Below are 69,604 nucleotides of genomic sequence, written 5' to 3' on the forward strand. Positions count from 1 at the left end.
AGTTAATTTAAAAGGGCCAGAAAAGAATGAACCAACTGTGAAACTGATTTCTGTTTTCTGAGTATGCGCCACTGAATTTCTAAGAAGGGGAGGAAGGGAAAGGGAGGAATTTCTTGGGTGGGTAAGAGACGTTGGAAAGATCAGTTGTTTGCTTTTTGGTCACTAGGCTAAACAGTCTCTCAACTCCCTCTTTGCTAGAATGCCAACCTGCAGAATGCTATTGCTGATGCTGAGCAGCGTGGGGAGCTGGCCCTCAAGGATGCCAATGCCAAGCTCCAAGAACTGCAGGCCGCCCTTCAGCAGGCCAAGGATGACCTGGCCCGGCTGGTGTGTGACTACCAGGAGTTGATGAATATCAGACTGGCCCTGGATGTGGAGATCGCCACCTACTGCAAGCTGCTGGAGAGTGAGGAGTGCAGGTGAGGGGCTGGGGGGGTCATTATCCTCCAGAAGTGAGTCAGAGTGACCTTTGATAGTGAAGAAAGAGAACAAGGTTACAGGGAGAGGACAATAGGTAGGGAATCTCCTGAATGACAGAGTTGAGGATTCAGGCCCCACTCTCTCTCTCTATGTATATATATGTGCGTGTATATAGACAATCAAACTTATCTCACACTTTGATTTACCTTAGACATCAATATTGCATTACATATCTCTGTTGGGCGACAGAGGATAAGATAGTTGGATAGCATCACTGACTCAATGGACATGAGTTTGGGTAAACTCCAGGAGATAGCAAAGGACGGGGAAGCCTGGTGTGCTGCAGTCCATGGGGCTGCAAAGAGTCAGACACGACTGAGCGGCTAAACACCTCTGCTGAGCCTCACTATATGCAGGTGGAAGGGAAAGTCCTTTGGGCTTATAATAAAAGTTATAGTGCTGTCCGCCGGACCTTTCTTGGATGATGACAATGTCCTATACCTGTGCTATCTAATGAGCACTTGAAACCTGGTGAGTGCAGCTGAGTTTTACATTTAATTTAATTTAAATAAAATAGCTTCATGTGGGGAGTGGTTACCATGCCGGGTGGCTCAGTATGGACAGTCCTAGAACACCCGCATCCCTGAGGCTGAGTCTATATGGGAAGGCGGCTGATACAGATATACTCTGGAAAAATAACACAATACCAAGTAGGAGGTAAGGGCTCAGCGAGTGGATGTCAAATGCCAAAGGGGTGTCAAGAATTGAAAGATCCTTCTAATGACTAGCTGCTCCATGAATCCTGTGTTCAGAACCTCTGTCTTCAGGCAGCTCCCAATCTGATGGAGGAAGCAGAACTCACATGTGAGAAGAAAACTTAAGGATTTCTTGCGTCTCTAAGAAAAGGAGTGAGAGTGCAGATGGCGCTGCCTGCATTGGGAACTGTGGGGTGAGGAAGGAGAGAGCGACACCAGTGGGGGCCACACTGGCAAGGCGTGCGGACACGTTCCGTGTCTGCTCAAACATGTGGTCATGCTGCTCCGTGAACGAGAATGAGGCACGGGAAGATGGGGAGAGTGGGCAGGACATTTCCCTCATGTGTTGAGTGTCAGCCCCTCTCACATATTATCCATCTTGAATAACCATTGCTGCCACCACCACCCCAGGAGGGCTCACTGGGGAAGGCTTCCCTGAAGAAGAGTGGTAGGAATACGAAAGCCAGGCCTTTGTGAAGGAGGGGAAGGGCATAGCTAAGGTGGGAAGATGGTCTCAGCAGCGGAGGAGAGGTGAGGATGGGCTAATCAAGGAGGTGTTGAGTGATGAGTAGTGTGTTTGGAAGATAATCTGGGAAATTAATGAAAGATGATGGGAAGATGGAGAGACGGTGATTGGTGGAGCTGCTGGAAGCCTTACTTCCCTGCAGCAGCCTGTTTTCCTGGGGAGATCTGTGTCTGGACTCAGAATAGCCTTTCTTCTTTTGGGAGCTTGACCCCTATGAGGGCAAAAGGGAGGACATGGCTCCCAGGGTTATGAACCCTGAGCTCTTCGGCTAAGGACTCATTGCAGAAATAATCCTCATCTCCTCTTGCTTTTTAGGATGTCTGGAGAGTGTCAGAGCGCTGTGTGCATTTGTAAGTAACCTTTCAGAAACTTTCTCCCTGGAATGCAAAAAGGGCAACTAGAAACATGCTGACTGACATTTGGGTGGGAGAGCCTGGCCCATGCAAGGCAGCCAGGCCACCAAGTGTCCAGGGTCTCAGGCCACACTACTCTGCTCCGAGTGGAACTTGGCCAACTGGCAGGCTAGAGCTGAAGCCCCTGCGGTCCCAGGGCATTCCCTGGGTTGGAGAACCAGAAATTCCTGTGGATACTTCTGGCTCTTATTCCTGGGGAAGGGGACCAGAGGGCCAGGGCTCACTCCTGCTGTTTACCCACTGAGGCCTAAGAGAAGTTGAGTAACTTTCTCTGAGTCACACAGCCAAGCAGGGTTGGGGTACAGGCCCAGGGCTTGAGCCTGAGTCGAGCGCTTGCTCTCCTTAGCGGTGGTCAGCAACGTCACCAGCACAGGCACCAGCCCTGGTGGAGGCCGTGGGGGATTTGGAGGGGTCACTGGTGGCAGTGGCTACAGAGGCGGCGGCGGCAGCAGGAGGGAACAGTGGCAGCTGTGGAGGAGTCAGCGGCGGCAGCGGCGGGTCTCCCAGGCCTGCAGCGACGGGAGCCGTGGCTCGGTGAACCCGAGCAGCGTCCAGAGCTCAGGAAGCGCTGGCTACAAGTCTGGCAGTGGGCGCGGCACAACCATTTGCTTCACTCAGACCACCAGCTCAAACCAGCTTTGCAAATGATCCTTTGGGGGGCCTAGTCTCCACACCCACTGGTTTCCCCTCAGCTTGGGACAGCACTTCTCCCCTCTCTGCTTGACATCAAGAAATGCCAACCCCAACCTTGCTTTTCCTCAAGCTCCCGGGGGAAGCAGTTGAACTTCCTGGCTCCTCCATCCCCAAGGCCTCTCCTAGGCCTGGGAGGTCCAGCTGCTAGCCTGGGATGATGATGCCCCTAGATGTACCCTTGTAAAGGCCCCTGACTTTGGACAGCAGCGCCTCAACCCAGACAAGTGTGGGTCTTCCCAGCCTGGCCTGTTCCCGCCCTGGCACATCTCTCTTGGGAGTTGATGGTCTGAGGCTGGAATGTTTCAGCCCCTGCCTGAGGAGGGCAGTGCAGTGGGGCTGCTGCTAGAGGGTAAATGGTTAAGATCTCCAGACTGTTGGTTCTCAGGGTTCCCGCTCCGCATCTGGACATCACATCCTGACTCACCTCTGGCACCTTAATTCCCTGAGCTGTGGATTCTCTGCTGATGGTTGTTGTACTTTCTTTTCCCAATAAATTGCACTGTATTTCATATTCTGGTATTTGGCTTTCAAAGAGTCACAGAATAAACCAAGGTCCAAGAATAGACAGAAATCAGGTATGGATGGATCTCCTAGGTTAGTAGTAGCTGTAAAGGACACTGCATAGTCTTGGCTTCTCCTCTATCCATTTGATTGTGTTCTCGTGATAGGACTGGTCAAGAGTATTTATGTTGCTTCGGTGGGGACTGCCCACTCCCAAGGAGGCCTTCCCACTCACCCCTTGCCCCCACTGGGCCTCTTAGACCCAGTCTTGGTAAAGGAGTGTTTTGCAGTTCATCAACATAATAGATTCCAGTGGATTGGTTCCCTCCAGGTAAGAGCAAGGTTCCACTCCCAGGGCCTCCCACTCATCCCCCCCACTGGGCCTCTTAGACCCAGTCTTGGTAAAGGAGTGTTTTGCAGTTCATCAACATAATAGATTCCAGTGGGATTTGGTTCCCTCCAGGTAAGAGGCAAGGGTTTCCCTGGTGATTCGGATGCTAAAGAATCAGCCTGCAACGTGGGAGAGCCAGGTTTGATCTCTGGGTCAGGAAGATCCCCTGGTGAAGGGAATGACAATCCACTCCAGTATTCTTGCCTGGAGAGTTCTATGGACAAAGGAATCTCACCCATGGAGTTGCAAAGAGTCAGACACAACTGAAACACTAATACTTTCACTTTCTTTCAGGTAAGAGGCAGAAGTGCTACACTAGTGAGGCTCACACCAGATAGATGTAAAATTACAAGTGGGGAAGATGCGTGTCTACCCTTACACCAACATTTCCCAGTCATTTTCAGAAAGCTGAATCCCAAACCCAGGAAGGATCAGGGTAATAAGAGCCACTGATAGAAACCAGAGACTTGAGAGAGTCTGTGGAGATGGCAATTAGAGTCTCATTCCTTTCCCCACCTGCCAAACCAATCCCTTCTGCAGGCCTTTAAGTGTGATAAAACTCTGGTTTGTAAGTCACTGTAAGTCATGCATTACCACCCAGAAGTGAGATCAGAGCTGGACTAATTTGTCTGATGGTCCAAGGAGATTACCAGGAGATTGCTCAAGGTTCATGTTCTACAGCCTGATCTGATCGCCTATGTTCACCCCAAGTATAGCAGCTCTGGAGAAGGAGATATTTCAAAGTTCCTACACTTGAGAGTTCAGTAAATCGATGCCCATCTTTTTAAGGTCTACAGGCAGGAGGTAGCCCTCTTTCTCATTTATCCCTGGCGCAGCTCTGGGGATTTGGGGAGCAGGGCAGGCCATTCTGGATTACTGCTCTTACTGGCCCTTTAGAGGCATTCCAAGGAACTTCACTAACCTTAGGAAAACACCCCGGATGCTCTGCTCCATGTGTCGCTTAGTTTACTGGGAAGAGTCCTGGATTGAACCAGCTTTTCGCTACACTGGAGCAGCAGGGGTGAGGGTGGCCACCGCAATCTCTCTCTCTCTCTCTTTAAACTTTTGTATTGGGCTTTGTATATTGTATTTTGTATTGGGCTTCCCTGGTGGTGCAGACGTTAAAGCATCTGCCTGCAATGTGGGAGACCTGGGCTTGATCCCTGGGTCAGGAAGATCCCCTGGAGGAGGAAATGGCAACCCACTCCAGTATTCTTGCCTGGAGAATCCCATGGACAGAGGAGCCTGGTGGGCTACAGTCCACGGGTCTCAAAGAGTCGGACACGACTGAGCAACTTCGCTTTCACTTTCACTATAGCCAATTAACAAAACACTGGGAGTTTCAATGAACAGCAAAGGGACTCAGCCGTACATATATGTGTATCCATTCTCCCCCAAACTCCCATCCCATCCAGGCTGCTGCATAACACTGAACAGAATCCATGAGTCTCTGTAGTCTCTTTATCCATCTGCTCCACGTGTGAACATCTTGGTGTGGTGTGCTGTCTCAGGGCCCCGCACAGGGTGTGGGGCACTGAGTAAAAGTTTGGTGGTCAATTGAAAGAATGAATTGAAATGAATAAGGAGAACAGAACCTCCCTCCTCCCAAGAAGATGGGATAGATCACACTGCAAGGCAGGATGGAGCTGAAAGTTACAGTGAGGACCTGCTGCTGCTGCTGCTGCTAAGTCGCTTCAGTCGTGTCCGACTCTGTGTGACCCCATAGATGGAAGCCCACCAGGCTCTGCCTAGGACCCTCTTATGAACTCTTTCGAAAAGAGTTGGCAGAGGGGGCTCTTGAGGGAGGTAGTGAAAGACTGGGAGAGGAAGCCTGGAGCCGGCCTGGGAAGGAGAGAGAGTTTGGGCCACATAAAGAAAGGACAAAGATACAGGGCAGATATCCACACCAACTCCCAGAGAATTCCAGGACTGGCCTCATGTCCCATGTTCTTGACATAGACTCGGACTAAACCATGTGATAGTGGGGCATGGACGCTTTCAGGGTGAGGGCATGATGTTTCAGGGCAGAGTAGGGGTGGAAGAGGGTGGAGTATTTCTAAGTCTATTGGAGGCTGGCAATCCTGGGCTTTCTGAAACTTCAGGAGTCCCTCAAATTCACCTCCTAGTTGAAGCTAAAGCTGTTTGTGTTTGAAAGAAGCCAGGGTGGGTAGAGTAGGTATTTGCCCATGTGGAATGGTCAGAGGGCGACAGGATACTTGAAATCCTATCAGTTATACCTTTAGCAGTGAATTTATCTCCTAGTGTCGACGCTTTTTTCTCCATTCTTTATTGTTAATTCTTTCTATCCTTCACTCTTCACCCTCTCCTTCTAAAGATCTTCTCCCAGATTAAAAAAGGAACGTATAGCAAAAATGCAAAACATTTAACAAAGCAAAAAAAGGAAAAGAAAGATCATCTGTAATTCTACCACCCTGTAATGTTTACCTTTGTGTAATCACGTGTGTGCACACACACAGGCAAAAAGCACAGGTCACTACACTTTAATATGGAGAGTCTTACAATACATACTGCTTTATAACCTGGTTTTCATTTACTTTACTGTGGAATTTACTGAATAGCCTCTTTCCATACAATAAATATAGAAGACTGAATGCCAAAGAATTGATACTTTTGAACCGTGGTGTTAGAGAAGACTCTTAAGAGTCCCTTGGACAGCAAGGAGATCAAAACAGTCAGTCCTAAAGCAAATCAACCCTAAATATTCATTGCAAGGACTGATTTGAAGCTGAAGCTCCAATACTTTTGACACCTGATGTGAAAAGCCAAGTCACTGGAAAAAACCCTGATGCTGAGAAAGATTGAAGGCAGGACGAGAAGGGGACGACAGAGGATGAGATGGTTGAATGGTATCACTGACTCGATGGACATGAGTTTGAGCAAGCTCTGGGAGACGGTGAAGCACAGGGAAGCCTGGTGTGCTGCAGTCCATGGGGTCACAAAGAGTCAGACATGACTGAGTGACTGAACAACAACAATACAATAAATATGGATAGAAGTCATTATTTTTAATGCAGATTTTAATTTTTACATTAAAAAAACAAAAGGCACACATTGGGAATTAAACTACTATTTTTTTTTTCTATCTAGAGGTGTGATATACATGTTTTCTGGTCTGTAATATTCTACCAAACATTTTCCTAAACCAAACCTAGATGGAAGATCAAAAATCAAAGCTCCCTTCTTTCTCTGGCTGGGTTAGACCAGTGGAACACTATTTTGATAGGAAGAATAGACTTGGAAGTGCAGAGCTTGAAGAATCACATTTTAATCAAACCTGTCCTCAACCCAGGACTTCCCAGGTGGTGACAGTGGTAAAGAATTTGCCTGCCAATGCAGGAGACATAAGAGATGCAGGTTCAATCCCCGGGTTGGGAAGATCCCCTGGAGGAGGGCAGGGCAACCCACTCCGGTACTCCTGCCTGAAGAACCCCATGGACAGAGGAGCCCGGCAGGCTACAGTCCCACAGGGTTGCAAAAGAGTCGGACATGACTGAAGTGACTTACTACCACAACCGCCACCATTCCCAGCTAAACCTGAAACTAACCAACTGATTTATACAGAAGGATTTTAAGTAAACTTGCACAAATACACTTAATATACTATAGAAAAGGATGTCTTTTAGTCTATTTACAGAGTATAGCATATATTCATTGGCATCAGGGAAAGTAGTAACACCAGGGAGCAACATCATACTGGTAACACCAGTAACACCATCATAGCACTAACACCTAAAAATGACAAGCACTTAATACTTAGATTTAAACTGGTTAATCACAGAAATTATAAGACCAAATCTAATAGATGAATTAGAATATTCATCTACAGTTTTTCTCCAAAAATTATTCAAGAAAAAAAGAAGTTTCTCTCAAAACACGGTCTATATCAGAACTAGAAGACAGTGATAGAAGAACTGCAAACAGGACTAGGAAGTTGATCCTCACATGCAGCTTTTGGATAAAGGAAATCTTCTCCAGTCTATTTCCACAGCCAAAGCTAGTTCTAATTTCCCCATGATGGCAGGCAGAAAACAGAGTTTCAGAACTCTGAAGACAGGGGCAGCTATTTTAACACCCTATGTAAGCACTGCCCAAATCATCAAAGATCCCACACAGAGGGGCCACTGCATGAAAGGTTTACCCAAGTGAAGGAGCTATTAGTACCTGAAAGGTTCAGGCAAATCCCGCCTGTGGTGTTTGGTGTTTGGGACACGGTATTATTCCACTTTGTTGACACATATATGCTGGGCTAGGGGCCTTCCAGGTGGAATGCTTGACACAGCCTTGCTCGCTAGCAGCCAGACTCTCAAAAGCACAATGAGAAGTTATTCACTTTAGCCAGGATTATTGAATGGAAAGTGTTTCAGAAAAAAGCGGAAGTCCTGGGAGAGTCAGGTAATTATCTTTTTGACCCATTAATACCTAAAATTAATAAAATGCTGCAGAACAGAGCTAGTCTCTCCAAGATGTACTCTCCTGTCATCGCGAGCAGAAGCCTCTTCCAGGCGATTTGGCTCATGATATCAGGCTTCCACTGCCTGGACGGAGGAGGTAGTGCTACGTGTTGTTCTGGGAAGCTGATTTGTACAAGGAGGTCACCACCAAACCACTGCATAAATCCAGTCGTCGGCCTTCTTTTTCTGCTCTATACTGTGGAAACATCTCTTTAAATGCCAGAAAGTCTGTGAATGTGAGCATGTTGACTATGTCATGAACCGCTTCATCATTATGGTGCTTTAACGTTGTGGTGAAAATTGCCATGTTGTATCCGGGTATCTGCTCCAGGAGCTGATTTTCAATATACTTTTCTATGAAAGGAAGGTTTTTATTAAAAATTGCCATGTAGGTGAGTTTATTCTCTTCCGTGTTTTTAAATTGCTGGTAGTATTTGTCCATGAAATTTCTCTGCTGTACTTGGAATTCCGCATCCATGATAATGTCCTCCACAGAGCCAACCACAGCATCAAACAGCTTCAGCGGTGGAAGAAGTGGACACTGGGAAACTCTCTTCCTCCAAGACTTCCGTCACTTCCGCTATGTCCAGTCCATGCCGTTTCACCAGTCTGGGGCCCAGCCGAGTCTGGGTCGGTGCAGCGCACCCAGGAACTCTATGCCCCACCCACCACTCTGGACTTGGCTCCCATTACTGACCTCTGGAAGCAACGCCCTGGTTCCTGTAACCAAGGCTGACATCGTTCTTAATGACTGAGCAATATTCCGTTATATGTTTGTAGCATAGCACTTTGATGCATATGTTATTTCTATTATTTTCCAGTATAATAAACATTGTTGCAATGAACACATATCTCTGAGCACTCATCCTGTTCATTCTTTAAGATACCTTCCTAGATGTGGAATTGCTAGGCCACTTTAAAATTTTGATTTATATTGTCAAACTTGTCTAGAAACATTGTACCAATTGATACTTTTATAAGTAATATACTTTTATAAGTAATATATGATTTCTTGTTTCTCCAGTCTTATGAACACTTTTTGATATTCTTTTTGAATTTTTCACTGTTTTTTCAGGTTTTATTTTCATTTCTCCAATTAGTAATGAGGTTGAACATTATAAATCTGCTTATTAATTCTTTAACTTTCACTTTCTGTGAATTTTTTCTTCTTTTGTTTAATCCATTTTCTCTTTGGGTGGATATTTTGTTTTTCTTATTAATCTGCTTGTCTGAGGCAAGGACTCTAACAGCACTTTGAGCCACTCAGGAGTCCAGAATCTCAGAAACATTCATCATTGGGCCCTAATTAGTTATCTGTGGGGATGCTGAGAATAGCTGGGGTGAGGTCAGGAAGATAGAACCTAGTTCCGGGAGAGGGAGGTCAGAGGAGGCTAACAGGATTGCAGGAAAGTGGGACCAAGTTGGTGGAAGGGCCACCTCCAAAATCATGCTTGCAGTAGTAGATGAGATGAACAGAGTGGGGTGAAGTTAAGAGAAAGATAAGCAAGAATCAGTTTGGAAGGGATTAGGGGTCTGTAGTAGATAGCTCCCTACGCCAATCCTGCTTCGTTCCCTCCTTCACAACATTAATCCTAAGGGCACTCCCCATATGTTTTCTGCCCACAAATCCATCTCAGAGTTTGCTTCCCAGGAATCTGATGTGGGATGGGGCATTGGGTTTGCCTGGGATATGAATGGGGAGGATGCTTCTCTTCTAGTAAGAACTGGTCCTCCAGGAAGGGTGGAGAAGACTCTGAGATCCTTGAAGGAGTGGAGGACCAGGGGCATATACCAAAGAATTCATTAGAAAGTTCTGCAGGGATTCAGAGGGGAGTGGGGTTCCTTGGCTTGCTGCTATACAGTTGACAGCAGAGACTGATGTGCTAACTGAATCAGTCTCTCTATCCTTCCTCCTACCTCTCTTGTACGTTCTGGACATTCTTTCTCCCACTGGCTGAGTTTCTGAGAACCTCACTCTGATGCCCAAGGTCACTGAAATAATGCCTGGCTAGCTGACAGAGATAAATACCTAGCTGTTTTCTCTGTTTCTAGGCTGCTAGGGAGAGCAATTAGCAAATGTGTGGACTAGAGCTCCATAACCACTCCCACCGTTAACACTAGTCATTTGGTTGTTTCAAGTCAAGCATTCTGCCTTATTAAAGATGTGGTTTCTCACAGTCAAGGCCAACACAGTTCATATTTAAATGTCCTTTAATATATTTCATTCACTTTTTGCTTGAGAAACTGATAATTAAGATGCAGGGTCTTAGCTAGCCAACAATAATCCTTTGTGATGGAAATACAAAGAAAATCTAGGACTTAAGGTATTTCTAATAGTTTGTTTCAGCTTTCCATAATTATTGGCCATCTCCAGGGATAAACACCTTTCCCTGGGCACATGCACACATACTCTGACTCAGCTGTCCTTTGGGCATGACCTTTCTCCTTCCTAGTAGATATGCAGATGAATTTAACAAGTGCTGAGGCTAAGAATGACTTCATGGTTGTGAAGAAGGTGAGCAGGGTGGTGGGGTTATATAAGGCGGAGAGGGGACAAGCAAAGGGAAAATGGCGGTCCTTTCTCAAGGACGTGACACTTTCTCAGGAGGATTTCCAGGATTGCCCTGTAGCTGATGACCAGAACCCAGGACTATGGAGACCATCACCAGCAGTGACCAGCACTCGTGCATCAAATATTGAGAGTGGGACCTGATAGGTGATGCAGAAACTCTCCCTACCCTTAGCCACACCTCTCTGCAATAGTTTTTTTTTCTCCCAGGATTGATGACCCTATAAGCACATCTGCCTGGAAGCTAAAGCCCAGATAGACATTGTCAAGCTAAGAGTTTGTCCCTGAGTGAACCCCTATCCTATCAGTTCCTTTAGTTCCCTTGCACATGAACTCTGCCCTGCCTCCCCTCACTTCTCTGGTTTCTCATCTCCATTAAAATGCAATACATAATGATGCATTTAGCTCTATGAGCTTGATAGAATAAAAGGGACCCACGATGCTTGCTAGATTAGAGGGCAGCACACAGGAAATGTGGCCTGCAGGAAGTTATATTAGCAGCTGTGTGTGGAGTGAGTGAGAGATGAAGAGAGAATGGGGTGCTGAGGGAGTCTTTGGGGTTAAGTCAATTGTGTCAGACTTTGTAATATGTCCAACTGCCATGATGCGCTCCACTCTTTCTGGATCCATCTCATGGCTGGCCACACCCCCGGGCTGGCACATTTTACATACTGGCTTCAGTGTTCAGCCGTGGCCAAGAATTCCAAACGGCTCAGTAATAGCCAAATGGCTAACTTCAGTGCCCAGCCTGGCTCACCTCCGGGGCAGCCTTTCCTTACCTCCCTCTTGGGTCTTTGGGCCAAAGTGGTGGGAGAATATGGTCAAAAGCAGCTGCTATATCCTCATTCCTTGTGATTCAATGGCAGCCATCCCTCCTCCTGGCAAGACTTTGGCTACAACACTTGGACCTCCTTTTCCCCTCATATCCTGAGATTTCAAGTTTCTGGAAAAACAGTAAATGAAGTAAAAGTTTATTTAGTAATTTTTACCTGCCTAGACATTGTTTTGAGAATTCCATGTGTAACTCATTGTCCTTTTATTTTAACTTTTAAATTTTGTATCGGGATATAGGCAATTAATAAACAAAGCTGTGATAGTTTCAGGCGAACAGTGAAGGGACTCAGATGTGCATATATATACATATGTATATGTGTGTGTATATATACATGTATCCAGTCAGGAGTTTGGAATGGACACGTGCACACTGCTATCTCTAAAACTGATAGCCAACAAGGACCTACTGTATAGCACAGGGAACTCTGCTCAATGTTATGTGGCAGCCTGGATAGGAGGGGAGTTTGGGGGGTAACTCATTTCGTCTTCATAATGATCCCATGAAGTAGGTGTGTTTATCCTCATTTTACACAGAGGAAAAGGGACACAGAGAGGTAAAGTTCACACTGTGGTAAAGGTCACAGTTAGCAAGTGGTAGAGCCAGGGTTTGAACAAGTGTTGTTGGACCCCAGAATCCCTACTTGTAACCTCCACACTTTATTAATAACATAGATGGAGTTTTATCTCTTCACAATAAGTTTAGGCAGTGGGGTGTCTCTGATTTTTGATGGCAGCGTGCATGCATGCATGTTGAGTCGTGTCCAACTCTTTGCGATCCCATGGACCATACCTGCCAGGCAAACACACATCTCTAGCGTCTCCTGTGCTGGCAGGCCGATTCTTTACTACTGCACCACTTGGGAATCCTTTTGATGGCAGTTGTTATTTAGTCTCTAAGTCATGTCCGACTCTTTTGTGACCCCATGGACTGTAGCCTGTCAGGCTCTGCAGAGGGCTACTTTTATTCAGAGCCCTGCTCTGTCCTTGGTGCTGAAATCTGGTCCAGCTGCCTAGGGCACTCTTCTGTTTCGGGAGGCTGATGCTCACCATTGCTTCCTCTAAACTTGACTTCTCCCAGCCCCCCCTTTAGCTCGGATCTGCTCACAGATTTTCTGCTTAAAATCAAATAAAGTCTGTTCCAAAGCTCAGCTTTAAAATAGTCCCAGACTTTGTCCATTTTGTTATGTTTACTTTAAAACTAAGACAAAAACAAAAACAAAAACACCCCAAACACTCTCTCTCACAGTTCTTATGGATAATAAAACTTAGATAATTTAGCACACTTTATTTTTTGTTTCATCTGCTAGGGAATATTTATCATTGGGTGGTTAGAATCCTTTTTTAAAACTTCAGTTCAGTTCAGTCGCTCAGTCGTGTCCGACTCTTTGAGACCTCATGAATCGCAGCACGCCAGGCCACCCTGTCCATCACCAACTCCCAGAGTTCACTCAGAGTTGCGTCTATCGAGTCAGCGTTGCCATCCAGCCATCTCATCCTCGGTCGTCCCCTTCTCCTCCTGCCCCCAACCCCTCCCAGCATCAGAGTCTTCTCCAATGAGTCAACTCTTCGCATGAGGTGGCCAAAGTACTGGAGTTTCAGCTTTAGCATCATTCCTCCCAAAGAAATCCCAGGGCTGATCTCCTTTAGGATGGACTGGTTGGATCTCCTTGCAGTCCAAGGGATTCTCAAGAGTCTTCTCCAACACTACAGTTCAAAAGCATCAATTCTTTGGTGCTCAGCCTTCTTCACAGTCCAACTCTCACATTCATACATGACCACTGGAAAAACCATAGCCTTGACTAGACGGACCTTAGTTGGCAAAGTAATGTCTCTGCTTTTGAATATGCTATCTAGGTTGGTCATAACTTTTCTTCCAAGGAGTAAGTGCCTTTTAATTTCATGGCTGCAATCATCATCTGCAGTGATTTTGGAGCCCCCCAAAATAAAGTCTGACACTGTTTCCACTGTTTCCCCACCTATTTCCCTATTTTTAAAACTTAGATTATAATTTTTAGGTTAATTCATTTATTATAGGGATGAAAAGGTTTTAAAAATAAAAAGCTAATCTTTTGTTTGAGGCTAGGATCATATTGAGCAACACCAGAAACAGGCACTCACAGAAGAAGAGATTAATTAAAAATATTAGCTATTAGTTTTTATGTTGAGTGCGTATTAAAAAGCAGAGACACCAAGTTGTTGACAAAGGTCTGTATAGTCAATGTTATGGGTTTTCCAGTAGTCATGTATGGATATGAGAGTTGGACCATAAAGAAGGCTGAGCACTGAAGAATTGATGCTTTTGAACTGTGGTGCTGGAGAAGACTCTTGAGAGTCCCTTGGACTGCAAGGAGATCAAATCAGTCATCAATCTTAAAGGAAATCAATCCCGAATATTCATTAGAAGGACTGGTGCTGAAGCTGAAGCTCCGATACTTTGGCTACCTGATGTGAAGAGATAACTCATTAGAAAAGATTCTGATGCTGGGAAAGATAGAAGGCAGGAGGAGAAGGGGATGACAGAGGATGAGACAGTTGGATGCCGTCACTAACTCCATGGACATGAACAGGCTCTGGGAGATGGTGGTGGACAGGGAAGCCTGGTGTGCTGCAGTCCATGTGGTTGCGAAGAATTGGATAGGACTGAGTGACTGAACCGGAGAAGGCGATGGCACCCCACTCCAGTACTCTTGCCTGGAAAATCCCATGGATGGAGGAGCCTGGTGGGCTGCAGTCCATGGGGTTGCGAAGAGTCGGACATGACTGAGCGACTTCACTTTGACTTTTCACTTTCATGCATTGAAGAAGGAAATGGCAACCCACTCCGGTATTCTTGCCTGGAGAATCCCAGGGACAGGGGAGCCTGGTGGGCTGCTGTCTCTGGGGTCGCACAGAGTTGGACACAACTGAAGCGACTTAGCAGCAGCAGCAGAGCGGCTGAACAACAACAGCAACAATGTAATAAAAATAAAATCTGTCTCTCAGGGATGTTTCAAGGAATACATGAAAAGCACTTTATAGAATGAGCGATATTTGTGCAGCTATTGTACTACAGATATGAAAATTTTGATTAGCAACTAGATGACAAACTTTTTAAAGAGAGGGACTATGTCATATACTGTTCATATGTTGCTTAATACTGGATAGAAAGTGTGCACTTCACAGCACTTGTTGATTGGTGAACTGACTAAATAATGGAATGCATGCTAGAGTTGGCACAGCTCCCAGAACAAGGTAAGTACTCAATAAATCTATGATATTACCATCATTATTTTTAGAGTTACTGCTGTTTCTTGATTTCTGAAGAATCAGACTCTTAAGGCTAGAAATGACTTCAGAGGCCATTAAGAGGAGCCCCATTTGGAGTCCTCTCCAAAACCAGTTCTCTAAGTGGCAATCCACCCTCCTGGGTGGGGTCCTCCTCTCTCTCACAGAAGATGCTAAGCTTTGTCCTACTTTGTAAATTCTACCCATTGGTCCAAGGTTTCCCCTCTGTGACCAGAGGGGGCAAGTCTCCCTCTGCTTGAGAATCTCCACATGTTTGAGGATGGTTGTCTCTTTATCAGATTCCTTCTCCAAGCTGAACACTTCCATTTCCTCCTATGCTTTGGCATGCTCCCTCCCAGGCTGCCTGTCACACTCTGGATATAGGGAATACAGCCCAACCCGCTAGATGAGGATTAACTAGCTCGTGAAAGGCGTGCACATCGGGACTACTTTTCGTGCATCCTCCAACCTTGCAGGTGAGTCTGGCAGTCCTTTCCTGCTGCTGAGTCATCCTGAGCTGGCGCCACTTTATAAAAGCTATTGTGAATCTCCCCAGTCTGAACCATACAGCTTGTTTTGTTTTCATACATCTAAGGTTTTGATTTACATTAATCTCTGTTAAATCTTTCCTGTTAGATTTGGCTCAAGCCCCAAACTGTCAAATTATTTTTGGATTTTGATCTTACCACCCAACTTCTCATTATAGTGGCCAGGTTCAGGCAAATTACAAATTTGAGTTATACGCAATAATGTCCTCATTTGGGTGTACTTGGAAGAGAAACTGCTATTTAAAGCAAAAATTGCTCGTGTATTATAGAGAAGAAAAGTGTTATATTTAGTCTTATGTGAAGTAGCTATTTAAAAATCTTTTTCTCATGGAAAATTTCAAAATTCCTCTTATGAAAATGAGAGTAGTATAATCAGTGCTTCTGGATCCTTCACCCAGGTCAACAGTCAACTCATTATCTTGTTTTATCTTTGTTCTACCCACTCCTCTTACCCCTCCTGATTATGGTGAAGCAAATCCTGATGTCATATCATTTTATTCATAAAGTTTTTCGTAAGCTTCTCTCAAATATAAAGACCCTTTACATAATGTGACCATAGTAACATTATGAGATGGTTGGATGGCATCACTGACTCAACAGACATGAGTTTGAGCAAGCTCTGGGAGGTGGTGATGGACAGGGAAGCCTGGCATGCTGCAGTCCATGGGGCTGCAAAGAGTCGGACATGGCTGGGGGACTGAACTGACTGAATAACACTATGACTCTCTGTGGGATGAACATTAACTCTTTAGTAATATGATCACCTATTCAGTCTCAGTTCACATTTCCCATAATGCTTCATCAATGTTTTCATTCAAAGCACTTGTTTGAATCAGCCCTAAATAATGTTTATGCATAGTCACTGGCTCACAGGTACAGATTTCCATCCCTCCTTTTCATCCCTTGTAATTTATTTATCTAAAAACATTTATCTATTTATACTCTTGGCTGTGTTGAGTCTTAGTTGCAGCATGTAGGGTTCATTGCAGCATGTGGGCTCTTTGTTGGGGTATGGGGGCATCTTTCTAATCGTGATGAGTGGGCTCCAGAGTGCATGGACCCAGTAGTTATAAACTTTCTCTAAGGAGGACCATACTTTGAACACAATTTCTAGAGACAAAGTTCTCCTACAAACCTCTTCCTTAAAAGCTGGGATCTGAGTGACAAGAGCCAATGACCCAGGTCACTGCAGATGAGAGGAGCATGGAAAGTCACTAAGCAGATGCCTTGAAGTTTAGGGTTGGGCCCCCTTAGGGAGCAGCACAGCCTAAGTGCTTTTCTGCTTTGGATCTGATAAAGGCAAAATAAGACTAATGTCAGAGTGAAAGTGTGAAAGTGTTTGTTGCTCGGTCGTGTCCAACTCTTTGTGACCCCATGGACTGTAGCTCTCCAGGCTCCTCTGTTCTTGGAATTCTCCAGGCGAGAATACTGGAATGGGTAGCCATTCCCTTGTCCAGGGGAATCTTCTTGACCCAGGGATCAAATCTGGGTCTCCTTCACTGCAGGCAGATTCTTTAATGTCTGAGCCACCAGGGAAGCATTAATGTCAGAAAAATCAAAGCATCTTGTGACTCCAGGATTTCAGCTAAGGTATGTTTAAGATCTGAGGCACTGACCCATTTTGGCTAGAAAAATCAAGCACAGGAAATTATCCAATTAATGAACCAATTCACTGGAACGTATAAAAACGCCCACCCCCCTCCCTGTGCCAGAAGGCCCTTTCCTCCAAGACTTTCTGAAAACAAGCCAGCCATCCAGCAGGCCGTCCCAGGCCACCAAGGGCTCCAGTTGTCTCTCTGCATTGCAGCATCTGGCCAGAGCTGACTCTCTACCTGCCCAGTCAGTCTTTACAGCCTGTGTCATAAGGGTGCCTCTGGCAGCAGAAGCCAGTATAGCCTTGGAGGGAGAGGGTGCTAGAAGATCTTACTCAGTGTGGCTGGATGTGCTGTCCAGGCTGGGGGCCTGGCTCAGAGGTGTTCGGGTGCCTTTGGAGGGAGCTGGAGTGGGGGACATGAGAGGTGGCTTCGGAGGACCTTCTTTCAGAGTTGGAGGGAGACCCTGGCAAGATAAGAATCTGCCCAGCACATCTCATTCACCTTGCCCTCTACCATCAGGATCTCCCTCTGCCCACCAAACTGACTGTGCAGGGACAACCTCATAGTCCCCACGGTGGCCTATTTTTTGTCATTTCCCTAAACCCTCTGAAGCTCTGACTCTGTTCACCCTTTTTACCCTTATTTTCTTGTGACCTCTTGTGCCCTGACTTCTCAATCTCTTCTGTGGCTTTCTCCTCCTCAGTCTACTCATTAAATGCTGGAGTTCTGCAACATTAAAAAAAAAAAAAAACTTATTGGACTGTAATATACATACAGAAAAGAGGACAGACCTCAAGTGTTCAGCCTGATGACTTTTCACAAATTGAACCCACTCATGTGACATCCATTCCCACGACCCTAGAAGCCCGCATGCCCAGCTCCCTTCCAACCACTTCCCATCCCACCCAACCCCAGGAAAATACTGATTTCTAGCAGCAAAGGTTAGCTTTTTAAAAATGTATCATTTATTTTTGGCCGTGCTGGATCTTTGTTGCTGCGTGTGGGCTTTCTCTAGTTGCGGTGAGCAGGGGCTGCTCTCTAGCTCTGGTGTACAGGCTTCTCTCTGCAGTGGCTTCCCTTGTTACAGAGCACACGTTCTAGGGTCATGGGCTTCAGCAGCTGGGGCTCATGGGCTTAGCTGCCCTGTGTAATGTGGAATCTTCCCTGATCAGGGATTGAACCCATCTCCGCTGCACTAGCAGGCAGATTCTTAACCACTGGATCACCAGGGAATTCCCATAGGTTAGGTTTTAATGTGTTTGTACTTTATATAAGCAGAAGCATACGGTTTGTGGCTGGACTCTTCTACTTAACACAATATATGAAGAATCATCCCAAACCAGTCGTGCAGTTGAAAGTCGTTCATTCTCATCAGTGTGCTATCCCCAGTTTACTTGTGTTCTCTGTTGTGATGGGGCACTGGATTCATATTTTCAGCTGTCATGAACAACGTGTCAGTGAATATTCCAGTCCATGTCTTTTGGTGAATACGCGTGTCCTCTCCATGGCTTTGTGAATACCTGCTAGTGAGATTGCCGAGTTCGTAGGGCACTGATGTGCTAAGTTATGTCAGATACTCCAAATAATTTCCCTAGGTAGCCATCCTAGTAGTATAGGAGAGTTCCAGCTGCTCCATAGTTTTGCTAACATTTGGTAGTTTCTTTTGTATTTTGGGCTTCCCTTGTGGCTCAGCTGGTAAAGAATCTGCCTGCAATGTGGGAAACCTGGGTTCTATCCCTGGGTTGGGAAGATCCTCTGGAGAAGGGAAAGGCTACCCACTCCAGTGTTCTGGCCTGGAGAATTCCATGGACTGTATAGTCCACGGGGTGGCCAAGAGTCAGACACGGCTGAGCGACTTTCACTTTCACTTTTCCTTTGTATTTTAGCTGTTTGGAAGGATGCATTATTGTATGTCTTGGTGGTTTTAATTTGTATGTCCCATAGTGGTTAATGATGCTGGGCTCCTTTTATATATTTATTGCCATTTGGATACCATCTTCCGTAACTGTCAGTCTCTTTTGTTGATTTATAGGGGTTCTTTATATGTTCTGGATATTAGCCCTTTGCTCATGTATGAATACTGTTTCCTACTCTGTAGGGTACCTTTTCACTCTTCAGTGGAGTTTTTGATAAAATAGTTACTGTACTTCATAAGTTCATCGTATTTTTCTTTTGTGTGGTGCTTTCATGTCCTATACTCTGCTCTTTACTCAAAGGTCATGATGATATTCTCTGGTGTTTTCTAAAAGGTTTACTGTTGTAATCTCATTCACATTCAGATCTGCAGTTGGCTTTTGTGTACGCTTCTTTCTTCCACATGGTCATCAAACTGAGGATTCTACACACTTTAAGAGAGAGATGTCCATCTGGTTAACCTTGATGGTGAACACATAGGTGTTTGCTATGTTGTTTCCTGTATGACTGAAATATTTTATAGTTAAAAATAAAATGAAAAGTATTTAAGTACTGATGTTTTCTTGGGTGCCTTCTTTGATCTACTGTTCTTTTCATGTTACATATTCTTCCTGGGCGAGTTATTTATCCATTTAGTTAAATTTCATTGAGACCAATGTACCACGACGTTGCCCTGCTGTGGAGAAGCATAACACGGCTGTTGCCTTAAGGAACCATGGCCTGGTATAAATGGGGACAAATCAATACAGTGAAGTTCCTTGGAATACTCATTCCAAAGAATAGCCAGAGCTCATGTTATCTTTAACAGGAGTGTTCTGTTCTTCCTGTTGTCTCTTCCTATTTCCCTTTTAAAATAAACTTCTTTGAGGTACAATTTACATAACAGTAACAATTCATTTCAATCAGTTTTGATAAATGTATATACCAGGGTAACTACTGCCACAGTCAAAATCTAGGTCACCTTCCAAAATGCTCTCCTGCCCCTTTGCAGTCCTTCACCCGCCAGCCCTCAGGCCCAGGCTGGGCTTGCTTTCTGTCACAATAGGTTAGTTTTGTCGCTTTTAAAATCTCGTACAAACGGAATCATATAGCACATATTCTTTTCGTGTCTGACTTCTTCATTGCAGCAGGATGTTTTTGAGATCCATCAGATGTATGTATCGTGCATATTTTGCCCGGGGCTCAGGTTTGCATTTTCTTGTTCTCAGCAATGTGTTTTCAAGCTCCCTGCCCCCTTTTAACGGCTCTGGGTACCTTGCAGTCATCAGTATTTGCAGCTGTATCTAAAGGTTGAGTGACTGGTCCAGACCTCTTGGACTAGATGAAACTCTGTGTCTGGTTTGAAGACAGAACAGGTGACTCTCTTATTGTTACCCAGCCCTTCATAAAAACATGGAAGTTTCCTCCTTTGATAAAGTTCCTTTTGTTATAAAAATTAGTCCATCAAAATCAAAGCAAGCTGGAGCTTTACAAAAATCCAAGTTCTGGGCCACATTCCCTAAGATTCTGACTCCGGAAGTCAGGACTAGAGTTTGAGGACCTGGATTTTAAAAAGCTATCCATTTCTTTCAGGTTGCCCAGTTGCACGGCAACAATGGAGACACAGACATAGAGAGCAGACTTATGGACACGGTGGTGGGGGGAGGAAGGAGAGGGTGGGATGTTTGGACAGAGTAACATGGAAACATATATTACTATACCTAAAATAGATAGCCAATAGGAATTTGCTGTATAACTCAGGGAACTCAAACTGGGGCTCTGTAACAACCTAGAAGGGTGGGGTGGGGAGGGAGGCTCAAGAAGGTGGGTACATATGTATACCTATGGCTGATTCATGGTGATGTTTGGCAGAAACCAACATAATATTGTAAAGCGATTATCCTTCAATTAAAAATAGATTTAAAAAAAGAAAAAAAAGCTATCTAGTGATCTGATGTGCACTCAGCACTGAGGGCCACTGTCCACAGATTGAAGTCCCAAATTTGCAGCACAGAACAGAGATCATTGCCATCAGTTTCGACCTACACATCCAGCTCTTTGTTATCACCTGTCCCCCTCCTCCATGTCTCCTGTTCTACAAGTATGTGGGATCTCTCACCAACTCTCTCTCTCCTCACCAACATTTGAAATGCTTTCCTCTCTACGTGGGGTATATTTCTCCTATTGTGCACCCACTGGGCCCACTCCTACTCATCCCTCAACACCCCACTGAAAACGACCTTCTCCCTGATACCTTCCATAGCCTTTAATTATTGTCTACTCATGGCACTTTTTTGATCTTCTGTCAAAAATGCTGACCCCCAAAGTACTATAAGGAGCTGTTTACATGACTGATCCCTTCCTTCAATACAACTGGAAGCTTTTCCGGATCTTGGACCCTGTCTTGCGTATCATTGTGTTCCTATTGGGTAGCCTGGGACCAGCCATATGTAGGCATTTAACAGTGATTGCTGAGAGAATGAACGGATGTTTGGAGAGATGATTGAGTGGATAGCGGTCCATGTTGGATTCCTTGGAGAGAATGAAGTCTTAAGGAAACAGAGTTTGGACACTCCTTCTGGGTCCTCTGAACAAACACTGTGCCTGACCTTCACTTCCTGTTCTAATCTTCATGCCTTTTAGCAGAGAGCAGAATCAGTGGATAGGTTGGGACAGAATCTACCTCCTGACTGCATCAGTCTTCAAACTCATGCTTAATGCTTTTGTCATTTCCATTTGGGGTCACAAGTTGTATGAAAGTGCTTTGTCTGTGAGTCACAGGAGGGTGTGTATCTCTAGGTGGTGTTTTTTGCCCATTTGTCTGTCGAGTCAGATAAGTGAAAGGGTTTTAAAAAGTTGAAGACACTCCACAAATGTCAGAAACTGTTAAGTGCTGGCACGTATGCCTATGAGGCTGTGGCTTGGCTTTTACAGGGAACCAAGAACTTCCTGAGTTGTACAAAGCTGGCTGGGTGCTGGGGGACAGAGGACTCCCCCAGGTATGCGGCCTGCCCTCCAAGGGCTTTCACACTGGTTTAAGGGAGGGAAGATGCCTTCATGTGACTTACGGATGTGGTAGGGGCAACAGGCGTCCCAGGTGCTTTAGGACAGAAGAGGCCGAGGGGCCAGGCTGGTCATATGAGGCTTTGTGATGGGGCTGGGCTGCTCCTAAATGATGCATCAGTTTGGGGTGTAAAGGGAAGGGGGAAGGGGCTTTAAGTCTGAGGACTCTTCATGATCCCTAGGACAGAGGAAGAGTGGGTGAGAGGAGGTCAGGGTAGTGCCCGGCCAGAGAGGTGCCCAGGAAGTGGTGGCTGGGCGTGGGTGAGGGCGGTGGGCTCACACTAGGGCCTCATGCAGAGTCTGAGGGAGGCAACGGTCGGCAGCTGTGAACTGCTTTGTGTCTCAGTGGCCCATGGCTCCAGACTGGGGTCCACCAGTTTGCAAAATCCGGGCCATGGGCCTGACCAGGAAGGAGGGGGATAGCTCAGCACAAACTGTCACCTCTGCGGGGGAAATGACACAAAGTGCCCTCCTGGGACCATCCCTGGACAAGTGTGTGGTGGTCTTTGTGACTCTCCTCCCCACTCCATGCTCTGGTTTTACCTGCCATTTCCAGAATGTGATCAAATCCCATCAACTGTTCAGAGTCAGGGCTTGCTCCATGAACTGAGCTCTGGGAAGGAACAGACGCAGAACGCCCTGTGGGGCCACAGGCATGGCCTCCAGATTGGGACAGAACTGAGTCGGAGGCCTGGCTTTGCACTTGTGGTCTTGGACAAGTCACTTAATTTCCAGGCCCCAGTTTTCCTCATCTGTAAAATGGAGCTACAAATCTTCCCTATAGGATTGCAATGAGGGTCAAGTGGGGAGAAGTCTGTAGAGTATTAATTATGGAGCCTGCCACCCAGCCAGCACCCTCATGACTTGCTTTTCTGCTATTAGAACCCCCCGAGTCAACACAGGACTCCTGCTGTTCAGTTTATAAAGCCCTTTACTGTACTTAACTAACCTCCCATCCTCTCTGCTCAAATGGGAGAGCAGAGGTGTATCAGCTCTATTTCATGACTGGCTAACTGGAGGCCCAGAGGGGTCTGGAGCCTGGGGCTTGGGCCTCCAGCTTCTGGCTAGAGGGCCCTCCCGTGGCATCGCTCTGAAAGATTTCTGGCTGGGAGAGTCTGGGCACTGTGAGGAAGCCATCCTTTCTCTCCTGGCCCTCTCCTTCAGGACTGAGCTAAGTTCAAGACTGCAGCTGCTGGGCCTTAGACTTTTTTTCCTGAGCTCCAGATGCCACAGGGCTGGCCCCTCCCTGGGGAGCTCAGTGTCGAGGAGCGGTTCCTTGTGGAGCAGCATGCCCTCCGACTGCAGACCCTAGGGCCGACTCTGCCCAGGACACCGTCCACCCCGCCCTTCCTGCCAGGCCTCCTGGCCCAGGGTCCCCCATCTTGGTGCAGCCCCATCTCCTTCTCCCTCTTTGGCTCTTTCCCACCTGCTGTCCTTGGCCCAGCAGCTGTGCCCTGTGTTGCCACGCCTGTCCTTAGCCCTGAGCACCCGCATCTGAGTGCACCGGTCCCCAGAGAAGCTGGGGCTGCCTGTGGGCAGGAGCAATCCCTCCTCCTCCTCCCTAGTTCTCCCAGTGAGGGCCCAGCTTCCCCAGAGCAGAGGCAGCCTTAGTCAGGGTGCCGTCCTGGGAGGCGCAGCTGTGACCACGGAGAGGAGGTGGTGCAGGGCCCCGTGTCTCCCCTGGGACCCCTGTGCCCTCACCTCCTAGAAAGCCCCACCTACTGCTTTCAGCGGTGGCACCTCCCGGCCAGAAGCACACCATTTCTCTCCCTAAGAGGTGTCAGAGGAGAGCGGCTGGGCTTTTATAGTCTGTGGGTGTGGGGGATTAGAGTGGGATTTGTCAGGAATAAGAGATTTGGGCTGGGCCCTCATTAGAGTCCCAGACTTCCACCGCAAGCTCTTTGGACTTTGTTCTCGACATTTGAAATGCAAACTGACTTCTCAGCATATTCAAACTGGGCCCTGGCATTGGCAGCTGCCAAAGGGTGGAAATCAGCTAATTGTTCTGAAGAATTTCTCTGTGATAGCACTGAAAACCATGGCAGGTGGGACAGGAAGACAGTGTGGGACATTTCCTCATTCATTCTCAGGGTCTCTTTGGATGCGGGCATCAGCCACACTTGAACCCAAAACACTATTTGGATTTTGGAGTCAGGATCAACCTCACGGGTTGGCAATGAGAGTGGCTTTACGTGCTGTGTTGTAAAGTCCCCGTCTCCCAACCCAGTCACCAGGCCACCGTCCCCACTCTCACCAGGTGGACTATCCTTCATGGATGTCAGTGGGCTGAGATGGCGGTGGCCACGATACTGGGGCACTGCCCGCTGCTGCCCCTTCCTCCTGCCCGCTGGGCTTCAGTAGGGCTGCGTGGATCCCTTGCTCAGGTGTGCCACCCTCCTTGTTTGGAAGAGGCTGAGCAGCAGAGAGAAGACACAGGTGGTAGCTGAGTCAGGGTAGGACCTGGGCTGCCTAACTCTCAGCCTGTGCCTTTGTTTGGACCCAGTTGCTGTATCTTGGTTTCTCAGATTAGTGAGATGCTTTGGGCAAGAATCAGGGCCATGAGGGAACGAGGCAAGCAACAAGGTTTAGAAGACAAAGCGGGGAATGCCCGTTTGTGACATCAAGGGCTTCATGGAAAAGAGTGCTGGGCAGGGAACTGTGTTGAGAGCGTGTCTGCGTGTGTGTGAGAGGTTTTGTGAGTATGTACAGATGTATGTGTGGTTACTGTGAACGCACAGTACATGTTGTGTTTTGCTCCCGTGTGTGTGTGTGTGTGTGTGTGTGTGTGTGTGCGTGTATGTAGAAAGTCCACCAGTCTGAGGACATTGAATTCTGCGATCCAAGCAGACCTCGATCATATAGAACCTCCACTTGCCACCCTGTCCGAGGCCACTTGACTTGAGGGTCTTTGTGTGCTTGAAGGAAACAGGAGCAGAGTTCCTGGAACTAAGGTTTCACGGGCCACTGGTTTAAACTGGCTCAATTCCCAGCGAGCTTGTAGGGGAGCAATTACCCTGCACTCTTTGTTGAGAGCACATATACTGAGCAGCCAGAAGGTGAGGGGTAAACAAAGGGGCTGGGTGAGATAAATGAGGGGGCATTCCTGGAGGAGCAGGTATCTGGGGACAAAGGAGGCCAAATTAGAAGAGGAAAGAGAAGTCTCCTTTCTCTTTCTCTTTAAGTAAAGACATTTTCCGGAGCACCTGGAGGTCCGCTTTCAGCCTTGGAGTAATGAAGACTGGTCTTTGCTTCTGAAGGGCGGTGGGAGGTAAATGTAACAGTGATTAAACATTCATACCACACATGATAAGTGATATGACAGTTTGCTTTTCTCATAACCATCCCCTCAACAACCTTACAAATAGCAATCATTCTTCTTTTTTTTAGAACCTGGATGGTGACAAGAAAAGGGAAATTAGCAGTTTAAATGATTTTTCTGTAGAATTCATGGATTTTAGTCAACAGTGTGCCCTGGAAAAACAGTCAGAGATAAGAGGCAAGAACCCAACAGGAGAGTGGGAAGTACTGATGATATGTCCCAAGAACTCGGAACACTGAGTCAAAAGATATCTGAAACTTTTGTTTCTAATATGGAATAAAGAGTAATGCAAAGAATATTGGGGAAAAAATCTATGAGATCATGATATGATTGGAAGTAATCAGCTCTATCGTATACATTGTAATGATAAATAAAAATATATTTTAGAAAACTGATGATGGAAAGAGCCTTCACTTGCCTATGGTCTGAGTCAAGTTAAATGGACCCTGCCCAGCTGCAGGTGGATGTAGTTTATAGCCATCCCAGGGAGCCACTCAAGCTTCCTAGGTGGTGTAGATGGTGTATATTAGGGGAGCTGAGAGGAGAAATGAGAAATCCTGGATTGATTTCTCTAGTGTGAGCTTGGAATAGGAAAGGTTGGTGGTCTCTCCGACCTGGACCAGGTGGTCTGCACACTCTTCCTTCCTGGATTAGTCTTCCTCCAGCTTTCTTTTCCCCACAGGCCCCCTCCCTGTCTGTCGCCTTCCTCAAAGTCCTCGGCTATGGTCTCTGTGTGCGCGTGTTCTTAGGTGCTTCAGTCGTGTCCGACTCTTTGCGACCTTAGGGGCCACAGCCTAGCAGGCTCCTTTGTCCATGGGATTCTCCAGGTATGAATACCGGAGTGCACGGTTATGCCTCCTCTAGGGGATCTTCCAGACCCAGGGATCAACCCCCTGTCTCCCGTGCTTCCTGCACTGCAGGCAGATTCTTTACCACTAAGCCACTGGGGAAGCTCTGGCTGCGGTCCGTGCGTCCTTTCAGTCCTCTGTACATCCCTCTGTTTCTTGGCCTGAGCCCCCTGCACCCTATTTTCCCAGCTCCCCAACCAGCTCTCCATCCAAGGCCCACACGGTCAAGAACACATCCTGCTGTGAGATTCAGATGTGTACCTTTTCCTGCCTGGGTGGCAAGAGCCCCAGAGGGATGCTAACCCTTCTCTCACTCTTGCATTTTCCATCTCCTCATCCTCCTTCTCCTTCCCAGCCCTCCCCCTTCTCCTCCCTTCTTCCCCTAGGTCCTCGCTGAGGCTCTGCACCCATCCTGTAAACTCCTGAGGCTTGATGGGCTGGCAGAGTGGCTGTGGGGACACAGGGGAGGTATGGAAACGCTGACTTGTCACTCCCGGGATGGGAGGGCAAGTCTCTCGGAGATTAGGGCTGTGTCCAGCCTTGCAGGATGGCCCCTCTCCCAACTTAAGCTTACTTCAGATGAGTAACCCTGGGGAGACAAAGCAATTTGGAAATTTGGGGTGATTACCAAGGTGTGTTTCGAGTTTTGGACTTGACCTCTTTCTGCCAGGCAAACCAAAGCTGATAATACCTCAATTAGTTGGTTGGCACCGTCAGCCAGCCAGCCAAGCTCCCAGCACTATATAGGCGCCACCTCTGGCCCAGAGCTTCAGAAGGTCTCCGAGTTTCCGCCAACCTTCTGGCCCGCTCTCCTTTTGGAATACCTTGCTGTCCACCATGAGTCGTCAGGCCGGCTACAGCCAGCAGTCCTGCAGGTCTTCCAGTGGGAGCCGCCGGCAGGGCTTCAGCGGGCGCTCAGCCGCGGTGTCGGGCCAGAGCCGGGTCACCTCCTCCAAGTCCTCCTTGGCCGCCCGCTCAGGTGGGGGTGGCGGTGGGTCTGCCGCCTGTGCCATGATGGGAGGAGGCTTCGGCAGCAGGAGTCTCTACAACCTGGGGGGGAGCAAGAAGATCTCCATCAGCGTGGCTGGAGGCAGCATCCGGGCTGGAGGGTTTGGGAGCACCAGTGGGGGATATTTAGGAGGCAGTGGTTTTGGAGGTGGTGGAAGAGGGATGGGCGGGGGCTTTGGTGGAAGAGCTAGGGGCTTTGGAGGGGGAGTTGGTGGCTTTGGAGAAGGGGCTGGTGGCTTTGGTGGCCCTGGTGGTTTTGGTGGCCCTGGTGGTTTTGGTGGCCCTGGTGGCTTTGGCCCAGGTGGCTTCCCTGGGGGAATCCAGGAAGTGACTGTCAACCAGAGCCTCCTGCAGCCCCTCAATGTGGAGATCGACCCCCAGATTGGGCAAGTAAAGGCTCAGGAGCGGGAGCAGATCAAGACCCTCAACGACAAGTTTGCCTCCTTCATTGACAAGGTGAGCCCGCCTCGGACAGCTGGACAGTGAGAAAGCTGGTCCTGATGAGCTTGGCCTGCTCTTCCTCTTTTCCTTTTGCGCCCAAGGAAGGACTTGCAGGTCCATCCTCCACCTCCATCCCTCAGCGGCGGGCCTGCTAAGGGAGTGGTAGATGATGAAACGACCTCGGTCCCTTACTGGATGGAGCCACTGCCCTTTGTGTGAGTCCTGTCACCGCAGCTCTGTGAGGTGCCTCTGGTGCTGTTGAGACGGTTGCCCCCATGGATGTCCCCTCGCTGTTGGCTTCTGTACCCCTTCTCCATCTCAGGAAAACTGTCAACTGCTCCTCTTTGAAAGAGAGACCAACTCTGCCAAAGCTGGATATTCACCTGAGTGATGAATTAATCTACTGTCAGCCTAAGGAGAGGGATGCAGAGTGTTTTTGGGGGAGGGAGGGGGCGAGGGTAAGGGGTACCTCCTCCTGGGTGATTCTCATAGGAAGATTTCGGCATGAGGAGCTGTGAACGTTAGGCCACTGACCTTGGTATACGCGTGTCTGCGTGTAGGTGAGGCTGAAGCGACGTTTTATCGGGCTTTCTGCACTCTGACTACTCCACGTCATAGTGGGGACACTATGGCAATAGTTGTGGTGACTAGAGAGTATCCAGGCTTGATCAGCTGCTAACTGAGGGTTTCAGCAGGACTGCCGAGTATGAGGTGTTGCGATCTCTTTGTGACCACGGGATAGTATCAGGTCTCAAAGAAAGGGTTTGTAGGGACTCATTGGGGGTCCTCTCACCATACATCAGAGGCTTGGGCAAAGCTGAAGATGAAGTTGATCTTAACATTGGAATATCATACTTTGCAGAGGGGAAGCTCTTCAAAGCCTGGTGACCTACTAGTTCCTGGCAGATACCTGGGTGTCCAGATAAATTATTCACAGAGAGGTAGAAAGTGATGTGGAAATACTATTCTCCACAGAAGGTGGAGAACTGTCCAAGACCTTCTCAGCAAGATCTCTCATCATCTTTGAAGGGGGATTCCCAGGTCCTGGGGTCTTGAGTGGCCAGCATAAGGCGTGGCACATGCCTGGTGCTCTGCAAATATTTGTTGAATGGTCAATTGATTGATATTTATTCCACTGTTTATACAGTTGGCTTTGAGCTTGTGTACAGAAACATTTTGTAGCAAATGAAAAGTTTGAGACATCTTTAGCTAGTGGTTCAGTTTAAACGCAACTGAGTCCTACATTTAACCAGGCTGGGCAGCAAGGGCCCATCCTCGGTGCATCTGGGCCCTTGTTCCTAGGACTAAGGCAGCCCAAGAGGCATTTCTCTATGGTTTTCTCTATTTCTCACCTTAGCACAGGGCACCCAGATGTACTGTAAACCTCTTCCTGGAAACTACATCTGCTGTAGGCTCTCAAATCTCCTGCTATTTATTGAGTACTAAATGACTGAGGAATGAATGGATGGATGAGTGAATGATACAGTGGGAAGGTCATCCAGTCTGGGCATCAAGAAACCTCAGTTTTGGTTTGTTACTAGCTTGTAGTGTCACCTTGGTTACTCTGGGCCTCAGTTTCCTTATCCGCACAGCAGGGCTCCGCCTCTGTTGTAGGACACTGATGTTGCTGTCCACATGGGGTTAGTACTGAACTATTGTAGCAGGCAAAATGCAACCCAACAGGAGGGACTGGGAGACCCCTGGGAACTCTGTTTCTAGGAAAGTCATCCAAGACTGGAGTTGGCTGCAGACTGCTCCCTGATGTCCTTTTCCTATTGGATGGCAGGTGCGGTTCCTGGAGCAGCAGAACAAGGTTCTGGAGACCAAGTGGAGCCTCCTGCAGGAGCAGGGATCTGGCACTAACACTAACAACCGCAACTTGGAGCCTTTTTTTGACAACTACATCAGCAGCCTCAGGGCCTTTCTGGATGGTCTGCATGTTGAGAAGGACAAGCTGCACGAGGAGCTGAGGAGCATGGAGGGGATGGTGGAGGACTTCAAGAAGAGGTGGGTGCTGCTCAGTTCCTGGGGCAGGGTGGGTTGGAGGGTGGGAGGGGCCAGCTCTGTTCCAGCTGGCTACACGTTGGGCAGAATTTACCCCCACCTTCTCTGACTTTCAAGATCCCAGTCTTTAAAATAATGGCTCATGGTTTGTTTGGGGCAGTAACCCTTTTAAGAATTTAATGAAAGGGTGTATCCATGTAAGTTTGGTGGGGGTGTTCCAAGACACTCTGAAGTTCACTCACAAACCACGTAGACTCAGACAACACCCTCCATCCTCCTTGGACTAGATCATCTCCAAATTCCCCTCCAAATGTGGGCTGTATTTCCCTTGTCAATAGGCTTCTGAATGAGAGGCAGCTTACTTTAAAGGTAAGAGTATGGTCTCTGGGATCCGAGTGCCTTGGGCAAGGTCTATTCCACCACGTTCAGCTCTGTGATCTTGGACTAACTCCTTAGCTTCTCTGCGCCTCAGTCTTCTCATCTGTAAAATGGAGACAGTGATAGTATTTGTTCACTGTAGTGAGGCCTGAATGAGTTAATACATGTCATTCACAGAATAAGACCTGGCACATTTGTAGTGCCATTCTTGGTTTTCATGAATTCAAGAAGTACTTACCAAGAGCCCATGGGGCTACCATACTTGCTGCACATGGAGTGGCTCCAGGCCCTACCCTCTGACAGCACACAGTGCTCAGTGAAGCCTGTAGAAAAACCCGGTCTCACCTGAACCTGGGAGGTGGTGCGTGCAAGGGCCCAGGCCTTGAGCTGAGGGCAGGACGAAGAAGCCCTGAGTCTGCACTGCTTACGGGAGGGGAAGTGCTCTGAGGCCATGGTGACCTCCTGGGGAAGATGGGCCAGAAAGTGCCTCTCTTCTCACAGATATGAAGAGGAGATCAGCAAGCGCACTGCGGCAGAGAATGACTTCGTCGTCTTGAAGAAGGTGAAGGGTCTCTCCCCCACCTCCCACCCCAGGGCCCTGCTGAATAGGGTGCTATGAGGTTGAGGGGAGAAAAAGTCCAGTCCTCTTATTTTGAAGGTCTCCTTCAGGCCATCAGGTGAGGGAGGGCCACGGAGAGAGTCAGGGAGCCCCTCCACCCTAGCAAGCTGGGAGGGGCTGGGCCTGGCATCTCAGGGCCTGGCTGCTCCCCTCCTGGGAGGAGGGTCCAAAGGGTCCACCAGCCATGCGGCTCCCTCCTGATGGGCCTGTGGGTCTATGAATCCCATTAGATCTTGAGCTGTGATCAGAAAGTGGACGAAGAGAAGGATATATATTAGTGTATATATTCCTCCCCCTACCCTAGGAGGAGCGATTTAAAGAGAGCCTTTGGGAAAAAAAAGAGAGAACCTTTGAGTGTTGCTGATTTAGATCCTCCCCCGACCCTGCTCACGAATTCTCCTCATCCAGTCTCAGTGTAACGGCCCCGGCCCAGCCCTTGCTCTTCTTTTCATGCTCACAGCCTCTTTGGCTGTTTTCTGAGAAGGGTCCTCCGGCCCAGCCTGAAAGGCAGTCTGTTTGGTAACGTTAGGCCCGGTCTGCCTGGATGAGCGTCTCATTTCCCCTGAGTGGGAGCTCCGGGGGGCGGGGGCAGGCCGCTGTGGCCCCTTTGCCCGGCTCCCTCCCTCAATGCCCAGGACTGGGCGAAGCCCACAGGTCAGAGGGGACCATGACTGAGTTCTCTCCCAGGACATTGATGCTGCCTACATGACCAACGTGGAGCTGGAGGCCAAGGTGCACAGTGTGACGGATGAGGTCAACTTCTTGAAGGCCCTCTATGATGCCGTAAGTTTGCCCCTCACCCACCTGCCTCCTGTCTCCCAGAGAAAAAGTTTCATCTCTCTGTCCTTCTGACAAAAGTGACACCTTCTCACCTGTCCCTCAGTTGGTTCAGAGCCCTTCCTTCTGAGCTGGTGGCTTGCGTCCCCTGGCAAGCTCAGGAGGGGTCATGTCTGCCTGGCCCTGCAGGAGCTATCTCAGATACAGTCAGACACAGGCGACACGTCTGTGGTCCTGTCCATGGACAACAACCGCTGCCTGGACCTGGATAGCATCATCGCCGAGGTCCGCACCCAGTACGAGGCCATCGCCCAGAGGAGCAAGGCTGAGGCTGAGGCTCTGTACCAGTCCAAGGTGGGTGATACCGTCACGTCTCCCCAGGAGGGCCGAGTCTGCTCCAGAATCATTCTTCTCTGCGTTTCCAGCGTGGTGGCTCCTCTCCCTCCTACTAGGCTGGTTTGCTATCAGACATCTCCCTTCCTAATAAGAAAGGTCTGACATTGCTCTAACCTGGTGCTTCTCAGCTGGGGTGGGGGGAAGGTATGCTTTTCCCCCAGGAGGCATGTGGCAATGTTTGAAGACAGGTTTGAATGTCACACCTAGGGGTGGGGGTGGGGTGCTACTGGAGTCTGGAGGGTAGAGGCCAGAGATGCTGCTAAACATTCTACAATGCATGAGATGCCATTCTCCCACCAAACAAAAAATTACTCTGTCTGAAATGTCGCTAATGCCAAGCTTGAGAAATCCTTAACCTAAAGCCCTCTGGCTGCATATCTTTTATTGTTGGAGACACTTCCGTTTTGCTTGCACCCAATTGGGCCCTGTCATGCTTGCTTCTGATCTGATCACACTGAGGGGTTGAAGCCAATGTCTGAAAGGAAGTGGGGGGAGAGCAAGGGAGACAGAGCAAAGTTAGAAGATGGAGGATTTCTGTACACCTTTCTCCCATCCCCAAATCTGAATGGGGCCTAAACTAGCCCTTAAGCATCAGACTCTTCTGAGTTTTCTGCCCCAGAAGTATAGCCTGCTGGGTAAGAGATGGCTCCAGCATCTGAAATGTTTGCATTCACGCTCCAGCCCTCTTACTTGATACCTTGGAGAGTTAGTCATGGTACTCAAGCAATCTGTGTCTCAGTTTTCCCATTCATAAGATAGGGATAATAATGTCTTCCTCACCAGGGAGCTGCGAGGTTCTATGAAGTAAAGCACAGGGCTTGGGGCAAAGTAAAAGCTCAAAAAAAAAAAAAAAAATCCCAGCAGCAACTGTGCTGTAACACGTGTCCCTGACACAGAGGACAGAGCACCTGATTCCTCCAGTGGGTGACCTTGCACAGGCCCTAACTCTTGTTTTTGTTTTGCTGTTTGTGATGCAGAAGGGTTGGAGTAGGGGACCGTAGTAGGCCCTGCTGGCCTTTTGAATGTGTGACTCTTTTTGTGTACAGTTGGGTGAATTGCAGACCACAGCCGGCATGCATGGGGACGACCTGAAGAGTATCAAGAGTGAAGTCATGGAGCTCAGCCGGATGATCCAGAGGCTGCGGGCCGAGATTGAGAGCGTCAAGAAGCAGGTGGAAAGGAGGAAGGAGCACTCACCTGAGACTGCGGGCTGATGCCTGCACCATAAGCTCAGGGCTCAGCACTCATGTCCCAGCCACTTGCATGCTAAAATTGACGGGGCGTGCTTCTGGGCTGTGTCTTATGGACCCAGATCCTGCCTGCCTGGAGACTGGAGGCTAATGTGGACCAGAAATGTTGAGTTCAGACATAATTAGGGAGGTTGGGGAAAGAAGCTGTGTGAAGACCAAATTAGGAGAATAGCCAAGGTAGCTCACATCAACATGGATTAGGGCAGAGAGACAATTCTTTGGATAATTCAAGAAGACTTCCTGGAGGAGGAGGGCTTTCAAGAGATGCTTAGACTCTTACCATGAGGAGAAGAGAGGTATAGGAGGAGTCTAACTCCTGAGCTGGCCTAGGTCCTTGAGGCCAGATGGTGTTAACCCCATTCCTGGAGGCACTAGGATTTCGAGTGAAGCCCGGGCTTAATCTTCTTGGGTTTTAGTTTCCTCATTTGTCCAACATGAGGTGATCCATGTGTAAGCCCCAAGCACACAGGCAGGCTCTCAGTGAATCCACTTGACCTAAATTGGACTTCTGGTCCCCCCAACCCAGAATGCCAACCTGCAGACAGCCATTGCTGATGCAGAGCAGCGCGGGGAAGTGGCCCTCAAGGATGCCAATGCCAAGCTTCAGGACCTCAAGGCTGCCCTGCAGCAGGCCAAGGAGGACCTGGCCCGGCTGCTGAAGGAGTACCAGGAGCTGATGAATGTCAAGCTGGCCCTTGACATTGAGATCGCCACCTACCGGACCCTCCTGGAGGGCGAGGAGTGCAGGTTAGTTGGAATCCCTTTGCTTTCCCCGAGGCTGAGAGGTCTGGCGGCTTTGCTGCCTGAGCACGCGCATGTGCACTGCTGGAGATGGTGGTGGCCCATTCCACCCACCCCCTCCTGCCCCTTTAAGGGTTTTGAGATGCTGCCAATCCTTCAGGAGAACTGTGCTTTCTAGGCAAGAGTGACACCACCAGAAACTTATCTTGGGCAGATTTTCCCATCTTTCATGTCTCATATTTTAGCTGTAAAATACATGTCTGAAAAAGAGGAGGACTCATAGGTATAAGGGCTTCCCTGGTAACTCAGCTGGTAAAGAATCTGCCTGCAATGTAGGAGGCCCCAGTTCGATTCCTGGGTTGGAAAGATCCTCTGGAGAATGGATGGATTACCCACTCCAGTATTTTTGGGCTTCCCCGGTGGCTCAGCTAGTAACGAATCCGCCTGTAATGCAGGAGACCTGGGTTCGCATCCCTGGGTTGGGAAGATCCCCTGGAGAAGGGAGAGGCTACCCACTCCAGTACTCTGGCCTGGAGAATTCCAGGGACTGTATAGTCCATGGGGTCACAAAGAGTCAGACATGACTGAGCGACTTTCACTTTCACAGGCATAAATACCATTTCTACGTTATTTCTTTATTATTTAAGGCCTTAATAGTAGGTTTCTGAAGAGTGGGTTCTTGTAGGCTGGCACTTGGTTATAGGGCTCTGGCCTTTAAAGGGACAGATATAAACATTATTTACTATATAGGCCCCTGAGGAGCAGGAAGAGTACGGGTGGACACACGAATGACCCTCTGCTCTGATCCTCTTGAAGGTGATGTTAGTGGGAAAGGGTAACAATTTAAGCCCAACTTTACCCAAAAGGAGGAGGAATGCATGTCATGGCATTTTTGAGCACCTATTTCTTACAGTCAGCCTCAGTCAGGAAGGAGCGAGGGGGACCAAGGCTTTCACTGCTGTTGACCTAGGCAAGGTGTGTTTAAGGAAAGGAGGCTCCGGCACAGATGCTAATACCGAGGTCTGATCTTCCCCAACAGGATGTCTGGGGAGTGCCAGAGTTCTGTGAGCATCGGTGAGTACCGGGTTCCTTCTCAGGAAAGGGGCTGGATGCTTTGGGATAATGTTTTTCAAACCGAGGAGGGGGGCGGGGGGGGGGTACTGTGGGCCAGCGCTGGTGGGCTGCACCATTTGCAGGCTAGGAAGAGCCTGTAGGGTGGCGGTGGGGGAGGCCAACCTCCCCTGCCCGGCTGTCTTGAGGCCTGCCCTCACCCGACTCCGCAAAACCCTAGTGGACGGTACCCAGGGGCGGGCTGGACCGGCCTCCCAGAAGCTGGCTGACCCCAAATGTTTTTTGCAGAGATGCTTCACAACACCACCACCAGCAGCAGCAGTGGCGGCAGCGGCGCCCTGGGAGGAGGAGCTGGGGGTCGAGGAGGCCTGGGGAGCGGGGGCCTGGGGAGCGGCGGTCTGGGCAGCGGGAGTCTGGGCAGCGGAGGCCGGGGCAGCAGGGCCAGCCGCGGGGGCCTGGGCTTGGACGGCAGTTCCGCCGGGGGCTCCGCGGTGCGCGGGGGCGTCTCCAATTCCGGGGGCTCGTGCGCCGTCAGCGGGGGCGGCGGTCGCAGCTCGGTCCGGGTCACACAAAGCTCCTCCCAGAGCCAGCGGTCCCACCACAAACTCTGAACGTTGTCTCGGACCCACCGGCCCCCTTCACCTGCCGGCACACTCTAGCTCTGTACGCCCTTTCACATACCCGTGCGACCCTTTCCCTACGTAGCTTCTGCGGCTGGCAGAGCAGCCCAAAATTTCCTGGGAAGGGTGATCAGGCGGAAAAACCATCTACTCCCATAAGGCCGAGCCGCGGGGCAGTGCCCAGGGGCTGGGCTGTGTCACCGCCCCCGCCCCGCAGGGCTCCCCACCCCAGCCCATGTTCCGCTGTCCTATGGGAAAGCCCCAGCCAGCCCTGTGCACAACCGGCTACCCCCTCTCTCTCGGCGCCCCCTCTCCCCGCAATCTCCTGTTGATGTTTTGGTCTCCCTCCAGCAGTACTTTTCCTTTCCTGGCACCAAGATATGTATGAATTTTCTGTTCTGTATCTGCAATAAAACGCATTTATTCAGACACAGTGGTAGACGTTTCCTTCTGGATTCCAAGGTCATCGGGTTTGATATCCACCGCCAGTGGCTCACCGCAGTCTCTTTCCCACACAGAGCTTGGCCTGAGCTTGAAGCCAGAGGCCACCAGGGAGTTTTGAGAGTTCCCAGACAGGAGGGGCTGTGTCTTTTATCCACTGAAGACTATGCATGGCATATACCAACTTTCTTCATTGATCAGGTTTTCAATTCATAAAAGTTTCATTACCCTTGAAAAAAAGTTGTAGGTTTGATTTCCTTGCTTTTGAATCATTCCAGAAATGTCTGAAATTGTCCAGTCATTACAGCTCGTCATAATTCAATTAGTTGCTGATAGTTGTATATTTTCAAAAGCAATTGTAAAAATTTGAGTGTTTTATAACACAAAATCGCATATCTATTTTAACATGTTTGCTATGATGAGGTGAAAGTGAAAGCGTCAGTCTCTCAGTGGTGTTCAACTCTTTGCAACCCCACGGACTGTAGCCCGCCAGGCTCCTCTGTCCATGGAATTCTCCAGGCAAGAATACTGGAGTGGTTTTCCATTCCCTTCTCCAGGTAATCTTCCTGAACCAGGAGTCGAACCCAGGTCTCCTGCACTGAAGGCAAATTCTTTACCATCTGAGTATGGAGCCTTCAAATATAAAGTTAGGAGAACTGTCAAAGACCCTGAATGGCCCTGTGACAGGTCACCCCTGACCCTTACCCCAGCTACAGCACAGAATCAAGGCAGACCCAGGAGGACTTGCGTAGAACACAGGGTCAGTGCAGGGTCTGGGAGGTTCAACTCAAACCAGGGACATGCAGGTAGACAAATGTGAGTGTATGCCTGAGTACCTTCTCTTTAAAGTGTGGTCCTCATCAGCATAGAAGACTGACGATGTTGGATAAACAGAAAGAGAGGACACAGCTCCAGGTGATCCCAGAAACTCTTTGCTAAGTAAACACGCAGCTGCCAAATGCTCACTGCCTAAAAAGACACAACATATCACTGCAGCTTTGACAGTGAATGTTCTAGCTCTGAGGTGAAAAGCTTACCTGCAATAGTCTGAGGCCGACAGAGAGAAGCCTGGCAACTGCCCATGGCAGCCTGTGCTCCAAGGGGGTGTAGCCTCACCTTTCAAAAGCAAACCCACTGTTGGGTACACCGCCCCCACCCCCGCCTCCAGGCAGTGATGCAGTGTAACACACCTTTAGCCCAAGGACAGAAGAGATACTTTTAACTTGTTTCAAACAGATTAAAAACTTCCCATGTTCCTTTAAGTACATGATTAAAGAAAAGCTTTCCTGTATCTTTTGTAGGCTTAGCAATGTATCACAGGGACTTCCCCCGTGATCCAGGGGTTAAGGCTCAGAGCTTCCAATGCAGGGGGTGCAGGTTTGATTTCTGGTTGGGGAACTAATATCCCACATGCCATGCACTGTAGCCTAAAAAAAAAAAAAAAAAAAGCTGAACTTCTTTTAAAAACAAGACCAAACAAAACCCCACAATATATCACAAATACATGTTTTCCTGCTCACAGTGACTTTCCCATGTGTTAAGGGCAGATGGATGGAAAGTACAATTTGGTTAACGGGTATGTGTGTATGTTGTGCAGCATCATAATAGTTGTGAAAACGGATGCTTTCTAATTTGCTAGCGCTCTGGTAACAGATCTTAAAGCATTAACTCATTTAATTTTCACAGAGGCAGGCAGTGTTCTTCCTTCCACTTTACAAATGAGGAAATGGAGGCAAGAAAAAGAAGTGAACTCAGTTCAGTTCAGTCGCTTAGTCGTGTCCAACTCTTTGCGACCCCATGAACCACAGCAGGCTAGGCCTCCCTGTCCATCACCAACTCCCGGAGTCCACCCAAACCCATGTCCATCGAGTCGGTGATGCCATCCAGCCATCTCATCCTCTGTCATCCCCTTCTCCTCCTGCCCCCAATCTTTCCCAGCATCAGGGTCTTTTAAAATGAGTCAGCTCTTCGCATCAGGTGGCCAAAGTATTGGAGTTTCAGCTTCAACATCTGTCCTTCCAATGTACACCCAGGACTGATCTCGTTAAGGGTGGACTGGTTGGATCTCCTTGCAGTCCAAGGGACTCTCAAGAGTCTTCTCCAGCACCACAGTTCAAAAGCATAAATTCTTCAGCACTCAGCTTTCTTTATAGTCCAACTCTCACATCCATACATGACCGCTGGAAAAACCATAGCCTTGACTAGACAGACCTTAGTCGGCAAAGTAATGTCTCTGCTTTTGAATATGCTATCTAGGTTGGTCATAACTTTTCTTCCAAGGAGTAAGTGTCTTTTAATTTCATGGCTGCAGTCACCATCTGTAGTGATTTTGGAGCCCAGAAAAATGAAGTCAGCCACTGTTTCCACTGTTTCTCCATCTATTTGCAATGAAGTGATGGGACTGGATGCCATGATCTTAGTTTTCTGAATGTTGAGCTTTAAGCCAACTTTTTCACTCTCCTCTTTATCAAGAGGCTCTTTAGTTCTTCTTCACTTTCTTGAGGGAAATAATTCAAACACCAGCAGCCAAATGCCAAAGCTACCCTAAACTGCCTCATGAAGCTGCAAGTACAGTGGTAAGACCCAGGAATCAGGCTGCCTGGGTGTGATCCATCCTAACTACTTGCAGTTTCCCATAAGTACCACATTTCCCTCAAGAACTTGGGATTCTGGTCCTCACCCCACCGCTACCTAGCACTGAGACCTTGAGTCTTTCCTGTCTCTCAATCTGATCCAACATATAATGGCATCCTCTGCCTAGACAACCCCTGTTTATGGCAGGAGTCTTTCTGTTTCTCTTGGAATTTAATCCACGTGTAACCAGCAGCCTTATTTCCCTTCAGGCCTACGTCTGCACAGACGCTTCTTCTCCCTCAGAGACAAGAGAGAGTTGCCAGCTTTACAAATGGGTGTATACATACTCAAGACTTCCAGCATGTTGGATGGAGGAGTTAATTTACCTGGAACAATATTATCTCTGGACCTTGGCCAAGAGAAAGTACAGGGCTGCTCTGAGACCTTGTGGGGGCTTCTGGCCCAAGAACACTTCTTAGATTTTATGAGGAAGAAAGACTGGTCCTTAGTTTCCAGGGCAGGGTGGCATTCTAGTCAAAAGGATGTCAGAAGTGGGGTCCTGGCTGATTTGGGGCTTCAGGAGGAGATTGAGGCCTTAGTCGCTGCCCCAAACACTCACTCTAACCCAGAATCGGGAGAACACATGGGTGTTCCCGCATGCCTAGCTCCATCTTCCCATCCCTGCAGGAGGGCCTGTTGGAGACTGAAGGTCAAGTTCCCCATGGATCCCATCTCTCCCAGGCTTCAGGAGCCAAGAGGCTGCCAGGAATTTCTCTAGGCCTCTGGTTCTTTTTTGGATTGGGAGGGAGGCTATTCAAGCTCTAGTTCTGGCTACCCCACCAACTTTCCCCTGTAGCCTTGACCAAGTCCTTTTCTTTTTTGTATTTCCTTCTCATAAAATTAAGCTGCTGGGCTGATGGTCTTGTCAACTGTCTAGGTCTGATTCTCCGCAGGCAGAATATTGGTCTGAGGGTGTGGGAAGCCCAGGCTAGGAATTTCAAATCCATCCTGGGGGCTGCTCTTCCTGATCCCCGTCACGTTATTGCCTCCCTCTGGTGCTCAGGGTCCCCAAGGCTCTGATTTCAAGGTTAAAGGCCCACGTACCTACACTAGGGCTGTATCTCTCCCCTCCTCCCCAACCGGGGGCGGGTATTGAAATTCTCCCTCTGCTCCTTTCTCTGCCCAAGGGGTCCTGCCTCTGCCCTCATGTCCTGCCCCACTTCCTTGCTGTCCTGTAATATCCCCCTCTGGACCTAGGAGATGCAGGGTGAGATGGGGATGGTTTTGCAGGGGCTGCCTCAGCCAGTCACACCAGCAACTCCTCTTAAACTCTGCCTCCCACTGCTGCCAGAGGCTGTGATCTGCTAGCTGATTACTGCCCTGGGCCTCACCCTCTTGGCAGCTCTGGGTTTCAGTACCTGGGAGACAGGCAGGGCCAGCTGGAGCCCTCAACTGACTTTCTACTTTCCATTTAAGGACAGCACTGATGGCAGGTGAGAAGAGATGTGGAGAGGAGGCGGGGACCCTGTCTCTCCAAAGACCCCACCTCTTCTGCAGTACCTGTGGGTTCTGGAGTAGGAGTGCCTGGGTTCAAATCTCCATTCCACCACTTTCATCTGTAAGTTCTCAGATAAGCTACTTGATCTCTCCAATCTCCTCTTCCCCATCTGTAAAGTGAGGGTAAGAATAAGAATACCTCCCTTATAATGTTGACTTACAGATTTCATGAGATTATCCACATTACAGAACCAGTGCAGTGCTTGGTCCATTGAAAGCCCTTGGTAAGAAGTTGGCTATTAGTGCTATGATCATTATTCTTTTGTCCTTGGACTGAATGGAATCTCAATATTCTCAATCATCCTTCTGCTTCCTCCAGGTCAATGGTTCCCAAACTTGTCTGCGCATTTAAACCACCTGGAATTTAAAAATTCCAAAGCCTACAACTCCCCAAATGAATGAACCGGTTCTTATGGGTGGACACAGGCAACAGTGATTTCTGAAGTTCCTCAGGTGATTCCAATGTGTAGCAAGTTTAGAATCCGTTACTCTGTGCTGTCCAACCAATTGAAGGGTTTTTCTTTGGGGACAGCAATTTGTCCTAGAAACCTCATCCACTGTCTGACATTTTCCCCAGATCAGTCTTCTGGACAAGTAAAATCTCTCTTGTTTCACTTTAAGCCAGTTTTCTTTTGTGCTGAGGGAGTAGAATAGTTTTCAGCCTACACCAAAGACTCAGATAGTAATATTTGCTGAGCTTCCCTAGCCCCAGCCCTTCAAGGGAGTGACAGTAGTTTACCAGGGGTCAGCCAGCTCTCAGACTGGGGTGCTGGCACTGGATGCTGGCAGCTAGTCACAGCCAGAGACCAAAGGGGTTTTCTAAATTCTGCTTTCTGGGGGTTCCTCTTCTATTTCATCACAATTGACCAAGTACCCATGTTCAATATGGGAGTAAATATAAGCCTGAGCTTCCTGTTTAGTTGGTGGTAGAGACACACATGAAAGGTTTAATTATGGGCATTCTTCATAATAAGAGTTGAAAGTGAGTGATGCAAAAAGCATCGCAGCAGGTGACAAGTTGGCTCACGTGGTCTAGAACCTTCAGGAAAGGTTATGTGGAGGTGAGGGGGCAGGGGTACCTGAACCCACTTGTATGACTCTCTGGAGTTTTCACATTTGATCTCAGTTATTCACTAGAGTCACCCTGTGAAGCGAGGGTGATTATCCTTATTTTGCAAATTAGGAAACTGAGGCTCAAGGAGCTAAGTGTCCAAGTCATGGGACCAGGAACGGGCAGAGGCAGGCCGGATTTTGAGATGCCCAACCCAAGGATCTTCCCCACACCACTGCTGCTTTCTACCTGGGTCCCATCATCTTTTTCCCACTTTTCCTGCTTTCTCTGCCTTCAGGCCACTCTCTCACTCTGACCCATCCCAATCCCTGGTTCCCCTTTTCTTCCTCTGAGTCTATTGGTTTTCTCCTGTGTCTCTTGGGCCCAGAGGCGGAGGCTTAGCTTATCTTTATTACCAAGAGCTCCCTGAGGGGGTTAAGATCAGGACTAGGGCTGTGCAGACTTGAGGTGCCCAGACTAATGTGGCAAGCATCCTGACTTGACCAGGACTTGTCCTTGTTTAAGCAGTGAAAGTCCAGGAAAAGAGGGGCCATTGGTCAACCTGCCAGGATCAGAGAAAAGCTCTATCTGTGTTTGTTTAGTATATTATAGTGCTTTGTGCTTTTTCACTTGCCTTATGGGATTGACTCTGTGAGGAACAGATACTCTGATTTCTTTAAGTTTCTGAGGTTCTACTGGAGGTGACTTGCCTAAGATCAGTGAAAGCAGAGCTGGGTGCTGCAACCAGCTCTGTGACTAAATTTTAAGCTCACTTTCTCTTTTACATAGAGTCTACTGGAGACTGTCCACTAAACAATTGCCGAGCAGTTAGGAAGGCATGGAGGCTGCCCACAGAGCCCCTCTCATCCCTGGGATGCCGCTCGCTGGTGCTCCTCAGCACTTGTCTTGCTCTAGCTGTTGGCAGCTGGGACTTCAGTCTCAGCTTTCACAAAAGTGTTTACTTATTGCACAAAAACAAAGAAGGACATAGGAAAAAAAAATCCACCTACAATCTTTAATAAACCAATTCACTTCCTATGTTGCTTTTTAAACCTGCCTTCTCGGCATTCTTAATTTTTATGGGTTCATAGCATGGATACCATTGTGTATTTCCTCATTTAACGTTGTATCATTCTGTAATGATAATTTTAGATAATTGTATCAAAGTGGCAAGCCATCATTTAGTCATTTTTCTGAGTCTGGACATTTAGGGCTTTCCCCCCTCAATAATATTTGTCATTGTTATAAGTTTTGGATGAAAGTCACCGTCCATTTAGTTCCAGAGGGCAAACACACTCTTTTTTTTTTTTTTTAATAGGCTGACACCGATGCATGTTGAATGAGCTTTGCCCACACTTGCTGTTGGGGGTAGTGCTTTCCAAAATATGGTCCACAGGTGCTTTGTTACTGGTTTGAGAGGAGATACATACAAAATATGAGAATGATCATTTAGAAACAAATTGCAAATATTTTTCCTTTTAGCAATGTAACAGTTTTGGGTCTGTTTAATCTAAAAATAAAAAAAAATAAGGCTTGTATTTCATATACCTTAAAGAAAATCTCCTTTTGGTTTTCCCAGGTGGTTCAGTGGTAAAGAATCCACCTGTCAAAGCAGAAAATGCAGGTCAATGTGGGTTTGATCCATGGGTCTGGAAGATCCCCTGGCTAAGGAAATGACAACCCATCCCAGTATTCTTGTCTGGAAAGCTCCAGGGACAGAAGACCCTGGTAGACTATTGTCCATGGGGTCGCAAACAGTCGGATATGACTGAGCACGCGTGCATGCAAAAGAAATCTCCCATTAAGGGTAATTCATTTTTATCCTATTTTACAAAAGCATTAGTCTATAAGAGATTGGGATGGGGAAAGAAAAATAAAAAAGAGAGATTTGAGGGTAGTTTGTCTCTTGGATGAGAAGACCATGTTAAATCTTGCGAGATGCTCAATGAATCTACAACCACAGACCTTTGGTGCCACAGGACCTCATCTGTCCTGCACTCGAGGAGCCCGAGTGTATGGAGTGACGCATGATGCACCCAGAGAGTGTGGGCAGCCTTGGGCAGAGTCCCCTGCTTTCACTCGCACTCAATGACCACAATACCGTGTTTTTCTGTGATCAAGATTTGGGTGATGGTAACAGTGGGGAGCAGAACCAGGGTGTAGGACGATCATTACTGTTGCCCCACCAGGATAATGCTGGTGAAGTCTCCACCCTGGTCCCAGCTGTGGTTGCAAGGCAACTGGACACCCCCTAGATTTGCCCCAGATCTCCTGGACACACCCCCAAACCAACAACTCAGTGGTGGAGTTTCTTAAGAAGATATCAAGATTTGGGGGGAAAACTGTATAGGAGTTTCCAGCTGCTTGACCTGCAGAGACTATTGCATTCTAATCTCTAAATGGCAAGAGATGAATGATAAATAATCGAGTTGGGGAAGTTTGTCTGCAGTGTGATTTCTGCAACTCCTAGGTGTGAGATTTTAAACAGATGTTGCTGGCAAGGCAAACTAAACACAAATACTCCGCTCCCAGGCTTCAGAAGGTGCCCAGCCCAGCAAATGTGTGCATATATAGGGACTGAGCCAGATCTCCCGCCAAAGGAGTCTTAGCTCCTTCCCTCCCCATTCTCTGCCTCCTTTTATTCCCTTCCTCTTGTCTGCGTCTCTGGTTGCTCCAGGAGCCATGAGCCACCAGTTTAGCTCCCAGTCAGCGTTCAGCTCCAGGAGCAGGCGGGTTTACAGTGGTGGTTCCTCTGTGGGCTCTGGTGGTGGGAGCCGGGCTGTGAGGTCTGTGTGTCAGGCCCGAGGGAGGTGCAGCAGTGGTGGTGGTGGGTATGGGAGCCATGCAAGGGGGTTTACCTCCAGGAGCCTGTACAATCTGGGTGGCAGTAAAAGCATCTCCATCAGCCTAGTGGGGAGAAGTGCCAGTGGTTTCTGCCAGGGTGGGGGAGCAGGAGGGGGGTTTGGAGGCAGGAGCTTTGGAGGTGGTGGTTTTGGGGGTCGTGGCTTTGGAGGTGGTGGCTATGGAGGAGGTGGTCTTGGGGGTGCTGGGTTTAGGGGTGGCAATTTGGGGCTTGGGGGCTTTGGTCCATCTTGTCCCCCAGGGGGTATCCAAGAAGTGACCATTAACCAGAGCCTCTTACAACCACTTCACCTGGAGGTCGACCCTGAAATTCAGAGGGTTAAGATGCGGGAGCGGGAGCAGATCATGGTTCTGAACAACAAGTTTGCCTCCTTCATTGACAAGGTGAGTGCCTCAGGGGCAGGCAGTCTCTGGGCTCTGACCAAATGACCTTGTACCCTGCCGCCTCTCATCACATTGTCTCTGGTGGTGACAGTCACTTCCAGCGTGGGTGTCCTGGGACCTTAAGAAAGCATTGACTTCATTTAGGCCTCCGTTTGACTTCTTGAGGGGTTCATCTTTGTCTTTTCATTTTGGCAGGAAAGCAGATCCAAGGAATGAAAATACCCATCAGACAAAATACATGATGTGATCTCACTCACCACTTTCACTTTCCATCCATCCATCCATCCATTCATCCACCCACCCATCTATCCATTTACTCATTCATCCATATACCTTTCACCCATCTACCCATTCACCCACCCACCCATCCATCCATCCATGGACCTACCCACTTACATAGTCATCCAGCCCACAAACATTTACTAAGCATCTACTGTATGCCAGACACTCCAGGTGTTGCAGGTCCTGCCCTCAAGGAGCCCCAGAGCTAAAGGGAGGAGGATTGTGACAGTGTGTGGGAGGTGTCCTGATAACAACATTGCTCTCTGCGCCATAGCACAAAGGAGGCTGTGATGAGCTCTGGGCTGATAAAGGTCTTGAAGGTGGAGAAAGAGTCAAACAGGTTCTCAGGGCAGAGGGAGTTTCCAGGCAGAAGAACCAGGAGGCCTGAGAGTTTAGCGCTTTTAGGAAATTTCAAATGGTTACAATTTCTGGAGAACATGGCACAAGAGAGGAAGGAGGAGGAAAGCGGAGACACAGAGCAGGGAGAGCGAAGCCGAGCGGGCACACTCCAGCAGAACCAAGCTGACAACTCTGGTGGGGATTGCTGGCGGTCAAAGCCAATGCCCTGCTATATAGGAGTCTGTCTGAGCTCCTCATTTTAGCTCATCCAGGGCCAAGAATAGGCCAGATGGAGCCAAAAAACCCCCTTCTCCCTAGTTTAAACCTCAGGTTAGATTGGGTTGAGTCCAAACCACCAAGCAGGGGCTAGCAGAAGAGATATGGAAGAGAACTTCCACCAGCATTTCCTTTTGTCCAAAGGTGGTGGAGGCAGAGAAGCCACTGGAGGTTCCCCAGAAATTTCTTTACCTTTGGGGATGTAGTGGGAAGCACCCTGGGATCCAGAGACCCCTGCAGGCTCGGTGACACTCCCTCAGACCTCAGAGGAGTTCAGTGTTGAGGCCAAAGCTTGACCTATCTCTGACTGCAGGGTAGCCATTGCCAAAGTCCGCCACTGGTCTGTGTACCTGGCCTCTGATATCTGGGTGAAAGCTGGGGCCAGGGCACGTGGGTGAGTTGGGGGTGGAGGGATAAGAATGTTGAAGTCCAGAGGCAGCCAAAGGGGAATTCAACAGAGCAAAGTGCTTCTGACTGCTTCTGATCACCTTGGATGAGACATTTGGCTGAATATAATCACACCTCAGGTATATGCAGGGACTAAGAGGGTTTGATGGGAACAAGGAGATGACAGATGAAGGAGATACCACTGAAAGTTCAAGCTGTATCAAAGGCAGGAAGAAGACAGGGTTGGGGATTGTAGAAATGGCCATGGGCAGCTGATCTCCTGAGACTGATTTGATTGTGGTTCCTGAGAAGGAGATGGCAACCCACTCCAGTGTTCTTGCCTGGAGAATCCTGGGGACGGGGGAGCCTGGTGGGCTGCTGTCTATGGGGTTGCACAGAGTCGGACACGACTAAAGCGACTTAGCAGCAGCAGCAGCCATTAACAGGACATCTGTTCAGGTTTATGGCATGGGGCTGAGGGCACAGGCCAAAGTTCAAGTGCCTATGGTTTCCTGCCCTTCTCTGAGGGCCTGGACTGTGGTGACCACGAGGAAAGTACTTATCCAGGAGGGCTCTGGCCTGGCTGGAAGAGAGAAGGCTTCTATCACAGTGGCTTCCGACCCTACCTTCTGACCTGATCTTCCTGTGTTTACCTTTAATCTTGTGCATCCTATTCTCAGCACCACACCAGTGCCATCCTTTAAAAACATACCACATCACTCCATTTGAACCCTCTGTTGGCTTCCTGTCTCATCAGAAATAATAGCCATGATCTTATTAGGGTCTATATGATCTGGCCCTCTAACCCATAGCTGCTGCTAGTTCCTGGCTTGCATTTGTGAGACTGAGGCCACATTGCTGGTACTGGGTAGAACCACTCTCAAACTGCAAGGTTTAGTGAGCAGAGTGAAGGCAGGAACTTAGCTCACCAAGGTACAACTCAACAACGTGACCCTGTACACCTTCTCTGACTCTACTCCTGTTTTCCTTTTGCTCACTGGCATGCTATTACATCCCTCATCCTCCTGTACCCCACCGTGGACCTGCCTCAGGGACTTTGCACTTGCTATTCCCCTTGCTTGGAACTCCTCCCTCTAAGGAGTGGTCCAGCCGAACCCCTCATCTCCTTCAGGTCTTTGCTCACACACTGCTGTCTCAGTGAGGCCTCCCTGATCTCCCTATTTAAAGGCGTACCCCCTATCAGCATCCCTACCCCCCATAGGTGTGTTGCTTTTCTCCATGGCCCCTACAGCCATTCAACAAACTGTGTAGTTCACATTTGTTTCCTTATAGTCATCTCTTCAAATAGATTGTGAACTCCTAGAATGCAGGTATTTTGTCTGTTTTATTTATAGCTGTATCTCCAGCCCCAGAATACTGTCGGGGATCTGACAGCTGCTCAATACATATGTGTTGAGTGAAAAATTGAGTCAACCCTTCAGGTGTCAAACTTGGGCTCTCAGAGAGTGGGAATGGAGACAAAGGCAGGTTTTTAAAAATTTTTTTTATTTTTTAGAATTAATGGCAAAGGAAAGGGATCCCAGGAAAAAAGGATGAGGGACCCAGTTCTTCCCACAGAGACAGTGCCCTGGCTTTGTTCAGCTGAGCTTGAACCCTCTGTTCAGGCCAATGAGCAGGGTGGATGGTCGACACTAGCAGCAGCGCCAAAGTCTTAGCATCTCATTAGTCCACGGTGTTTATGAAGTGTACTCTCTGTGCTGGGTGCTGTGTGTCTACGGGTCTCAGCACCTGGTGTCCACTGGAGAACAAAGCCTGCCTTCCTGGGGCTCACATCCCATTGTGGGGAGGAATGTGCTAAAAAAGAAAGGACTGAAATCACGATAGATGCCACAGGGGAAAAGAACAGGGGGTTATGAGGGGGAGACCCCGGGGTGCCACCCTAGTTGAGATCTAAAGAGAGACTAGGACTTCGTAAGGCAAAGAGTTGGGGAGACCTAGGCTGCTGGAAGCACTAGGAGGTGATTGGAGTGTCATTTGCAGGGGGAGAGGGCCACAGGAGGTCGAGTGGGGTGTGCTTTATCCAGGAAGAAGCTTAACTCTGCACTATGTTAAGTTTGATCTGGGTTACCCGGGCTTCTCCTGAGTACTGCTGCTGGGACACAGCCCAGCAGTGTTTAGGGGCCCCTGGGGAAAGATTATGATGGCTTTCAGTGATTTTTACAGTGGTTAAATCTCATGAAAATTGCCTGGCACTGCCTGAAGTCAGCCTCTGACTCTGCAGTTTGGGTGACCAATGAAAGCCATAGTGTCTTCACCTGGGGTGGGGGCTTGGCTAACCCCTTAGCACTCAGAATTGTCCCACTGCCCCTTCATTGTTTGACATAGAGCTTCCCTGTGGGACCATAAGATCCTTTCCTCTGGTGCCCACAACACAGAGCACCCAGTCTCTCCCCTCCCTGGGATTGCCACCAGAGTGACAACTGGCCGGGTGGCAGGGATTTCTCATGGGGATGTCACAAACCAGGTGGACAAGCTGTGAGGGTGGCTGCTTTATCTCTTGCTTTGATAAAGCTAACAAAAACAAGCCATGGGAAAGAGTATTCTCTGGGCACATTCCAGCCTAGAGTCAGAGCCAAAGGAAGTTAATAAGGGCTGGCTGCTCAGATGGACAGTCTCAAGGCTGGGAATTCTGTCCGCCCTCAACTCCTTAAGCATTGTGGAGAACTATCTTCATGGTTCTCTGACAACGCAAAAGAGTGTGTTAGCCTCCTCCCCCACCACTTCCCACATCTTCTGGGTGGCTCCTGGAGGGCATGTGTGTGTGTGTGTATTTATGTGTATGTGGGTGGGTATGTGTGGGTGGGTATGTGTTTGTGTGTGTGTGTGTACACACACCTGAGCAAAGCATGGAGAAATCCACTGTCCTCACTTAAGGCACGGGAGGGGAGTCTCCCCCTGCAGGCAGCCGGTGGAGGTAGGACGAAAATTTATAATCATCATGGGAAAGACAGTCCAGGACTGGATCTGCACAGCCAGCCAGCTTTCTGGAGCCTGTACTTGACCTTCATGTGTGCAGCTGTAGTGTGAGGTCAGCTCTCCATCCTCTGTGCTAATGAAGGAAACTGCAACATGGGGGTTTCCCAAATACTAGTTCGATCCCTGAGTTTGGAAATACCTAAAGAAGCATTTGTTGAACAGTAATGAGATTAGTTATGGCTTAGATGGTAAAGAATTTGCCTGCAATGCAGGACACCCGGGTTCGATCCCTGGGTTGGGAAGATCCCTTGGAGGAGAAAATGGCAACTAGCTCCAGGATTCTTGCCTGGAAAATTCTACGGACAGAGGAGCCTGGTGAGCTATAGTCCATGGGGTTGCAAAGAGTTGGACACAGCTGAGTGTGCACACACAACTCTCACACAGGCAACGTCAAAGTCCTTACTTTGGGGCACTAGAAAGAATTACATAACTTAAAAAAATGTACCTACTTTAAAACTTCTGTCCAAAATTCTTTTCCCTCTTCGGTTATTACAGAGTATTGAGCAGAGTGCCCTGTACTATACAGTAAGTCCTTGTTGGTACCTATTTTAAATATAGTAGTGTGTAGATGTCAATCCCGAGCTCCTAATTCAAGAATTTGAAAAAGAATAGATACATGTATATGTGTAACTGAATCTCTTTGCTGCACACCTGAAACGGACACGACACTGTCAATCAACTATACCTCAATATAAAAACATGGCTAAAATTTCATGCTTTTAAAAAAAAATTCTGTCTGGGTCATGGGAACATTTAAATGAGGTGACCTTCCTGAAAAACACACTGGGCAGCAATAGAGGTGGTGGGTCGCAGGATGGGGGCACCTGGGCTAGTGTGTTCAGGAATCAGTTTAATATTCGAAGTCAAAATTATTCCTCCCCTCCTCTTACTTCCTCTTCTCCGCAATCACATGAAGTGTTTCAGCCACAGAGAGACATGAGCCGTGGGTGTGCCGGTGTTTCAGATGCTCTGGGTCACCATTTCCTGAGGTTGGCATGGGGAGCTGAGGGCGGGGATGGGCAACTCTACCATGTGAGCTGATAGAACCAAAGGGAACAGGGTACCACTCGGATGGAGGGGACTTGCCTTCAACAGCAGAGTTCGATTAGTGTAATTTTTCGGCAGGTTGACCTTGCAATCATTGGTCAACCATCGGAAACCATACTGAGCTCATGTATCCTAGAGAGATAGAAAAAGAGAGCCTAGAAAAAGAGAGCCTTCTGGCCCCCGGAGGGGCATCCTGATTCTCTGAGGTCTGGATATGCTCTGGGGCTGCACCTGCTTCTACTCGTGGGACTGCTTCTTGGACCCACGGCTTGGGGGTGAACTTGGAGGTTTTCTGTTCTTAGGTGCGATTTCTGGAGCAGCAGAATCAGGTGCTCCAGACAAAATGGGAGCTACTGCAGCAGGTAAACACGTCGACTCAGACCAACAACCTGGAGCCCGTCTTTGAAAGCTACATCATTAAGCTGCAGAGGCAGGTGGATTTTCTCAGAGCGGAGCAGATGCGCCAGAGTTCGGAGATCAGGAGCATGCAGGATGTTGTGGATGACTACAAGAACAAGTGAGGCTCCAGGAGGAACAAAGGGGTGGGGAGGAACAAGGCAGGGGCCTGGCTTACGGGGCAAGGCTTACTGTGAGTGGGTGAGGGGTGGAGGGGCCCTGGATGTCAGGCGCAGCCGGGCAGGCTCTGCACCACTACGTAACTGCACAGGCACCATTTTGCACACGGTAGCCCAGGAGTGATGGTATTGCCAGTCAGCTCTCAATTGTATTGGGTCGGGAGGGGAAGCAGAGGACCTTCATGGATGTTGGAGTCACATAAGCCTGGGTTCCAGGGTGGGCTTAGCCACTTTCTGACTGCCTGCAAGGTCAGCTTTCTAAGCCTTTGGTTTTCACATTAGTAAAGTAGGGATAGTGAGTATCCTCCTTGTTGAAGTGCTCTGAGGGGGAGATCTATGGCCTTCAAATTTGAGCATGCACCAGCTTGTTGGAATCAGATTGGTCTGGGATGGGCCCAGAGGGCTTTTATTTCTAATATGCCTCCGAGTGATGCTGATGCTGGTGGACTGGGAGCCACATATGGGGAACCACTGGTTTAGATAAAATATTCTTAATAGTTCTTAGACTGTTTTTGCACATATGAAGCACTCAATAAGCACTAGCTATTATTAGTAATAATGGTAGGAGTGACAAGACTTACTTAATTCTAGGTCAGCTGCTCCTGTCCCATACAGGCAACTGAGCAGCCTCCCCCACGGTCCCGTCCCCTCTTTGCTGGGGGTGTAGGGTGCTTCTCTTAACTCATCTTGACGTGCTTACTGCGTTGAGCAGTCACATGTGTGTGAGTCAACAAGGGGGAAATGAAATGCACACTGAAGGTGATGGGGGCAGAACAGCAGGTGAAATTTTTTTCTCTTTAAAAAAAATTTAGTAAAAGTGGTTGCTATTTAGGTTATCATTAAAAAAATGATCGAACTGGACAAATGTACAAAGGTAAGATATTAAAATAAAAAGGACATTTGGGGGACATTCTATGTGGCCCTGGATTTTCCACATTGTGGGGTTGTGCCCTCTATTGACCTGGAGAGCCAGGAGGTGGCTCCAGCTGCTTGTCAGTGAGAGTGGCAGGCCCTGGCAGGGGACAGCCAGAGTCCAGGACCATAAAAGTCTGGGCAATTCTGAGCCTCCCACTGCAAGGAAAAATCTCAAGGAGCCAAGGTCAGCCCTTGCAGCCTGTCTGTGTTTCTGACCTCACCCCAACAGGTATGAGGAAGAAATCAACCGGAGGACTAGCAGTGAGAATGACTTTGTTGTCCTGAAGAAGGTGAGGGATGGGGGTGTCCAGAGGGGGACTGTGGGTTCAGGAGGCTGAGAAGAGGCAGGGACTCCTTTGGGATGCGGTAGAACTGAGGGGTGGACAAGTGAGCTTGGGGCCAGCTTGTCAAGGGTGTTTCCTAAATGCTGGGGCCCTGACCCTGAAGCAGTAAGTCTCAAAAGTGTGTTGCTATATGAATCTTGAAAAGTTTTTGAGTGTTTAATCTCTCCAGAGTCCTGAAAGTGGAATTAAATTAATGGGCAGCATGTGAGTGTGTTGTGTGGGAGCCTTAGGACCTGGGGTGTTTTGCATGACTGGCCAGGATGAGGAGCTGATGGACACTTCCTTCTGGCCTGGAAAGCCCAGGTTTGCTGGCTCCTTCTTTGAGTGAGGAGAGGAAATTTGCAGGCAAGGAAATAAACCCAGAGAGGTTTTGCCATTTGCCCAAGGCTGCCCAGACAGCTGGTGGCAGGGCAACCGAGTCAGACTGTCTTCGCTTGCTGTTTAGGATGTGGATTCTGCTTATCTGAGCAAAGTGGACCTGCAGTCCAAGGCAGACACTCTGCTTGAGGAGGTCGATTTCCTGAAATATTTATTTCAATCGGTGAGTGAATATCTCAAATATTTCTATGAGATGATGAGCTCAGTCCTCATAAGAAACCTTTCGCTTTTCTACATCTGTCAGGGGGTGTGGGATGTAAGAGGGGGAAAGTCTGACACCCAACCTTACCCCCTGGGGGTGCCTCTCCCCAGTCACCTCAAGTCTGCGGGCCTGGAGTCAGAATCATTTCAACCCCCAAAGCTCAGGATTCCGGGTGGGGCCCTGGAGATGGGAGTTGGGAGATGGTGAGACAGTCTCTGCTTCTGTCTGGAAAGAAAGGTTAATGCCCAGGACATATGGGGTAAAACCAGCCAGACAGCTTTATCAGCAATGGGGAGTAGATGGGGCCATCAGGGAACTCTGTGGGAGAGGGCAGTATGGGTCTTAAAGGGAACACAGATGAAGACTGGAGAGGTGGGGATAACACATGCTTCCCAACCCTGGTCTAACTTGGAGGCACCTTCTCTGGACTGGATGCTGTGCTGGGAGCAGTACTGGGTCTTGGGTATCTCCAGTCTATAGATGAGAGAACAGGGGCACTGAGAGACTGAGTTCCTTGCTCAGTCACCGAGCTGGTTAGCGGTAGAGCCCAGATGCTAAAGCGAGTCTGAGTGTCTACACACATGGAGTCCTTTCTGCTGCCTCTGGGAGCTCATGTGCTCTCAAGGAACAAGCCTGCCTGGCTGGGGGTCCAGCTCAAGATGGCGGCCAAGCCAGAGTAAGGCGGGATGGAGGGTCCAGGAAAGGCATGATGGGCAGCCCTGAGTTCAGGCTCCCTTCTTCTCCTCTGACCCAAGATCTGGATGCCTGTACCTTTAAGAAGGTCCCTCTAGGCACACAACAGTGATTCTAAGAGCTTTTCCCAGAGAGCTTTTCTCTCTTAAGACTTCCCCAGAGAGCCTTGGGAGGGGGCATAGAGGGAAACTGAGGTCCCGGGAGGGGAGTGGAAGAAGTCAGCCTGTGTTCCATGCCTTGCAGGAGCTGTCTCAGATGCAGACCAACATCACTGACACCAACGTCATCCTGTCCATGGACAATAACCGCTCCCTGGATCTGGACAGCATCATCGATGCCGTGAGGATCCAGTACGAGGAGATTGCACAAAGGAGCAAGGACGAGGCTGAGGCCCTGTACCAGACCAAGGTGAGCATCACCATCCCCAGCCCAGGCCTGGTACCCTGAACCGAGCACACCTCCCAGAACTTGTATTGTCTTTTTCTTATTTCTAAAGTAAAACATGTTTGCTATAGAAAATTTCAAGATTACAGCTAAAGATTACTCATATCCCACTACCACTATGAATATGTCAGCATATTTTCCACTTGTTCTTTGTAGCTAACCTTTATTGAAAACTCACACTTATCAGGCACTGCACTAAGTGCTTTTATACACAGAATTTCATTTACTCCTTACAACAACGCTATGAGGTAAAGATTCATTTATTGTTTTACCAATAATAGAGTATGAGGTTACCAATAATAGTAGAGCTCTTATGGTTGGGAAGTAGCAGAGGCAGAAAATTCAGGTGCACCATCTACACATCCATGCTGTCAGCCACCATGATGTTTTCTTATTTTTTCATAATGATATCTTTAAAAATATCTTTTAATATTTTTCTCTTTCATTTATTACTTGAGAATACCTTTCTCTGACATTAAATATTTGACATCATTTTTAAGAGCAGTGTGGTATTGCGTGGTAAGAATATGTCTCCAGTTTTCAGATAAACATCTTTGTAGCTAAGTTTTGGGGCACACCCTTGGTGACTTGTTTAACATAAATGGACTCAGAACTTTCTGGAGGGCGAACACGGCAGTTAAAGAGTCACAGGCCAGTCACTCAATTCTGAACACCTGGAGCTTGAGATCTGTTTCGTGGATCACCTGTTACCATCTCCAATCGTGGCTGGCCTCTAGCCCACTATCCTGCAGGCAGGTGTTCTGAGTGCCATGGGTCTGGCAACAGACTGGGGAGATAGATGGTCAACAGTGAAGACTTCAGAATGCAGAGATGCACTGGAGTCCACCCTTGTTTTCTTCAGAGGCACCCCGCTCTGCTTCCTCTGTAACAGTCATCGAGAGCCTGGTTTTGTCGATGGCATGCAGATGGAGGTCCTCTTGATGGAGCCCATAGATACAGGAATGGAGATAGAGAGGAAAATGGGAATCAAGAGGGAACATGCTGAGGGCCTCTGAAGAAGTAAGGTCCTGAGTGTTAGAGAAATCATTTTGGAAAAGGGGAGGAAGGAATATGGTGGGATGGGAAAAGTGAGAGGGGCCCAGTATGGGCAAAGTTTAGATGTGGGAAAAAGGAGGTAAAAGGGGGCATCAAGAAGCAGGTTTGTCTTGTTTAGTCCTGAGTCTGAATCTCTGTCTCGAGTTATAGGCATCTGTGTGTGTGCGTGTGTGTGCGCATATCTGTGTGTGTGGTGTCACAGTTCAGATGAGGGAGGTTTGGTACAAGTGTGAGCGTGTGTATGGGGGATCACAGCTCTAGGGAGGCTTACTCTGGGACCTTCCCTAGGAGAGAGCAGCCTTGGGCAGGGTCTGGGAAGGCAGACTCACTCCTTCCTAGAGGAGTGTGTGATGAGCAGCAGGCTGACCCTGATGCTGCCCTTGACCCTCAGTACCAGGAGCTCCAGATCACAGCGGGAAGACATGGAGATGAGCTGCAGACCAGCAGGATGGAGATCTCTGAACTCAACCTCACCATCCAGAGGCTGCAGGCAGAGATTGGCAACGTCAAGAAGCAGGTGAGATGTAGGCTCAGGGTGGCTGATCAGCGCTTCTACCTCCCATGACGCCCTGCCTCATGAAGCTCTGGAAACTCATGCCCCCCATGGTTCTTCTCCTTGACTCTCCCGAGTAGATTGAGCAGATGCACACCATCATTTCTGATGCAGAGGAGAGGGGACAACAGGCTCTCCAGGATGCACAGCAGAAGCTGCAGGACCTGGAGGCCGCCCTGCAGCAGTCCAAGGAGGAGCTGGCCCGCCTGCTGCGTGACTACCAGGCGCTGCTGGGAGCTAAGCTGTCCCTGGACGTGGAGATTGCCACCTACCGCAAGCTGCTGGAGGGAGAGGAGAGCAGGTGGGCTGTGTCTCCGGGCCAGAGCGCAGGCTGGGTGCAGCCCTGGAGCAGTGGGATTATTTAGAGAGTGTCTATTTATACAATCCCAGCTTTCCTGGGAAGACTGGTAACTCAGGGTGAGCAGAAATGTTCAAGTCAGAAGCAGAGGACATGCGAGTAGGGAGCATCATTGTCATCACTGTCCTATTCCCCAGGGCAACGTCCCTAATACCACAACTTAAGCCACTGCAGCCAAGTGGTGACCCCCAACGCTAAAAGGCTTCATGAAAATGCTTCAGATTCCCTCTGCCTGCACTGGCTCCCTGACCTCTCTGCTCCCAGCACACCTCCCCTGCTCCTGATGTCTCCTGGCTGGTGATTGCTTTCCTTCAGGCTTTGCCGGTAATGCTGACTGTGCGCACCTTGGTTTTTACAGGATGTCAGGGGAGCTGCAGAGCCAAGTGAGCATCTGTAAGTAGCAGAGCCCAGGAGTGGGGCTGGTTGGGGCTGGGGGAGGGAGGGCCCATGAGAAGACTGGCCAGCAGAAATCTGGCAGCCGGCATTTTTGTGTCCAGTCCTACACAACGAAAAGCAGAGTAAGCAAGGACAACTGCACAGCCCAGAGAAATAGGTTGAAATAATATACGACTTTAGTTTTCCTTTATTTTGATTTTTATGATGCCTAATAATTAGTAGTGGCTCAGAATTCTTCAGGGTGTAGCAATAATGAAAATGCGCCCTACATTCCTTTGTATTAGGAAGAATACTTCTGAAAGGGGGAGACTTTGATCCATGCTTTTGGCAAGTCAGATGCGGCCAGTGATGAAGGATGTAGGGGGCTGCTTTGAGGGTAGGTGCAGGTGGGTCCGCCCTGCCCAGCCCTCTAACCCCCTTGTGGGCTGTCCTTGCCCCCACAGCTGTGCAGAGCAGCCAGCTGACCATCGGCGGAGGTGCCCGGGGCTCTGGAGGTTACAGCGGTGGCGGAGGTTACGCAGGCGGCGGCGGAGGTTACGCAGGCGGCGGCAGCAGTGGAGGCTACGGCGGCGGCGGCTCGCGCGGGGGCTCGGGCGGCTACGGAGGAGGCTCTCGAGGGGGCAGTGGAGGCGGTTATGGGAGCGGCAGTGGGAGCTCCGGAGGGAGTAGCAAAAGTAGCAGCAAGCACGGGGGCGGAAGCGGCGGCGCCTCCCGAATGCAGATAATCCAAACGTCTACCAGCACCTCCCGCAGGCGAATCCTGGAGTAGAGCGCCAGGCTTCTGCAACGCCTCGCGGCTCACAAGCACCACCTCCTGACCCCACCCGCCACGCCCTTCCTGACCCCGATCCCCTTACCTTTTCCCGATGGGTCTCAGCAGTTTTGCTAATAAATTCCACTCTAGACAGGGAATCAGATGGATGATCCCAAACGGCAAATCTCTATTTGGAGGGCACTGACCGGTAGTCCAAACACAGCCAGGCACATTCTCAAGCCAGATGCCTCAGCTGGCCCAGCTTGGGGACACTTGCGGATAATGGAGAGTTGATGTCAGGTATACTAGGTTTCTCACTCCAGGTTCTTTTTCTCACTCCAGGCTCCCCTTCTCGCACCTGGGCTTCTCTGTGAATAATAATCCATTCCTTAGGGCTGGGGTTCACAACCTCCAGGATCTAATATTAGCCTGATGACCTGAAGCAGAGCTGATATAATAATAGAAATAAGATACACAATAAATGTAATGCAATTGAATCATCCAGAAACCATTTCCCCCCACCCTCTGATCCAGGAACAAATTGCCTTCCACAAAACCAATCCCTGGTGTTAAAAAGGTTGGGGAACGCTGCCTTAGGGGACTTGAAAATGAGGTCTTTGGGTGAGTAGCTGAGGAAAAGGCAGGCCACCTTGGTAAGGAGAACTTCTGTGCCAGGGGTCGGTTCCTGCCTCTTGGTCTGTAGCCCCATCCATCACTATTGCTGGAGAGTGTGGATTTACACATCAGACACCTGTAAGTCCTGTCTGGTCCTGATTCTGAATCTCTGTGTCAGGAAACATTATCCCTTGGGTTAACAGCCCAAGACGGGGTGTCCAGAAAGCAGAAATGCTCGTCTTCAGGGAGGACTGTAACTAGCAGTGAGTGAAGGAGTCGATGGACAGCAGTCTGGTTCTATTCTGTCCTGACTTCCTTTGGAAGCTCCATTCTTTGGCAGTGTGGCCCCTCCGGAACTCTGCTGGAGAATTGCCCAGCAGTCTGGGCACGTGCAGCCCAGCACTGATCTGTCCAGGTGCCCAAGCCCTGAGGAGTTTGAGAATCACACTTGGGTCTTGGGAAGGTTCAACCCTGAACTGGTCTGCAAGCTGCCTGTTGTTTGCAAGGTACAGCTTCATGCTCTTCCCAGACCGCAAAGTTCCTCCTGACTCTTGTTCTCTGTGATTCTCTCTTTGTGAGACTCTGACTGTTTATTTTGGGTGTCACGTAAGATACTTGAGAAATGCTGGAGGGGACAGGATGGGGAAAGTATGACCAACTAATGGGGCTTTGTGGGCCTTGAGAGACGGCCGGCTTTGCTGCTTAGATCTGGATTTACCTCCGCTTGTTCGCTGAGTCCTAATACGATGTCCATGTCAGTGACACTCCTGAGGCATCTGCTGGACTCAGTGTGGGTTCCCTAGGAAGTACTGTGACCTCAACATCTCCTGGTTGAAGGTTGTACCTTGAAGGGCTTGACATTTCTGGTGTCTCTACAATAAACTTTCTGTGTTCTCCAAACTGCTGTTTGATCACATGAGTTTACTCTTTTTTTACTTTCTGCAGGCTTCTGAAATTATTCATAATTGAAAAGTAAAGTTTACAGCTTTTATTAGTTTTTTATTGCATGAGTAATAGTTGATCCCCAAAAACCTTGCACACACAATCATACTAATATAAACCTTAAAGTGGCTGATCTTTGAAAAGTCAGTTACACATTTGTTCAGGAGGAATTTGTTTTGCTCGCATTGTGTGGCAGGCAGTGGCCTGTGCACTGGGAATGTGATGTTGAATGAACACATTTCGGAATCTGAAGGCACTCACAACACAAACGGGGAGGGTTCAGTGGGAGAGGAAATTGGAGTGTGGGCCCCTATGGACCCCCTGGCCTGAGGGTGGAAGCAAGGCCATATTGAGGACAGAGGCAGACCCGCTGTGCAGGAGCAGTGGGGACCGCAGGAGGTGCACACGCTGGGGAAGGGAAGTTTGGTTCCAACAGGCTCTTGAAGGGCTGGAAAGTAGAACAAATAGGGGAACAGAGTCAGAGCAGCTGTGAGGGGCCCTCCAGACAGGGGAATGGTCTGCTCAGAGTCTTGAAGATCAGAAAGTGGGAAAGTGTGTGTGAGTGACAAGGGACAGCCAGGTAGGAGAAACTGAACTGGAGAGAGAAGCTGAGGCCATTAACTCAGCAGAGCTTATGGTCAGGGGTGTCTTTAACTGATGTCCCCGAGGGAGGCAGAGATGCAGAAATTCAAGGGTGGAGCAGGTTAAGCCATCACCTTATCCTCTGTGATATTTCTGAGCCTGTGTAAAGGAGTCACGTAAAAGATGGGACCTGCTTTCTCTTTCTCTGAAGAAATGCAGATGGAATTTGGATATGGGATTCATTCAAATAGAACTGCAACTCCTTTTGATGAGACAGCGTGTTCCCATGTGTACCCCTACGTTCTCTTGGAGAAGTTTCTCCCCATCTCACTTGTCTTGAAAGGAGGCCTGTGGGGCAAGAACTGGGATAGGGAAATCCCAAGGGGAGGGATAAAGGGAGCAGACAAATACAATTTCTACACTTAAAAGTCGAAAGAGCACAAAGCCCAGGATGGGAAGACATGGATAGACAGCAGTGAGTAGAAACATGGTTGAAAGTATTCCGCTGAGAGTGATAGCACATGAGACAGTAGGGTTCACTGGCTTCGAGGACACGCATGGGGACCAGGAAGAGCATAATGTGCAGAGCCTCCTTTTTCTCATCCGTAGAAACAGCCTAGAAGAGATGACCAGGATGGACAGGTGGGAACGCAGCAGATTTGGCTCAATATTAGAAGCAATTTTTAAATTAATCCTGATGTGAGAGAGGCCACATGGATTTAGCACATTGTAAGCAGAGGTTGGCTAACCATCTGGCAGGAGGTTGAGTGAGGGAGTGAAGGATGGGTGGGGTTGTGTGTATGGCAGCATTTCATGTCTTTGTTGCCCTAAGAGTTTGTGCAATGAAGCCTGAGAAAAAAGGAATTCTACTCTCTATTTTATATTTGGCAAAATTGAGGTCAGATGCCAAGGAAGGATCAAGTCATGGAGAGGCCAAGAGCTCTCTAACCAGGACTGTTTCCTGGCATCACCAGACCTATTTCAGGGTGTGGATTTGATTATCCCTGGGATCATGCACGTGTGTAGGATGTCTATGATGTTCTTAGGGAATCCAAATTGGCTCTGGAAAAAAACACAAGGGCAAGGCCAACCAGAGGCCATCTTTCCCACACTTCTCCTTCTGGGCAGGAGTTAGGATTGACTCAGAAAGCACGGCCCCGCCTTTTCTTTTCAGAAGCCCTGACCATCCTCATCATGGAAGACTGGGGTGGAGGGCGGATGGAGGGAACTGTGTGCCTGAATCCAAGGATCCTTGGAACAGAGATTCCACAAAGCAGTGAGATGTGAAGGCCAAGGAGCAGGAAGGATCTTGGACTCTAAGGAGAAGTTTCACGTGATATTCTGGGGCTGAGCAATGAGGCTGGGCACTAAAAGAGACCAGAGGAGGTTTCCTGGTACAAACATTATTCCTGTTAGAGATAAGGAGAGATCCCATCAGGAGCAAATGCCTCTCATCTGTAGTTCATCCTGGTGAAAAACATGAATGGGTCCACAGCCCTTTACTACGGACAAAATGCTTTCACATGCATTCTCTCAGATGACCCTCACTGGCATTGGGAAAGTGCTGTGGAGATCACATGCAGTCCCTTTCATGGGCCATAAGGTGAGCCATCCCTGCTTCTGGTCCATGCTATTCCTGCAAGGCAGATACTCAGAGGGAGCGCTGAGCAGACCCATCCATCCACCAGCAGAGGGGCGGACAGGTGGGAGCATGGCACCCAGGGCAGCAAGGCTCCCAGGGAAAGTGTGCCAGCTGACCCTCCCTTTGAGAGGCTGGGGCAGGGCGGGGAGCTCTGGGAACTAAATGTAATTCTGCCAGCTTCTCATCTACATAGATTTCGATCTTGAGACATGGTGAAGAGGAGGAGCAACCACGGCTCAATAAAGTTCTCACTCCGTCTGACAAGGTGTACGTTTCTGGGCTGAGAAAGTCTTTAGTCTAAGGAAGTCTCTCAACAATGTCGCCTCACCCTCAGTGACCGGCCCTTTGGCCCAGGAGGTGTCTTCAAATTATAAGCCAGGGGTTCTGATGGTTCCTCTTCAAGCTCAGTGTAACTCCCATTCTTTTGTTAGAACCACTGCCCTGGTTTTTATCAGCTTTCTGATCAGTCCTGGAAATTGTATGTCTTCAGATTGATCAATGCTATGTTGCAAGGCTGAGTTGGTAACTTAGGAGGCTGGGAGCTTCTCCAGCTTGGAGGATCTGTTCTGAACATCCCAGTGCTATGCCTGAAGGGCTTTTAGGGGTGTTCCGGTGATGTGGCCCAGCTTCCACACCTGTCTCAGTGTGCCCGGCCCCAGGGATCCGTCCCCGCCCAACAAAGCAGGCATCCCACAGGGAGGGTTATTACCATCCTGGGTACTCCCTTCAGCTCAGGTGTACCCAGTGTTCCTTTCTGTAGTGATGGGCCCCTAGCTTCCTATTACAGATCTATGGACCCCATGATTCCCTTAGGTTTCCTCCCACAAGATGCCCTCATTTCAAGAACCTGAACTTCCTTTCCAGGTCTTTTCACTGTTTTCAGCAAAACATGGGGCTTGTTCCAAAGCTTTTCCTGATTGTTATGTCTACTTCTAGGTCCTTCCAAATGCGAAGGCGAGAGAGAGAGAATCCCTGCTCCTTCTCTCTATCATCTACTACACTTCAGTTTCCCTGTAAGTTAGATACAGTCTCTATTTTATAGATGAGGAAAGCAAGATCAGAGAGGGTAAGTGACCTGCTTAGGGTCACACAGCTAGAAATTTGCAGTCAGGAGGTAGACTCTGTGCCTCAAAGTAAGACAGTCTCTACCTCTCTTCTTCCATATGCTCATCTTGAACTTCCTCTTTTCTGACCTCTGCTCTGCTCCAGCATTGCCAGTGGGTGACTGCTGGGGGCCTCCTTTGCTGACAGTCTTGGAACAGGCTGTCCCTAGCTCTTCACCTGTCTCCCCTGTGTAAGGAGCCTCAGCCCTTGCTCTGCTCACTACCGGCTTTCAACATCTCACCCCGCCTCCCCATTGTCTGTGATTTTCCTTTAGGCCTTCTAGGCTTTAGCTTTCCCCACTGCCCTGAAATCTTCTTCTCCCACATCCCTGGTGGAGTCCCACAGGGCTGGGTGGCTTGTCATTGCATGTCTCTCTTTGATGCTTTTCTCAGTCTCATCCCTCGAAAAGCTCTCAAAATAACACCAAACTGCCCCTCCCTCTCCCCTCAGCCTGCCTGTGACAGCCTCATCTCATTGATCAGTTCTGGGGAGTGTGTGTGAAGATCCTCGGGACTGGAGGTGCTCCGGCACTCTGTCTGGCACTGTTGAGGGTACCCCTCAGGGACAGGAAATCCTGTGGGAAGCTGGGGAAAGAATGGGGCTGAGAAGGCACCCAAACACACAGAGGACAGTCTTGCTTTCAGAAGGCTTACAAAGCGACTGGGAGACAGCAAACACATATGCACACAAGTGAAAATGAGCCAACTGATACATCAGTATGCATTTGAATCTGGCAGCAACTGAGCTTAGGAAAAGAAACCAATGGAGCAGCTGAGTGATGTTAATCAAGGAACACTCCCTGGAGGAGTGGGCCTGTCCGAGATATAGGCATCTGTCTTCAAGGCCTGCTAGACCAAAACCAGATATCCAGGCCCAGATGCTGAAGAATTGAGATCTTGACTATGGGCAGGAGTTTGAAGACAGTTGCCCAGGCAACTTGAAGCTCTTTCAGAGGAGAGCAGAAGTAGGCTTGGAAGATGGAGTGGTACAGAGAAAAAGGGAAGAAGAGAATTTGCCAAGCGAATGGCAAGGTCAACATGTGAGCCCTGGTAAGAGGATGATAAAGCTTTCAGCTTTGTCAGGGTGATGCAGGTGGTGGAGGCAGGCCAATGGCAAGATGAGACCCATGGGATGGATGAAGGCACCCATGTACTTGAGTCTAATGAGCTGGTCTTGTCAGTCACCACATGGGCACATATGTATGAACATAAAATGTCTTTTTTTAAAAAATTGGAAGATAATAACTTTACAACATTATGTTAATTTCTATTGTACAACAAAGTGAGTCTGTTGTGTGTACACACGTACCTCCTCCCTCTTGAACCTCTGTCTTCCCACCCCCTCCCACCCCTCTAGGTCATCACAGAGCACCAAGCTGAGTTCCCTATCCTACACAACAGATTTCTATGAGGTCCTTTTTTTAAAATGGGGCTAATAACTCCTGTCACATGGACTTTTTGTGATTTTTAAATGAATTGTGTCTCCTACCACATGACTGGTGCCTGTCAGGGTTAGGGTTTCTTTCTGGTTGCATTTTGTCTTTACTTTCATAAATGCAGGGAACACAGATAAGCCAGAAATGAAGGCTTGTGGTTATCATCTTTCTCTCATCTTTGCTTTTTATTATCACCACACACTCATCACCATCCTGGGGATTCGGCAGGACACAAACTTGGTTAGCAGGCAGCATTTCAGTTTCCAGTCTTTTGAGGCGACCTCAAAAGTAAGCAGTGAAAAGAGAATGGAAGTTTGGTTCAGGAATTGGAGGATTCCCAGGAATTGACTGTATGACTTGGGAAAATTCTTTGACGTCTCTGGGTCTGCCTTCTCACTCTTTTGATAGGCAGGTTAGATGGTGGCATCTTGGAGTGATTCTCTTCCCACTCATTTATAGGAACCAATTCCCCCAGCCCATCCTTGAGCTCTTCTCCAGTTTCAGAGGAAGAACACTTGAATCAGAACCAGAAAACTCAGCTTCTAGTCCCAGATGTGTCTTTTCCGAGCTGGAGTATTTAAGATGCTGAATCTCTCCGAGTCTCAGTTTTGTGTTTCATGAAATGGCTTGAACACAGCACGACTGCCTAGTTCTCAGGGGTGTGCACATGTGTATGTGTGTGTGAGTGTGTGTGCGTGAGTGTGTGTGTGTTCATTCTTACCTCTGCCAGCTCATTTCCTCTGGGAGTCGTGTCTGCGTCTGTTCTTGGTGAGGTGTAGGGTGCAGACATAAACCGATGGTTCTTTTGTGCCTTCTTGCTGCTTCTAGTAGCAGCTAGTGTAAGTTTTGCACTTGTTGCTTCTAGTAGCAGCTGGTGTAAGTTTTGCAGTTCTGTAAATTGTCTACGGACTGTCTGACTATCCAGCTCTTTGATTCTTCTCTATGTCAGTCTCTTAGTTTGAGGTTGGAAGCATGGATCACTGCAAAGATCAGCTGTGGGCTGGCAGAGGTAAGAATGAGCACACGCACACTCTCACACACATACACATGTGCACACCCCTCAAAACTGCTAGAAGGAATCGATTGTGCAGTGATATGTCTCATGAGGGAGTGTGCTGAACTAAAAGGATTTTGATTGCCTGTTAAAAGATGATTAGGCAACAGGCATCACCCTGCCAAGACCATCCCAAGTCCCATTGTTCCCAGTGAGGGACAAGATCTGGATTACTCATTCCCTTAAGAGACGGCTGGTGTAGCAGCTCAAGAATGGTAGCTTTGGGACAGAGTCTGAGACAACAGTGCCATGGAGATGAGGGGAAGGGGAGCACTGGGGAGGTGAGGGGCACTTTCTGGAGGAGAGTGTAGGGCAGGAACTGTGGAAAAAGAGGATGGAAAAGGCACAGTGGTGAGGCGCAGGCTGGAGAGGGTGTCCTGGTTAATAACTATAGGGTGATGGGACCAGATGGTTTTCACTGACAACCTCCCTCCTGGGTAGGTTGTATTCCCCAGTGGAGCCCTCACACTTGATTCTATGACTGATCAATACCACTCAGGGTAGCTTAAAGCCAGCTGAAGTCAGACTCCATTGCTCACAGACTCTTCAATTCTGTATTTACATGCCAGGGTGAGGAGCATGCCTGGCTTCTAAGAAGTGTCAGGATGAAAGTCTGTGTAGGGTCCAGGTCTTCCCAGATTCCAGTGCCACTACTGCCCATTAAGACTAACCAAGTGCTGCTCTCCAGGAAGGCCCCTGGGGATTGTTTCCTGACCCACTGCAATGCATGCTGGGTCCCTTTGCATTCGAATGGCAGCAAAATCCAGATCACCGACTCGATGGACATGAGTTTGAGCAAGCCCTGAGAGTTGGGGATGGACAGGGAAGTCTGGCATGCTGCAGTCCATGGATTTGCAAAGAGTCAGACATGATTGAGTGACAGAACTGAACTGGCAGAAAAATCCCTACTGAATTCTGAATCTCCTTTTTTCAGAGTAAACTGGAGAAACATTTTCCAAGCACGTGCACATGTCTGGAGCCATGGACTCAAAGGGATAAAATAGGCCTTCTGCCCTTGGAGCTCTCTGCAAGGGAATGGCTTCCTAGACTATCTGATTTTACACACAGTGGGCAGCACACCCCGAATTCAGCATTTGTGCTGTCATATAACATGTGGGTTAGGATCTTGTGCACTGCAGCTTGGCATCCCCTGTTCAAATCCCAGCCATGCTGTCTGCCATCTATGTAAACTTGGCAGGCTGTTCAATCTCTGTGTCTCAGCTCATTTTAAAAATGGGTAGCATAGTAGCATCTATCTCAAAGCATTTCTTGAAAGTTGATATATATAAAGCTCTTCCCTGGTGACTCAGTGGTAAAGAATCCACCGGCCAATGCAGGAGATGTGGGTTTGATCCCTGGGTCAGGAAAAGCTTCTGGAGAAGGAAATGGCAACCTACTCCAGTCTTCCTGCCTGAGAAATCTCATGGACAGAGGAGCCTGGTGGGCTACACGGGGGTGCATAAGAGTTGGACACAACTTTGTAACTAAACAACATGTAGACCAGTCCTGGTGCCTGGTCAGTTACTGATACATTATTATTAATTAGCTATTCTTACTCTGCTGCTGCTAAGTCACTTCAGTGGTGTCCGACCCTGTGGGACCCCATAGACGGCTCCCCTGTCCCTGGGATTCTCCAGGCAAGAACACTGGAGAGGGTTGCCTTTTCCTTTTCCAGTGTATGAAAGTGAAAAGTGAAAGTGAAGTTGCTCAGTGGTGTAGGACTCTTCGCGACCCCATGGACTGCAGCCTTCCAGGCTTCTCCGTCCATGGGATTTTCCAGGCAAGAGCATTGGAGTGGGGTGCCATTGCCTTCTCCGATTCTTACTCTAGCTTGCCATTATAATTACTCTCATTATTATTATTGATGTTATTACTATTGACATTACTGTTGTCCAGAAGCAATTTAAACCTCTCAGGCCAGCTTTCCTGACTCCCATCATGGATCTCTCTTCCAAATCTACATCCATCTTTTCATACAGTCTAATGTGAGTCCTGAACCACTCGTCAAGTCTCACAGCCACTCCTTTGTTTTACAAAATGTATGAAATAGCATCTGTTTGTTTATCTCATTCTCCATATGCTTTTGTGTGTGTGTGTGTTTTTGGCCATACCTTGTGCCTTGTAGGATATTAGTTTCTGATCAGGGATTAAACCTGCGCTTTCAGCACTGGACCACCAGGGAATTCCTGCCATATAGTTTTTTGACTGGTATTTACATGCCATCCATTTGCACCTGTTTTCTCTTGCTGATTCTGCCCTTGATCTGTTCCTGCTCTGGTCAACCTCTGAGGAAAAGCCAGAAAGCTAGAAAAGAACAAGCATCTCCTTTCTGGTCCTTTCAAAGCACAAACCCACCCAACCCATCCTGTTCCATGATAGTTCCTACTTCTCTGACATTAATGCACCCCACATATAAAGTTTACATTTAATAAAAAGAGCTTCTTTTAAGTTTTCACTTATTAAAGACAGCACTTGCTGAGCTCTGAAGTTTGGAGGGCAGATCTCAGAAATGGGCTGAAGAGCTCCTTCTGAGACTCAAGTGTGGGGAGCTGCACCTGCCAGGCTCCAGGAGAATGTGCTGAGCAGCTTCCATGGGCAAGGCAGGAATGGGAATTTCCCTATCTCTGTGACAGGAGGTTATGAAATCCTACCAAGAAGCAGCAGGTGGTAGATGTAGGGTCCCATTTTCCTAAGTCGCAAACTCTCATAGAGAGATTTTGCCTGATAACAAGATTACCACACGAGTGATCTTGCGTGTGCAGCAACTTTGAGAGCCATCCTGGGAGCTAGGTGTGTAGTGTTTATCATACTGTTGAGGCTCGTAAATATCTTGTATGGCTGCAGGCGAGCCAAACCTTGGAAAGGTGCTGCATCTCGCTGACTCTAGGGCCAAGCCCAGCTGGCTGCCTGTATATAAGGGGAAGTCTCTGTGCTCCAGGTAGAGGAGTGTTAGCTTCTTTCCTTTCTCTGGACGTGGCTCCTTCTCTCTCCACGTCAACATGAGTAGACACTTTAGCTCCAGGTCCGGGTACCGTTGTGGTGGTGGAGGTGGGGGCTTCAGCTCTGGCTCTGCAGGGGTGGTCAGCTACCAGCGCAGGTCCACCAGCAGCTCTGTGCGCCGCAGCGGGGGAGGCGGTGGGAGATTTTCTGGTGGAGTGTGTGGCGGGGGTGCTGGTGGTGGTTTTGGAAGCCGAAGTCTCATTAATCTTGGTGGCAGCAAAAGCATCTCTATTAGTGTGGCTGGAGGAGGTGGACGTGGCGGTTTTGGTGGTGGTTATGGCGGCGGTTATGGCGGTGGTGGCTTTGGGGGTGGCGGTTTCGGTGGTGGTGGCTTTGGGGGAGGCGGTTTTGGAGGTGGTGGCATTGGGGGTGGCTTTGGGGGTGGTGGTTTTGGTGGAGGTGGTTTTGGTGGGGGTGGTTTTCCTGTCTGCCCTGGTGGCATACAGGAAGTTACCATCAACCAGAGCCTTCTGCAACCCCTCAATGTGGAAATTGATCCTGAGATCCAAAAAATAAAGAGTCAAGAAAGGGAGCAGATCAAGTCCCTCAACAATCAGTTTGCCTCCTTCATCGACAAGGTGAGTCTATCCGTTCAGTGCACCTGGAGAGCTGCTCCTGTTCCATGGGGGATTGGCCCCCCCAGGGGTGTTTTGAGTTTGAGCCTAAGGTTTCTGTGGTTGGATGGTTAAAAGGATAGTTTGTGGAGTTGTCCTCAGGAGATATATTACAAGTATGTTTGCAATGATGCTGATGACTAACTTCTCTCTTGGGCAAAAAGGTCTGTAGTCCCCATAAAGGAAGGTCAATTTGACCTCACCATGAAGTGCTTTTTTTTTCTTTTTTTTAAAATTCAACTCCTGAGCTGAATTTGGCTTCATAGATGTTGAATAAAAATAATAGAAATGAGGTTAATTCAACCTTCTAGGATGCAAACCAGAACTCTGGAAAGGCCTTCCTAACCATAAAAAGGGACTTACTTGAGTATAAACAGAGCACATGGTGATATTGTAGCCAAAGTGTGCAGTAAGTCAAGGTCAAGCATCTCTTGCTGTCAGAAGAGGAGAATGGCACCTTGAGAGTTTTCCACTGATACTGGACCAGGGTGGAGAACTTTTTGTGCTTGTATTTCCAAGTATCTGCTCTAGAAAAGAATGTAAATTATTTTTTACTTGATCATCAATAATGTCAACACAATAGATTTGGAATTCACTTTTTGGATTTTCCCAACATACTTTTGAACTATGTTTACTCAAGGAAAGCAAAACAATTTTTATGGTACGCCACCTAAAATAAAAAAGAAAAAAGGAAGGTAAATCTCTTAAATATCAAGTATCTGTTTCAAAATATAATTGCAGTAATTTTATATGCGCTTTGCTATTTGGATAGCTACTCCCTTCCAAAGTTCCAATGGAAACTTTTAATTGCCGTTTCCAATCTCATAGAAACTGAGGCTTCTCTGAGTTCACAGTGAGTTGGGTTTTGTTATGAAAATGATGCTAACTTGATCATCTTCTTCCTACTTTTTTCCTCTTCCATGGCCAGGAAAATAGGCATTGAAGTTCTTTCCCAAGTGGCTGGGCCTGGCTATGTGGTAGGCCTCGGTAACTCAATGGTCATAGGACTCATTTCTGTACCAGTGGGTGATGGGGTCTTGTGTTCTTAGGTGAGATTCCTGGAGCAGCAGAACCAGGTGCTACAAACAAAATGGGAACTGCTGCAGCAGATAAACACCTCCACCAGGACCTACAGCTTAGAGCCCTTCTTTGAGGCATACATCAGCAATCTCAGGAGGAATGTGGACCAACTGAAGAGCGACCGATCTCGGCTGGATTCAGAGTTGAAGAACATGCAAGATCTGGTGGAAGATTACAGGAGCAAGTAAGGATTACTGGCTGGGCTACTCTTGGCTTTTGTTCTAAAATATTTCCAGAAGGTAGCAAGCTAAGACTATGAACAGCATGTGACAATACCTTTACATAGATTAGAGGAAAGTCAATTTGGCATTTTCAGAAATCTTAGTTTTCTCAGACGCTGGTAGTAGTTCAGTGGTTTTATTGCTTAGAAGGTAAGATGTCTTAGGCTGGTTATGACAGGCAAGGACAATGACAGGCAATGTTACTTTTAGTCTAGAAAGCTAAATGTTGGGCCTCGCCTCCCCGAATCTCCTCCTCACTTCTGATTTCCTTGCAGGTACGAGGATGAGATCAACAAGAGGACAAATGCAGAGAATGAGTTTGTGGGCATCAAGAAGGTGAGACAATTCTGTAGGATGCCTATTACATTTGAAATAAGTAAGAGTGGAGGATGTTCAATACCTAAGCAGAAAGAGGTCGTAATGTGGAGAATCATGTAGTGGGCCTGAGGAACAGCCGAGGTGGAGATTCCCCCTGCCCAATATTATCACAGACCTGGACTTGCCCAGACACTCTGCTTCTCTAGATCCCTCAGGACTTCCTGGAGTGAGGAGGCAGTTCTTAGCAAGCCAGACAAGATCGCTTGTGATACCAAGGGGGTGGGGCAGTCTAGGGATAAAGAAGTGAAGAGGACCTCTTGGAAAATCCCCTCCTAGCAGGTGAGAGGGACTCGCCCTGAAAAGATTCTGACTTCATGATGTTCATGGTTCTTCCAGGATGTGGACGCTGCTTACATCACCAAGGTGGACCTTCAAGCCAAATTTGACAACTTGCTTCAGGAAATTGATTTCTTCAAAACACTCTTCCAAGCAGTAAGTTCTCTAGTTTCAACCAGGTTTACCGAAATGGAGAGCCTTTAAACCCAAACCCACTTCTATTCAGAACAGAGATATACCTTTCTTCTCCTGAAACCCTCTCCCTGTTCCAAGTTGTTCTTTAGTTTTAACATGGTAAGTCACTGAATTGTTATGCTTCACAGGAGCTCTCTCAGATGCAGACTCATATCAGCGATACCAATGTTATCCTTTCCATGGACAACAACC

The 69,604-nt window shown here is 48.4% G+C and overlaps 4 protein-coding genes, 1 long non-coding RNA gene and 1 pseudogene across 5 annotated transcripts in view; 4 read left to right on the plus strand and 2 right to left on the minus strand.

The window, feature by feature from the left end:
• Positions 1-2,762, plus strand: part of LOC102172125 (keratin, type II cytoskeletal 2 oral) — an 8,179-nt gene extending 5,417 nt beyond the window's left edge. Inside the window, 3 exon segments of the mRNA XM_018049019.1 lie at positions 199-419; positions 2,017-2,051; positions 2,461-2,762. Of these exon segments, the coding sequence (XP_017904508.1) occupies positions 199-419; positions 2,017-2,051; positions 2,461-2,762 (558 nt within the window).
• LOC102172415 lies at positions 8,275-8,910 on the minus strand (annotated as a pseudogene).
• On the plus strand, positions 26,942-35,839 carry LOC102177792 (keratin, type II cytoskeletal 3). Its single transcript, XM_018049020.1, has 9 exons — positions 26,942-27,568; positions 29,340-29,560; positions 30,437-30,497; positions 31,242-31,337; positions 31,521-31,685; positions 32,774-32,899; positions 33,504-33,724; positions 34,758-34,792; positions 35,078-35,839. Exons 1-9 carry the CDS (start codon positions 26,942-26,944, stop codon positions 35,398-35,400), a joined length of 1,875 nt encoding a protein of 624 aa, XP_017904509.1. The 3' UTR covers positions 35,401-35,839.
• LOC102175478 lies at positions 40,029-45,494 on the minus strand. Its single transcript, XR_001297608.1, has 3 exons — positions 45,368-45,494; positions 42,581-42,635; positions 40,029-40,091 (listed from the first exon to the last, which is right to left on the minus strand). It is a non-coding gene; the product is annotated as an uncharacterized LOC102175478 (long non-coding RNA).
• On the plus strand, positions 43,617-57,789 carry KRT77 (keratin 77). Its single transcript, XM_018047714.1, has 9 exons — positions 43,617-44,278; positions 49,909-50,123; positions 51,326-51,386; positions 51,886-51,981; positions 52,957-53,121; positions 54,605-54,730; positions 54,847-55,067; positions 55,483-55,517; positions 55,964-57,789. Exons 1-9 carry the CDS (start codon positions 43,715-43,717, stop codon positions 56,287-56,289), a joined length of 1,809 nt encoding a protein of 602 aa, XP_017903203.1. The 5' UTR covers positions 43,617-43,714; the 3' UTR covers positions 56,290-57,789.
• The window catches only part of KRT1 (keratin 1), a 5,840-nt gene continuing 2,814 nt past the window's right edge, over positions 66,579-69,604 (plus strand). Inside the window, exons 1-5 of the mRNA XM_018047715.1 lie at positions 66,579-67,226; positions 68,312-68,526; positions 68,839-68,899; positions 69,278-69,373; positions 69,541-69,604. The exon at positions 69,541-69,604 is cut by the window's right edge and continues 101 nt beyond it. Of these exons, the coding sequence (XP_017903204.1) occupies positions 66,648-67,226; positions 68,312-68,526; positions 68,839-68,899; positions 69,278-69,373; positions 69,541-69,604 (1,015 nt within the window). The 5' untranslated portion in view covers positions 66,579-66,647. The remainder of the gene's footprint in view (positions 67,227-68,311; positions 68,527-68,838; positions 68,900-69,277; positions 69,374-69,540) is intronic.

Source organism: Capra hircus, chromosome 5, assembly GCF_001704415.2.
Source record: "Capra hircus breed San Clemente chromosome 5, ASM170441v1, whole genome shotgun sequence".
In the NCBI taxonomy this organism is placed as follows: Eukaryota; Metazoa; Chordata; class Mammalia; order Artiodactyla; family Bovidae; genus Capra; species Capra hircus.

What these genes read in the sequence shown, in the direction of transcription:
- LOC102177792 (XM_018049020.1), top strand. Translation starts at nt 26,942, where the DNA reads ATGAGTCGTCAGGCCGGCTACAGCCAGCAGTCCTGCAGGTCTTCCAGT. An exon ending in AGGCTCTGTACCAGTCCAAG is followed by an intron (nt 31,686 to 32,773) that starts GTGGGTGATACC and finishes TTTTGTGTACAG; the next exon opens with TTGGGTGAATTGCAGACCAC. An exon ending in TTGAGAGCGTCAAGAAGCAG is followed by an intron (nt 32,900 to 33,503) that starts GTGGAAAGGAGG and finishes CCCCCAACCCAG; the next exon opens with AATGCCAACCTGCAGACAGC.
- KRT77 (XM_018047714.1), top strand. Translation starts at nt 43,715, where the DNA reads ATGAGCCACCAGTTTAGCTCCCAGTCAGCGTTCAGCTCCAGGAGCAGG. An exon ending in TTGCCTCCTTCATTGACAAG is followed by an intron (nt 44,279 to 49,908) that starts GTGAGTGCCTCA and finishes TTCTGTTCTTAG; the next exon opens with GTGCGATTTCTGGAGCAGCA. An exon ending in CTGGAGGGAGAGGAGAGCAG is followed by an intron (nt 55,068 to 55,482) that starts GTGGGCTGTGTC and finishes TGGTTTTTACAG; the next exon opens with GATGTCAGGGGAGCTGCAGA.